This window comes from Brassica napus, chromosome A9, assembly GCF_020379485.1.
Source record: "Brassica napus cultivar Da-Ae chromosome A9, Da-Ae, whole genome shotgun sequence".
Lineage (NCBI taxonomy): Eukaryota > Viridiplantae > Streptophyta > Magnoliopsida > Brassicales > Brassicaceae > Brassica > Brassica napus.
In genome coordinates, this window is record NC_063442.1 from 29,541,897 (window position 1) to 29,612,751 (window position 70,855).

Below are 70,855 nucleotides of genomic sequence, written 5' to 3' on the forward strand. Positions count from 1 at the left end.
GTCAAATAGTTATATTTATGTTTTTTTTCTTTTTTTTATAAAATGGTAATGTTACATTATGAAGATAAACCGTTTTTTTAGTGAACAATGGTAATCTTACATATGTTTAATGTAAAGTTTCCATTTTTTTATGTTGTATGTTTACATATTATTGTTATTTTTAAATGTAAAATGGTAATCTTACATATGTTTAATGTAGTATTTCCATTTTTATGTTGTATGTTTTACATATATTTATTATTTTTGAAATTATATATAATTTTTTTTGTTTTTTTATAAAACAGTAATGTTACATTATGGAGATAAGCCGTCTTTTTTTTTAAGTGAAAAATAATAATCTTACATATGTTTAATGTAGTTTTTCTATTTTTTATGCTGTATGTTTACATATTTTTTACAATTTTCGAAAATAAGTAATATTAAAATGTAAAACTATATTTTATGCCACGTGTCATCTTTCGGGAGAAATTTTTTCCGCTGATGTGGACACCCTATGGAGCCTCATATGTTTAATGTAGTATTTCTATTTTTATGTTGTATGTTTTACATATATTTATTATTTTTGAAATTATATATAATGTTTTTTGTTTTTTTTTATAAAACGGTAATGTTACATTATGGAGATAAGCCGTTTTTTTTAAGTGAAAAATAGTAATGTTACATATGTTTAATGTAGTTTTTCCATTTTTTATGCTGTATGTTTACATATTTTTCCCTATGGAGCCTCATATGTTTAATGTAGTATTTCTATTTTTATGTTGCATGTTTTACATATATTTATTATTTTTGAAATTATATATAATGTTTTTTGTTTTTTTTTATAAAACAGTAATGTTACATTATGGAGATAAGCCGTCTTTTTTTTAAGTGAAAATAGTAATCTTACATATGTTTAATGTAGTTTTTCCATTTTTTTATGCTGTATGTTTACATATTTTTTACAATTTTCAAAAATAAGTAATATTAAAAGGGCAAATCTTCAAAATAGCACTTTTCTAAGTTTATATCACAAAAATAGCACTCAAAAACTAAAATGACCAAAATAGCATTTTATCTTTTGAAAAATTTAAATTTTTTTATTTTTCAAAATTTGAAATCTTATCCCCAAAACCTCACTTCTCAACTCTAAACCCTAAAACCTAAACTTTAAACCCTAAACCCTAAATTCTAAATCCTAAACCCCACCCCTTGAGTGCTATTTTTGTGACTTTTGGCCTTGAGTGCTAGTTTGGGAACAAAAACTTGAGTTAGTGCTATTTTGGTATTTTTCTCATATTAAAATGTAAAACTATATTTAATGCCACGTGTCATCTTTCGGGAGAAATTTTTTCCGCTGATGTGGACACCCTATGGAGCCTCAAAAGCTTCCTTTTATTAGTAGAGATTCTGTTGGATAATTCCAAGCTTGTGGAAACTTAACATTTTATTAGATGTTTAATATGTTAAGATAAACACAATAAGGAAACCTAGAAATAGGAAAAGGAAGTTTCTATTTAGGTTAGGTTTGTGTTTTCCATATCCCACATGTTAAAGGGAATTGTCTTTCATATAAATATAGGTCTAATGGAGAGGTGTTCCATATGATCTAAGAGAAACATATTGAGAGCTTTAGTTTTGAGTAGTTTCTAAAGTTAATAAGAAAAGTTGTTCTTATAATTCTTTGTGTTTCTAAGAGATTTGACATTCACAATATTTTCTCTTCAAAAACTTCCCAAGTCAGTCGATCCCTCGTATTCGGTGGAGAAAGGAAGAACAAACAGTATAAAATCCATTGTAAAGCCAACATACACATGATACAATTGAGTCATCGAGCCGGTCACAGTGAGAGCGGCAAAGCCGATGCTCATGGACCTTCTTCGTGAAACATGTTTTATGAGACACCATTTCTTAGTTATAGTCACGTCTATAGCAGAATTAATTTTGTACACCTTAAAATGCACTGCGAATTTCTACGTTGCTCATTTATTAGTTCACGAGGGTAAAAAGCAAGAATCGGGAAAAGCAAAAAGAAACACCAAACTGATTTAACTAAACCGAACCAAAACCATATCAGACTTCCAAATTAGAAACAAAGAAAAATCAAAATTTGTGGTTCAACTTTTCTGAATAAACTATGACAGTGGTTAAACCAAACCGGAAAACAAATATAGTGTAACAACTTCTTTTTTCTAAATACTACCAATATCAAACCGAACCATAAGCAATCCAAAAAGAGTTTTTAGGCTATGTGATATCTGGTGTTCAAAAAAAAAAAAGGCTATGTGATATCTATAAGTTTACTTCATTTCATTGTATTCTTTTATTTCCTGCAATCTGATCATTACAAAACCTCTTTTTTTTTTTTTGTTATGCCTCTACTTTACTTTGGTACTAGGTGATTCTTCCGTATTCATGCACGGGAATAAAATTTTAAAAATAAATAAATTATAGTTGTGAAAAATATTTGGTTTTGTATGTTTATAGGTTTTAAGTAATTTTGTAATTTGTTTGTAAGATAAAAATTGTATTAAGTATCTTTATGTTCTCATCTTAATCAGATATGTGATTTGACATATAATGTTTTGTATTAATTTAACGATTCATTATGGTATGTTGATTTGCATCTATTATTTTAAATTGATGATGATTTTTTTTGTTTCCATCAGGTTAAAATTGGTTTATTAGTAGGTAGTTCAGTTTATCTTCTTATATTTGTAAATATATTTTATATAATTTTGTATAGTTTGATATATGTTGTTTTGAAAATTTAAAAATAATAAATATTAAATCAGATATGCATTAATAGACATAATTTGTAATATTTTGAAAATTATTAAACATATATAAATTTATATATAATAGATAATTCATAATAATTGGTTGATTTAATTGTTCATATTTTGATTGGTTTTGCAATTTATATTTTGGTATTGGGTTATATCATATTTTTTTTGTTATAATTAGACTAAAATAAGAATAATATTGTTAATTATACTTTGTTTAGTTTTTACTTTGGTTGATAAATATATATATATATATATATATACATATGTATATATATAGAGAGATATATGTGATTTTATAAATATATTTCAATAAACTATATGTCTATATTTACAAATTTATAGATATTTCTTTTTGTTTATCATTTTTAGAAAAATAATATAATTTACATTTTGTAAATATTTAATTGTATTTTTTATGTGCTATTGTAAAAGGGAAATTTAAGCTAAAAATTAAGCTAAAAATTTAGTTAGTGAAAAAACTAAAATTTAGTTAAAAAGTTTATTCAAATTTTATCAAGAAAAAAGGAAATAAAAATAGTTGTTATTAACATAAATTATATATAATACTTTTAGCTGTTATAAATGTTTTAAATGTAAAAGTTTGATATATTTTTATATTAAAGTTATTATTTTTATTAAATCACATACTTTAAATATAAAAATTGATATATATTTATATTTAATTAAGATATTTCCTTTTATATTAAATTCCTTTTTGATTTGTATAAATTTAAATTCGTTTTTATTAAGTTTATAAAAGCTATATGTTTATATGAAATATATTGTCTTTTCAGAATAAGGTGATTTGGAAACAAATATTAACAAAGAAAAGGTTAAATAAAAATGTTAATAATGTCATTATAATAATTAATTTAATTCATTAAAGTTATCATTGTAATTAATCATTTTAAGAATCAATGTGAAAGCTACACATAGAAAACTAACTTTTTCAAATAATATTATAGAGATATTTATAGCGTAATTTTATATTTAAGTATTATTGTGCACTTATGTGCATTTACAGTCTTTATTAGTGGTTAAAATCTGATCACATCTTTTTCACACTCTGACCGTCAAGAACAATAAAGATGATAAGATACAAAGTAAAACCGTTTTCCTAAGTTTTCTAGTTTTCAAAACACGTTTTTTTTTTTTGCAAACTTGAAAAGTTACTCCATTGTAACGCCGATCGGCCAATCTATCGGACGATCGATCGATCGTTGTCAAACATGGTCGATCAAATCCCAAATAAGGATCGACCGATCCTCGTTACTCTCTAGCACATCTCTACTTAATGATCCATTTTGTCCCAAATTATTGTCCAAATGCATTATTTCCTAACAAGTTAACATGTAATATAACTGAAAAGTGAAAACAATAGAACTTTTCAAGAAGACTAAAATACCTTTAAATCAATCATTATTTATTCAAAACTGAGTTTAAAAGTGTTAAAAGCACAACACGTCATTTTCCAAAAGCAATTCTTAACAAGTCTCTTTCAACTTTTCTAATCAGATCAATTGGCTTAGCTTCAAAACATTGGAACCCCACAAAAAAACATCAAACTCATGAAGAGTCTTGGTCTTCGGTTTAAAGGAAGAAAATGGAAATTGGAAATACCTACCAGTAATCATCACTAAACCACAAGTGTCATGTCTTTGCACAATAAAATTCACCCAACACCAACCTAACTTCCCTACAACTATCAATCTATCATCACATATTATATAACACATGTTGCACAAAAAAAAAATTTACACACAAAGAGAGAGATATGTGTAAGAGACTAATTTGGCGTTGCCCACCAACCTAACTTCCCTACTACTTCATCAACAACTCATGTCCACTTTTGTTCAAGATTATTATTACAAACACGCCTCCCGCGTGAAAGTAAAACCGCAAACATCATAAGAAACATACAAACAGAAGCACTTCTGCCTTCACTACCGATTTGTGATGGAGAACAAGAAGAAGGCCAATCATGGAGATGGCTGGCATGATTGTGTCCTTCCTGTACATAGCCAAGTAGTGAAGATCAAGAAAGAGTTTGAGAAGGTTCATCAGCCGCAGATGCTGAGGGTGCTTCGCTATATCACAGGTCCACAGCGTTCCCATTCTCCTCTCGGGTTAGGGCAGAGAGACCGCAGACCTATCACCGTTGGAAAATTGATAACAAAGAAAGAGCAATGGATATAGGTTACTATCTGTGTATTTTAGGCTCTCTTTTGTCTTTCAATGTAAATATCTTTAGTTAATGTCATGAGTCTCCTATGTCAACAAATCTTTTGCTTCTCTGGGATAAACCACAACTAATTCATGGAGAAGGGCTCAGATAAGCTTAAACAGAGGTTTTGAAACAAGCAAAAAGACTAGATAACTTATCATTATCACGAAGCATTAGGTGTCTCCTGAGCTGATAGTAACTTAACCCTTCTTCTGAGGTCTTCGATGACACCAGAGAACACTGATTTTTTCTGGATTCGGTACTTGATAATCAGTTCTGCTGTGTCTGAAACACCCTGTTTCAGTATAGCCTCGTGATCTTCCAGTCGACTCAATACAACGTTAGCAAGCACACAAAAAACCATTACAGTTTGGAAAGTGGCAATCTCGTTGGCAATTCCAAGAGGGGCAACGGAGGATAAAGATTTGAGCGCTTCTAAGTCATGCTTCTCTACTTCCACCAGTTCACCGGAAAGCAGTATTCTTATGGCTGCCAATAGTCGTCCATCTACTGTCTCTTGACCTCCTAAGGTTACCTAAAGATGAAAAGAATTAGAGAAATGGTTCAGTTTCTCTCCTTTGATTCTTATTCTATGGGAATAAAGACTGTTTCAGCTATCAAGTTAGAGAGATGAAGGTACCTTGAGGTTTGGCATTTTGCCAGCTAGATTCAATTGGGAAAGCAACTGATGTTGCCATGGAGCTGGTGAAGAGAATTTTCCGGAAGCAAAACCAACCGCCAAGCTTGCAGCGTCCAAGAGCCCTTCATCGTAGTTAAGCTCAATGGTGTCGTATGGGTTTGATTCAACCACAAATCCATAGTCCAACAGGAAAGAGTCATTGCTAAGGCAACCATAATTGAGTAGCAACTGATCGTTTTCTTTAACTTGAGTCTCTGCAACAACCTGATTCACAAAGAAAGAGTGAGATAAATAAAATAAGAACACTTAAAAGAAACAGAGAACCTAAGACACAGAACCTTAACAAGAGTGTTTGAGTCAGAACCATCGTCCTGGTCCTGAATGATCTTGACATTGGGCGAGAAGCTGTGGTTGCACATATCTATTAAAGGAAGCATCATGGGAACATGATCAGAAGACCCACCTTGAACCACCTTTCTATTACCATGTAAACGAAACGCTCTAGTCGAAACAGCCGACAAGGCCCAACGAAGGTCCGATGCATTCACATCTTGACCTCTAAAAGGGTGATCACTAGCCTGAACACCTTCGAGAGTCTCTCTAACCTCTTCCTCGAAATGAAGAAGAAAACGGCATCTTTCATCAAACTGCTCCCAAAGAACAACAACCATCAACAAACTGAAAGGGCAGAGAATGAGACTGACTCAGTCATCCCGATAAGGTCTTATCTAACCTAACCTGGTATTGAAAAGGTTTAAGCGGCAAGTTCTCGATGTCTTCTGGGTGAAAGAATATGGGAACGGTGTAAGTCACAGGAAGATTGCTAATGTAAGGCCACCAGAAAGAATCAGCATTGGCTCTTTCTTGCAATAGTCTCAGTCCCAGTTTCATTGCCCACAACTCCTCTGCCAAATCAACATGATTCTATGAGCTAAGGACAGTATCACAGTTAAACTTCACATAATTGGGCCTGAGAAGCGTTAGAAGAAATCAAGCCCAAGTCCTTAAACTAGTTTAACTCGATCTTATCACTAAGCTTCATATTCAAGATGACTGAATAATCAAATTTGATTACTCTCTAAACTCACCTACTAATCAAAACTATCTCTATTATTAAAAGAGAAGTACCAATATAAATTACCCCTTAGTTTTCAAAGTTATTTACATTTGAATGCCATTGAAATAATAAATTTACCTACCTTTTAGTATTCTTGTCTTTTATAGTTTAATTAATGCATTTTCCTAAAATAAAGTATAACAAATTATGTTTATTTATTTAAAAAATGTTTCCTATAATCTAGGTAAACAATAAATTATACTTAATCAATGTCAAAAATATAACAAGATTTTATTATTACGGGGGTGATTATTTTTATTTTGGTATATTAACGACGTCTAAAAAACATAAAAGTGTTATAAAAATACATAATATAAACCACAAAATTTTAAATAAGATATTAAATTATTTAATCGTATAAATCAAATATAAAAATAGATAACCATTTTATTTTACATTAAAATTTTGATCCATAAAAAATACATTTGCACGAACACACGAGTTATATTTTAAAAATATGGTTGTAACAGTTGACGGATCAAAAAAATAAAATAAAATTATTCATTATAAATTCTAAAATGATTGTGTTTAGAAATATATTAAATAATTATTTAGAATATATATATATAAAAAATTTAAAAACATATATTACCATTTATATAAGATAAATATTTTTTTTTGCAAACCAAAAATGAATACCCGCGCGGGTGCGCGGATCAAGCTCTAGTTTAAGCTAAAGAACATTGAACAAGAGCGAGAGATATTTAACTCTTACCGGGAACTCGACGGGATAAAGCGGCAAGGAGAGGAGACGGTGGAGCATCATCTGATTCGAAGCGTAAGGGAACGTGAGGAGGGAGAGTGATTAGGTCTGTGCCTTGAGGGATTTGTTCGGTGGAGATGAGACCGAAGCCAAATGGAGTATCCTGAGACAGCTTCACGGCGTGGTGAACGAAGCCGCCTTCTCTCTCGATCCAACGGACGAGATCCGGCGGATGATGAGACAAACGGGGTGGACGCTGAGACGCGCATATTAAGCCACGAATGTTAGCTTTTAGAAACGTTATAGCTGCTTTTAATGTGGCCATGGCTAGTTCCAGTGTTATGAAGAAAGTGTTAACACTTTAATCAATGTACGTGGAGAAACAGCGAAGATTATGATAAAAGAACAACTTGGCTTACCAAAGAAGCCAAAATCTTTGGCTTCATTGAGAATCTAAAACATCTGATATTTAGTCTAGTGCTTTTAATTGCGCCTACCTACTGGATACTGTTAATGTTGGCACGATTTGCTTGCTGTTTTAATTTTGTCAGACCTTGTTAGATGAAAAACTTCTTTATCCATATATTATTTTTTTTTTTTTTTGACATCAAAAGGTCATTCTATTACTCAAACTTGAGGTGGTCTGGGTAACCAAACCGGAATAGAACAACCAATAAAAAGTAACTCCCTATGGAAGGATCTTGCAGTCTTAGCTAAAAAATCTGAAATCTGATTGCGCGCCCGTGGAACATGAATGATGCTGAAGTCCGGGAAGCATATCTGTAATGTCTCTATTCTCTCCAATTCTGTCGCAAAGCTTGGCCAATCTTGAGGGTCCTTTAACATTGCAATCAGCTCCTTGCAGTCTGTCCCAAAGTTCTGGCATGTTGAATATTGAAGCATATTTTCCATCGCCCACCGCAGTGCTTCTACTTCCGAATGCAAAGCTGATTCATGTCGAGTGAAATTCTTTGTTCCCATAAGTTGAATATTCCCAGCACTGTCCATCCATACCCAGCCGCATCCGCTAAAGTGAGCAGAAGATGTCCAGGATCCATCTAGCAAGCATATATTACCCAAACGTATGAATTGGGCTATCTCAGGGATATTAGCTTGAACCACTGGTTGTAACACTGGTTGCACCGCTTCATTAGCATCAAACCATGCTTGACATTCACTCTCTGCGTGTCGAACTAGCTCCAATGGATCTCTATCTATTCCTCTGAAGAGTTTGTCATTTCTAGCCTTCCAAATGTACCATAATAACCATGGATAAGGATCCCTGTCTCGTTCTGGCTCGATGATGCTATTCTTCCTACAAAACAGATAATCCATATTTGTGTAGACACTTGATACCGGGAATATATCAGGGCTTGTTGGAGTCGATGATAATGACCAGACTTGAATAGCTGGCGGACATTCAAAAAATGCATGGGTCACAGTTTCCTCTAATTCTCCGCATCTTGGACAGTAGTTGTCACACCTCATATTGCGTCTTGTCAAGTTCCTCGTTACTGCCACATGACCAGTCAACAATTGCCATATAAGATGACATATCTTCTTTGGCGCCTCTACCTTCCAAGCAAAGGCTTGGAGCTTTGTGATGCTCGGCTCTATAACTTCTTTCTCTACTGCTGGTTTTAATACATTTTGTGCCACCCAATAACCAGATTTAACCGTGTATTGGCCATTCTTTGTGTAGTTCCAGCAGAAAGTATCTCGACGATGAGTCGAGCTTATGGCTAAACTCTTTATGAGAGGTATGTCCTCAGGGATGACATAATTCTCCAATAGACCAATATTCCACTCCTTCGATGCTTGATCAATAAGATCGCTGACTCTCATATTAGGGTGCATGACTGGCGCTATGGAGTTAGCTGGTCTCGCGGGGGTCGTTGGAATCCACGGATCTTCCCACACCTTAACTTCATATCCGGAATGAATTTTCTGTCTGATCCCTAATAGTAACAATTTCCTGGCTGCAATAATGCTCGTCCACACATAGGATGGGTTGTTAGCAGTATCCACTCTTAGTGGAGAGCTCAATCTATAGTATCTTCCCTTCAAAACCCGTGCAACTAGGGAATCAGGGAACTGAAGTAGCCTCCATAATTGTTTAGCCAACAGGGCCAAATTGAACTCATGGATCATACGGAAACCAATTCCACCCTCCTCTCTTGGTAAACAAACTTTCTCCCACTTCGCCCAGTGTATCCCTCTCTTTGGTGGATTTGAACTCCACCAGAACTGTGCAATGGCACTGGCAAGGTTTTCACAAATCTCTAGTGGGAGCAGAAAAGTAGACATAACGTACGTCGGTAGAGCAAGCAAAATGGATTTAATCAACACTTCCTTTCCACCTTTTGAGAGCCATCTGCCTGTCCATCCATTCACTCTATGCATCAACTTATCTTTCAGAAATGCAAAAAGTTTACACTTAGATCCACTTATGTCTTCTGGGATACCAAGGTAAGTTCCCATTCCTCCTTCATTCTGTATTCCAAGCACATCTTTAAGCTGTTGTCTAGTAGCCACATTAATCCGCTTACCAAAGAGTAAGGACGATTTATCAAAATTAATACATTGTCCAGACGTTTTGCCATATATCCTGACTACTTTCATTACTTCTTCACATTCACGGGGCTCCGCCTTGCAGAAGAAAAGGCTATCATCAGCAAAGAGAAGGTGGGATACCGACGGACACGCGCGTGTAACGCGCATCCCTGTTATCTTCCCTTGGTTCTCTGCATGATTGAGAAGGCTAATGAGCGCTTCCGTGCATAGAATAAAAATGAAAGGAGAGAAAGGATCTCCTTGACGTAATCCTCTCCCTGGAACAATATTTCCTCTTGGCTCACCATTCAGAAGGACCTTATATTTCACCGACGTAATACAACGCATTATCCAGGCAATCCATATCTCTGAGAACCCCATTTTGCGCATGACAGCTTCAATAAAGGACCATTCCATCCTATCATATGCCTTACTCATATCTGTCTTGATAGCCATCCTTTTACTACGTCCACTAGGTTTAGTTCTAAGAGCGTGGAACATCTCCTGAGCAATCATAATGTTATCTGAGATCTGTCTCCCAGCAACAAAGGCTGACTGAGTCTCCGATATCAGTCCTGGTAGCACTTTCTTTAATCTCTGGCATAAGACCTTAGAGATTATCTTGTAACTGACGTTACATAAGCTGATGGGTCTAAACTGGGCCATTTCATTGGGCCTCGTTGTTTTCGGGATAAGACATATATTTGTATCATTCAGTCCATTCGCCATCGTCCCCTCGAAAAGGAATTTATTAACCATAAGAGTTAAATCCTCCTTTACAATATCCCAGAATTTCTGATAGAAAAGTGCAGTCATCCCATCTGGACCTGGGGCCTTTTCCAGATGCATAGCAAAGAGCGCTAGTTTGATCTCCCATTCAGAGACCGGAGCTGTAAGATTGTCGTTCATATCTCCAGTGATCGTCGATGGAACCTGAGAAAGTGCGTCTTCAATATCTTCTGGATCCGATGATTCAAAGATCTGTCTAAAGTAACTAGTAGCAATGGCTACTAATCCTTCTTCGTCCTCAACTACGGCTCCATTCGCATCTAGAAGCTGTGTAATCTTATTTCTCGCTCTCCTTTGCTTTGTTAAGGCATGAAAAGTTTCCTCACTCGACTGTGAAGTATATGAGGCTATGGGGATCAGACCATCGTCCGATCCTTGCAGACATACTCATAAAGCCAATAAGGAGATCGAAAAAGTTTAAGTTTGATAAAAGATGGCTGGATGATGACGAGCTAAGGCAAGTTATTCTTGATGGATGGAAATCTCCTGATCTTCCTCCTAATGCGACTATTATGGAACATATTTCCAGTTGCAGAAAAGCCTTGAGTGAATGGAGGAGACAACATAATGTGAACTCGGCCAAATTAGTAGAGGAGCTTAAGGTAAAAGTGGAGGGTCTGTATGCTGATGATAATGCAACAACTGAGGAAATTGCAGCAGCGCTGAAGGATCTCTCTGATGCTCTTAAAGCAGAAGAATTATTCTGGAAACAGAAGAGTCGGGTGTTTTGGCTGAGGGAAGGGGACAGAAATACAAAATCCATATATTATTTAATAAAACAGATTTGATAATTGTTAAGCATTTCTATTTTATGTAGTTTTAGAAATTAAAATTACACCTTACCGAAATTTCCCCTAATGTTTTAAAAAGTTTGATGTCCAGAAATTCAAAACTAATCATTTTCATGAAGGGTTTTCAAAAGCTTACCAACCGGTCCGACCAGTTTAGCTATGAATCATCTATGTAACCGAGTATGGTTTAAGTTAAAACCTAGATATGACTTAAACCGCTAAAACCGATCGCCACAAATATCACATTCATAGTACTACTTTTCATATTTACACTAATCACTTTTATCCGCATTTTTACTCTTCAAGAGTAAAAGACACTTATACTCCTAGAATTAACTAATCTAGACTTAGGGTTTAAAGTTGAGGGTGAGATATGGTTTTTGGAATGTGAAATTTAAGATCTAATAAATATATAAAAAAATACTTAAAAAATAGGGCAATTGTCAATAATAGCACATTTTTGAGTTTTTGTCTCAAAAGTAGCACTAGAAGGAGAAAGTCACAAAAATGACATTCATTAAAGGGTAAAATATCTTTAATACCCTTGGTTTAAAATTAAATAAACAAACAAAAATAAATAAAAATAAAAATAAAAAAATGAATTTTTTTTATAGTTTCAGTTTATATGTTTTCAGATTCGAAATTTTTTATAAATTTCTTTTTGAAATTCTTTTTTTGAAATTTTTTTTATTTTTTTTTCAAATTTTCTTTTTATAATTCAAAAATACTTTTTGAAACTGTTTTTAAAATTTTTATTTTAAAATTTTTAGTATTTATTTTTTATTTTATAAAATTTTAAACCCTAATTCCAAAACCTCACCCTCCTTAACTCTAAACCTTAAAGTTTAGATTAATTAACCCAAGAGGTATAAGTATATATTTACTTCTTTAATGAAACCTATTTTTGTGACTTTGAGCCTTGAGTGCTAGTTTGAGAACAAAAGCTTGGTTTGATGTTATCCTAGTCTTTTTCTCTAAAAAATATTAAAAAATTTTAAAAAATAGTTTCAAACATAATTTTTGATTTTCAAAAAGAAATATTGAAAAAACAAATTATAAAAAAGTTTGAATTTGAAAAAATATAATTCGAAAATATTATTTTAAAATTTTAAAAAATAGTTTCAAACATAATTTTTGATTTTTTTTTATTTTTTCTATTTCTTATTTATTTAAATAATGATTTATTGTATATATAGAGAACAATGGTATAAGAGTCTTGGGTATTTTTGAAAATGTTTTTTTAGTAGTGGTAAAGATGAAAAGTGGTACCATAAAAGTGGTAAGCATAAAATTTCCCAAAAGAAAAGATTGAAACAATGATGGAATAAACTTTAGGAAGAAAAAAATAACTAGGAAATACTACAAAGCAAAAACAAGGCACATTACAAAAAAAAAATTAGGAAGAAAAAAAACAATGATGGAATAATAAACAATGGATGAAGAAAACGAGGAAGACGAACATAGTTAGGGTTGGGTATTTTATCCGTTTTTTTTTTTTTTTTTTGACGTCAAAAGGCCATTCTATTACTCAAACTTGAGGTGGTCTGGGTAACCAAACCGGAATAAAACAACCAACAAAATGTAACTCCCTATGAAAAGATCTAGCAGTCTTAGCCAAAAAATCAGCAGTCCGATTGTGCGTCCGTGGAACGTGGGAGATTTTGAATGCTGGGAAGCATATCTGTAGCGTCTCTATCCTTTCCAATTCTGTCGAAAAGCTTGGCCACGCCTGAGGGTCCTTTACCATTGCAATTAGTTCCTTACAGTCTGTCCCAAAGCTTTGGCAGGTCGAATATTGTAGCATATTCTCCATCGCCCACCGCAGTGCTTCTACTTCCGAGTGTAAGGCTGATTCGCGTGGGGGAAGGTTCCTTGTTCCCATAAGTTGCGTGTTCCCAGAACTATCCATCCATGCCCATCCGCTTCCACTAAAGTTAGCAGAAGATGTCCAAGATCCATCTAACAAGCAAATATTTCTCAAGCGTACGACTTGGGGTTCCTCATTTATATTATCGTGTGCCACAGGTTGTACCACTTCATTAGCATCAAACCAAGCTTGACATTCACTCTCTGCATGTCTAACTAGATCCAATGGATCTCTATCTATTCCCCTGAAGAGCTTTTCATTCCTAGCTTTCCAAATGTACCATATTATCCAGGGATATGGGTCCCTATCTTGCTCTGGCCTAATGATACTATTCTTTCTCCAGAATAGATAATCCATATTTGCGTAGACGCTCGAAACCGGAAAAATATTTGGACCTGTCGGAGTAGATGATAGAGACCACACTTGAAGAGCTGGCGGGCATTCAAAAATTGCATGTGTAACGGTCTCCTCCACTTCTCTACATCTTGGGCAATAATTATCGCACCTCATATTACGTCTAACTAAGTTCCTCGTTACTGCCACATGACCAGTTAACAACTGCCATATAAGATGACATATCTTCGTAGGAGCCTTCAATTTCCACGCAAAGGCTTGGAGCTTTGTAATACTTGGCTCTAAAACATCCTTTTCCTCCGCTACCTTTAATAGATTCTGAGCCACCCAATATCCAGATTTGACCGTGTATTAGCCATTTCTTGTAAAGTCCCAGCAGAAAGTATCACGACGATGAGTTGAACTTATTGCCAAACTCCTTATGAGTGGTATATCCTCAGGATGAACATAATTCTCCAATAGTCCCACATCCCATTCCTTTGATTCCTGATCAATAAGATCGCTTACTCTCATATTAGGATGCATCACAGGCGCTATGGGGACAGCTGGCCTCGCGGGGGTCGATGGGATCCATGGATCCTCCCATACCTTAACTTCATAGCCTGAATGAATCTTCTGTCTAATGCCCAATAATAGCAATTTTCTTGCAGCAGAAATGCTAGTCCACACATAGGATGGGCTGGTCACAGCGTTTGCTCTCAAGGGAGAGCTCAATCTATAATATCTTCCCCGTAAAACTCGAGCGACAAGAGAATCAGGAAACTGTACTAGTCTCCATAGTTGTTTAGCCAGAAGTGCCAGATTGAACTCATGGATCATTCGGAAGCCAATTCCACCCTCTTCTCTTGGTAGACACACTTTTTCCCATTTTGCCCAGTGTATACCTCTCTTTGGTGGATTCGAGCTCCACCAGAATTGGGCGATGGCACTGGCTAAATTTTCGCATATCTCCAATGGGAGCAGGAAAGTCGACATGACGTATGTCGGGAGAGCAAGCAGGATGGATTTAATCAACACTTCCTTCCCACCTTTTGAGAGCCATCTACATGTCCATCCATTCACTCTATGCACCAGCTTATCTTTCAGGAATGCAAAAAGTTTGCATTTAGATCCGCTTATGTCTTCGGGGATGCCCAAGTATGTACCCATTCCACCTTCATTCTGTATCCCAAGTGCATCTTTGATCTCTTGTCTAGTGGTTGCATTAATCCGCTTACCGAAGAGTAAGGACGATTTATCAAAGTTGATACATTGACCAGATGCTTTGCCATATCTTCTGACTACTTTCATTACTTCTTCACATTCACGGGGCTCCGCCTTACAGAAGAAAAGGCTATCATCAGCAAAGAGAAGGTGGGATACCGACGGACACGTGCGTGTAACACGCATCCCTGTTATCTTCCCTTGTATCTCTGCATGATTAAGAAGGCTAGCGAGCGCTTCCGTGCATAGAATAAAAATGAAAGGAGACAAAGGATCTCCTTGGCGTAATCCTCTACCTGGAGTAATATTCCCTCTTGGCTCTCCATTCATGAGAACTTTATATTTCACCGATGTAATGCATCGCATGACCCAGCTGATCCAAGTCTCTGAGAATCCCATCTTTCGTAGGACAGCTTCAATAAAGGACCACTCCATCCTATCATATGCTTTGCTCATGTCTGTCTTGATGGCCATCCTTTTATTCCGTCCACTTGGTTTTGTTCGCAATGCATGGAACATTTCCTGAGCGATCATAACATTATCTGAAATCTGTCTCCCAGCAACAAAGGCTGACTGGGTTTCCGATATCAAGCCTGGTAGTACTTTTTTTAACCTCTGGCATAAGACCTTAGAGATTATCTTATAGCTGACATTGCACAGACTAATGGGCCTAAACTGAGCCATTGCATTCGGCTTGGTTACCTTCGGGATGAGACATATATTTGTATCATTCAGTCCACTCGCCATTACCCCCTCAAACAGGAATTTATTAACCATAAGAGTTAAATCCTCTTTTACTATATCCCAGAATTTCTGGTAAAAAATCGCAGTCATCCCATCTGGTCTTGGGGCCTTCTCTGGATGCATGGCAAAAAGCGCTAATTTGACTTCCCATTCAGAGACCGGGGCTGTAAGGTTGGCATTCATATCACCAGTGATCGTTGTTGGAACTTGAGCTAACGCCTCCTCAATTTCCTCTGGATTCGATGATTCAAAAATTTGCCTAAAATAACTAGTAGCAATGGCTACTAGTCCTTCTTCATCCTCAACAATATTTCCATTCTCATCTAGGAGCTGTATGATCTTATTCCTTGCTCTTCTTTGCTTCGTCAAGGCATGGAAAATTTTTGTATTTCTATCTCCTTCTCTCAACCAAAACACCCGACTCTTCTGCTTCCAGAATATCTCTTCTGCTTCCAGAACATCTCTTCTGCTTTAAGGGCATCTGAGAGTTCTTTTAGGGCTGCTGCAATTTCCTCAGTTATGGCATTATCATCTGCATACAATCCTTTCACCTTTTCTTTAAGCTCCTCCACTAATTTTGCCGAATTGACATTATTTTGCCTTCGCCATTCACTCAAGGCTCTCCTACAGCTGGAAATATGTTCCATGATAGACGCATTGGGAGGAAGATCAGGAGATTTCCATCCCTCAAGGATAACTTGCCTTAGCTCTTCATTATCCAACCATCTTTAAACTTTTTGGATCTTCTCGTTGGCTTTATGAGTATATCTGCAAGAATCGGACGATGATCCGATCCCCATAGCCTCATGTACTTTACAGCCGAGTGGGGAAACTTCTCATGCCAGTCTGCATATCCTACAGCTCTGTCTAAACGACATCGGACTGTTGATCCTCCTGCCCTCTACCCCACCCAAGAAAGCATATCACCTGTGAAAGGAAATTCTAGCATACCACAATCATTAAGCATCTGCTTAAAAGGAAGAAAAGAACTATCAGGACATTGTCTTCCTCCTGCTTTCTCATCATGACATGTTATTTCATTAAAATCTCCTATCATGAACCAAGGTCCATTTCTTGTTGTTGAGAAACGCGTAAAACGTTCCCAAACTTGATCTCTTCTTTCTAATACATGGTCTCCATAAACAAACGTCATATAGACTTTTATTCCATCAATGACTGCCTCAATGTCAATCATACGATTATTTGAAAATAAAACATTAACTTGAAATTCATCCATAAAAAATAAAGCTAAACCTCCGCTGAGTCCAAGTGGCTCAACAGTAAACAAATGATCAAATCCTAAGTCGGTCTGAATGTTTTGCAACAGCAGCCTTTTATTCTTCGTCTCAGAAAGGAACACAAGTCCTGGGCGATGCTTCTGACACATCTCCGTAAGGCGTCGAACTGTGAGGTCGTTCCCAATCCCTCGACAGTTCCAACTGAGTGTTTTCATGGATGATGTCTGGAGGTGTTTTTGGACCCCTCCAAACCAGAATCGTTGCGTGAACTGTCCCTATGGATCTTCTTATGTCCCGAACGATGAGTTTCTGAGCGTAGTACGTCGCGAGAAGATGATCTACGCAGCTTCGGAGATCCCCGACAGAGGAACTCTGCTTTCTTTTTCGGAAGGCCGAGAGGGATGCCTGCCCTGCTTCCAATTTTGCGTGAGGACGAAGCTCTAGGCTTCCCTTCCGTAGTCTCCACTCCCTCCGCACCAACTGCTGGCGCGTCCTTTGTGGCTTCAGTATCCATATCCATAAGTTCATCCCCCAGCAAGTCATCATCATTATCCACAACCATCAAAGAATTCTCGCGATCCACATCCTCCATATTACTTGTGCCAATGATCTCCATGTCAATTTTCTTGCAGCAGAAATGCTAGTCCACACATAGGATGGGCTGGTCACAGCGTTTGCTCTCAAGGGAGAGCTCAATCTATAATATCTTCCCCGTAAAACTCGAGCGACAAGAGAATCAGGAAACTGTACTAGTCTCCATAGTTGTTTAGCCAGAAGTGCCAGATTGAACTCATGGATCATTCGGAAGCCAATTCCACCCTCTTCTCTTGGTAGACACACTTTTTCCCATTTTGCCCAGTGTATACCTCTCTTTGGTGGATTCGAGCTCCACCAGAATTGGGCGATGGCACTGGCTAAATTTTCGCATATCTCCAATGGGAGCAGGAAAGTCGACATGACGTATGTCGGGAGAGCAAGCAGGATGGATTTAATCAACACTTCCTTCCCACCTTTTGAGAGCCATCTACCTGTCCATCCATTCACTCTATGCACCAGCTTATCTTTCAGGAATGCAAAAAGTTTGCATTTAGATCCGCTTATGTCTTCGGGGATGCCCAAGTATGTACCCATTCCACCTTCATTCTGTATCCCAAGTGCATCTTTGATCTCTTGTCTAGTGGTTGCATTAATCCGCTTACCGAAGAGTAAGGACGATTTATCAAAGTTGATACATTGACCAGATGCTTTGCCATATCTTCTGACTACTTTCATTACTTCTTCACATTCACGGGGCTCCGCCTTACAGAAGAAAAGGCTATCATCAGCAAAGAGAAGGTGGGATACCGACGGACACGTGCGTGTAACACGCATCCCTGTTATCTTCCCTTGTATCTCTGCATGATTAAGAAGGCTAGCGAGCGCTTCCGTGCATAGAATAAAAATGAAAGGAGACAAAGGATCTCCTTGGCGTAATCCTCTACCTGGAGTAATATTCCCTCTTGGCTCTCCATTCATGAGAACTTTATATTTCACCGATGTAATGCATCGCATGACCCAGCTGATCCAAGTCTCTGAGAATCCCATCTTTCGTAGGACAGCTTCAATAAAGGACCACTCCATCCTATCATATGCTTTGCTCATGTCTGTCTTGATGGCCATCCTTTTATTCCGTCCACTTGGTTTTGTTCGCAATGCATGGAACATTTCCTGAGCGATCATAACATTATCTGAAATCTGTCTCCCAGCAACAAAGGCTGACTGGGTTTCCGATATCAAGCCTGGTAGTACTTTTTTTAACCTCTGGCATAAGACCTTAGAGATTATCTTATAGCTGACATTGCACAGACTAATGGGCCTAAACTGAGCCATTGCATTCGGCTTGGTTACCTTCGGGATGAGACATATATTTGTATCATTCAGTCCACTCGCCATTACCCCCTCAAACAGGAATTTATTAACCATAAGAGTTAAATCCTCTTTTACTATATCCCAGAATTTCTGGTAAAAAATCGCAGTCATCCCATCTGGTCTTGGGGCCTTCTCTGGATGCATGGCAAAAAGCGCTAATTTGACTTCCCATTCAGAGACCGGGGCTGTAAGGTTGGCATTCATATCACCAGTGATCGTTGTTGGAACTTGAGCTAACGCCTCCTCAATTTCCTCTGGATTCGATGATTCAAAAATTTGCCTAAAATAACTAGTAGCAATGGCTACTAGTCCTTCTTCATCCTCAACAATATTTCCATTCTCATCTAGGAGCTGTATGATCTTATTCCTTGCTCTTCTTTGCTTCGTCAAGGCATGGAAAATTTTTGTATTTCTATCTCCTTCTCTCAACCAAAACACCCGACTCTTCTGCTTCCAGAATATCTCTTCTGCTTCCAGAACATCTCTTCTGCTTTAAGGGCATCTGAGAGTTCTTTTAGGGCTGCTGCAATTTCCTCAGTTATGGCATTATCATCTGCATACAATCCTTTCACCTTTTCTTTAAGCTCCTCCACTAATTTTGCCGAATTGACATTATTTTGCCTTCGCCATTCACTCAAGGCTCTCCTACAGCTGGAAATATGTTCCATGATAGACGCATTGGGAGGAAGATCAGGAGATTTCCATCCCTCAAGGATAACTTGCCTTAGCTCTTCATTATCCAACCATCTTTAAACTTTTTGGATCTTCTCGTTGGCTTTATGAGTATATCTGCAAGAATCGGACGATGATCCGATCCCCATAGCCTCATGTACTTTACAGCCGAGTGGGGAAACTTCTCATGCCAGTCTGCATTTCCTACAGCTCTGTCTAAACGACATCGGACTGTTGATCCTCCTGCCCTCTACCCCACCCAAGAAAGCATATCACCTGTGAAAGGAAATTCTAGCATACCACAATCATTAAGCATCTGCTTAAAAGGAAGAAAAGAACTATCAGGACATTGTCTTCCTCCTGCTTTCTCATCATGACATGTTATTTCATTAAAATCTCCTATCATGAACCAAGGTCCATTTCTTGTTGTTGAGAAACGCGTAAAACGTTCCCAAACTTGATCTCTTCTTTCTAATACATGGTCTCCATAAACAAACGTCATATAGACTTTTATTCCATCAATGACTGCCTCAATGTCAATCATACGATTATTTGAAAATAAAACATTAACTTGAAATTCATCCATAAAAAATAAAGCTAAACCTCCGCTGAGTCCAAGTGGCTCAACAGTAAACAAATGATCAAATCCTAAGTCGGTCTGAATGTTTTGCAACAGCAGCCTTTTATTCTTCGTCTCAGAAAGGAACACAAGTCCTGGGCGATGCTTCTGACACATCTCCGTAAGGCGTCGAACTGTGAGGTCGTTCCCAATCCCTCGACAGTTCCAACTGAGTGTCTTCATGGATGATGTCTGGTGGTGTTTTTGGACCCCTCCAAACCAGAATCGTTGCGTGAACTGTCCCTATGGATCTTCTTATGTCCCGAACGATGAGTTTCTGAGCGTAGTACGTCGCGAGAAGATGATCTACGCAGCTTCGGAGATCCCCGACAGAGGAACTCTGCTTTCTTTTTCGGAAGGCCGAGAGGGATGCCTGCCCTGCTTCCAATTTTGCGTGAGGACGAAGCTCTAGGCTTCCCTTCCGTAGTCTCCACTCCCTCCGCACCAACTGCTGGCGCGTCCTTTGTGGCTTCAGTATCCATATCCATAAGTTCATCCCCCAGCAAGTCATCATCATTATCCACAACCATCAAAGAATTCTCGCGATCCACATCCTCCATATTACTTGTGCCAATGATCTCCATGTCATTTAAAGCCCCTATTATCTGAGCGTCATCAAGCTGTTCTTTCTCCTTAGGAGAGAAAGACAATAATCGAACTGTTTCTCTGTCTCTTCTAGTAACATTTTCATCACGGCCCTGTCGAAACGGAGTTACTATTGCACTTGCGATCTTTTTTCTGCTACTGCGATCCTCCATGCTTATATCAGCTGACCTTTGAGGAGTCGGGCTGTCAGTTTGCCTTAAGTTCATTCCATGAGCATAAGGCTCACAGTTTATCATTTCCATGCCCAGACGTTTCTCCATTTTCTCCTTAGCCTTCCATGTCTGAGCTTGTTGTTTCTGATAAGGTGCGTACCTATTGTTGCGACGTGAGAAACTCGAGCTGTATCTGTTCTCTTTTCCTCCTTGCTTTCTCGAAAAGCTTTCATTGTAAACCTCAGACCGATGATAACCAGCCCTAGCATCACTCATGAAGCCACTGTCATGCCTATGTTTCCTCTGAGGCGAGATACTTCGACGGCTCCCCTTACCGTAACGATCAGATCGCGAATAGGTCTCATATCTGTCATATGGTTTCTGGTCTCGCAGCAACGGCTCTCGAGATGTTGTGACAGTAGGGAGCTGAACCCTTTCAAAGACACCAGGTCGCTCAACACGATCTTTTCCAACTGGAAACTTCATCGGACAATAAGCCACTTCATGAGTCAACATCCCACAAGATGAGCAATGCTTAAAAAGCTTATCGTAATGAATTTGAATCGAGACCTCCTCTCCTCCAGGTGATGCTATCTTCCGTGTGAATGTAAGCGGTTTCCTAGTGTCAACGTCAATTAGCATGCGGCTTGCCGAGAGTTCGACAGTGTCAATATGGCCAAGCCGACCACCAATGTTCCGTAGATTTTTGATTGTCCATAAATGTAATGGAATGCCTGTAATCTCGATCCATAAGGGGATGATCCAAGGGTAATCGTCGTGAACAACCGGTTCCCAACGAACAAGCACGAACATACAGAAATTATAGTGAAACGGCCCTTGACGAAGGACCGACTGAAGATCATCTTCATTCGTAAAGTTTAAAAGAAACTTCCCACTTCCAAGGTCATTAGCTGTGATCTTATCTTGCATCTTCCACTGCGCTGGCATGGTTTGGATCAGCTTAACCACGGATTGTTTCTTAGGATTTAAGATCTTCCCGATCAATGACATACGATAATCCTTGATGGTAGGAGAATCATCTTCATAGGTTCGTCGTCATTATCGTAACAGATATGTTTCCCTTTAATATCAGCCATATGAGCTGAAAGTTGTCGATTCATCATTTGATTTGGTGCGAGACTCGTTGCCGTAAGGCACACGCGAGATCAAAAGATGATACCGAGATCGAAATATATCGGGATCGAAAGATGAGAGCGAGGGGTTGATCAGAACGAAGGTTATGATCAAACTACGGTGAGACTCTCTTCAGGAAAGGATGATATCGAGATCCAAATATATCAATACCGAAAGATGAGAACGAACGGTTGATCAGAGCGAAGGCTATGATCAAACTACGGTGAGACTCTCTTCAGTGAAAGGATGTCCGAGAGGTAATCCGTTGTCAAAGAACAACAGATCTGGTGATGGATCAAATCCCTAAGAGGATCTGATCAAGCCGCCATTGGAGTCGCCCTTGGAGTCGCCAGAGAGAAAACCCTAGTTACCTTTGCTCCTTACAACATAATATTAACATACTTTTCCATTTTATCCGTTTAATTTGATTCGATTTGTTATTTGTATTGATTTGATCCAAAAATTTCGGATATCCGTAAACTTCCGAAGCAAAGCAAATATTACAAACCGGTATCCGTTAAAATCGAAGCAAATCACAAATATCAAAGTTTTGGGAAGTGAATATCTGCTCCTATCTGGTAATATATAAATACATGTATATCTTGATTATATTTAAAGTTTTAAATGTATAAGCTTATATAATTATTACTCTAACATATGATTTGACCAATTCTATTTGCTTTATTATAAAAATATTACATAAAAAAAGAAAAAAATTTATGACAGTTATAACTTTTTTAAGTTTTGTGTTATTGTAATTGTTAAATAAGTTTAAAATTTACAAAATATGTAATTTAACTATTTATTTTAATTTTTATTATATACATCATGCAAAAATAAATATTTAAAAAACAATTTTGTATCGAAAATTTAAGAATAATTGTATTAATCAAAACATATGAAATATCCGTAAGTATTCGTAAATATTTTTCGAAACAAAGCAAATCGAAAAATTAAATATTCGTAACATAAAAAACAAATCATAAATACCTTAAAAAATTCGGGTATCTGATCTGTGCCCAGGACTAAACATAGTTACATAACATCACTCGGCCGTGAAACTCTACCTCCAACCATGACATTCTCGCGCCTAGATCCCATCGTCAAATAATAAAAAAAGAGATGGAAATAGGTTATTCTCTGCGTAATTAGGCTTTATCTTTTGTCCTTCAATGTAGATATCTTTAGTTAATATCATGAGTCGCTTGTTTAAGTTAATACCATGTATCAACACATCCTTTGCATTCCCTTCTAATCTTTGAACCAACTAGTTCATAGAAAACGCTCGATTGCTATATGTTTTCAAAAGTGAACAATCTTAAACAAATTATTTTTTTGGAAACTGAGGTTTCGGAACAAGCAAAGCCTATAGAACTTACAAGATGATGCTTATCATCATTACGAAGCACTTGGTGTCTCCTGAGCTGATAGTAACTTAACCCTTCTTGTGAGGTCTTTCATGACATCTATGATCATTGGTTTCTTCTGGATTCGGTACTTGATACTCAGTTCTGCTGTGTCTGAAACACCTTGTTTCAGTATAGCCTCGTCTTCCATTATCTTTGTCGGAAAGTGGCTCAATGCAATCACACAAAGAGCGATTACAGTTCGGAAAGTGGCAATCTCGTTGGCAACTCCAAGAGGGGCTGTGGAGGATAAAGATTTGAGCGTCTCTAAGTCATGCTTCTCTACTTCCACCAGTTCACCGGAAAGTAGTATTCTTATAGCTGCCAATAGTCTTCCCTCTACTGTCTCTTGACCTCCTATGGTTACCTATCAGAATAAGAGAGATGGTTAAGTTTTCTCCTTTGATTTTTCATCTAGGGACTGTTTTAGCTATTGAGTCGAAAGAAAACGATTTGAATACCTTGAGGTCTTGCAATTTCCCGGCTAGATTCAATTGGGAAAGCAACTGATGTTGCCATGGAGCTGGAGAAGAGAATTTTGGGGAAGCAACACCAGCCGCCATGCTTGCAGCGTCCAAGAGCCCTTCATCGTATTTAAGCTCAATGGTGTCGAACGGGTTTGATTCAACCACAAAACCATAGTCCAAAAGGAAAAAATCGTTGCTAAGGCAACCATAATTGAGTAGCAACTGATCGTTTTCTTTAACTTGAGTCTCTGCAACAACCTGATTCACAAAGAAAGAGTGAGATAAATAAAATATAAAACACTTAAAAAAAAACAGAGATCTAAGACATAGAACCTTAACAAGGGTGTTTGAGTCAGAACCGTCCTGTTCTTGAATTATCTTGACATTGGCCGAGAAGCTGTGGTTGCACATATCTATCAAAGGAAGCATCATGGGAACATGATCAGAAGACCCACCTTGAACCTTTCTATTACCATGCAAACGAAACGCTCTAGTCGAAACAGCCGACATGGTCCACCCGAGTGCGGATGCATTCACATCTTGGCCGCTAAAAGGATGATCACTAGCCTTAACATCTTCAAGAGTCTGTCTAATCTCTCGCTCAAAATCAAGGAGAAAACGGCATTTTTATTAACCTGCCCCCAAAGAACACAACAAATCTTCCATCACCTAACCGAAACAGCAAAAAATGAGACTCACTCATCTCGATTAAGGTCACTCAATAAAATCCGCAAGAAGCAGTAAGCGCGACATGGTCCGCAATGGCATACTACGAGTTGTGCACATATCAAGTCAATAATTCACATCTTGAACACCTCTTCCTATCATCGGCTACATGAAGAACACATGATCAAACATCCAACACCGTTTCTTTTCCGCTAGCACACAGTCACAAAGGTCGGAACACACCCATGCCGGTAAACAATTCTCTACAATATATTTACGCGTATCAATATATTTGCATCCGATAAAATAGATTATCGCATTACTATCGCATCCTTTTAAGTCATCAAAGTCATACTGATTTATTATTTCGCATCAAAACTCTATAAATAAACTTATACAACCGCAAATATTTGTACACTCTTCTTGCACTATCAGTAGATCAAACCACTATAGAGATTTAATTTTCAGCCTCAAGAGGTTCGAAATCTCATCTTCAACTTTAAACTCTTACCGATTTTTACCATGCGGTCTCAAGCGACCCAAGCTCTCATCGACCTGAACCATCTTCCGTATCAAAAACGACATTGATAAACCAGCGTCCTTAAGCCACCACTGGCCCGCGAGTTAGATTCCTGATCAGTTTCCATCTCGCAAAACATCTCGAGGACGAGAGATATAATTCGCTCCCTATGTGTAGCCAATCATTTTGCATTGACTTAATGATTCGTTGGGACTATTTATATTTCCAACACCTTTACACAAACACCAAAATATCTACATAAATCAGAATCAACGTAAAATAAACTACAAAATTCACGTCGAAAGCTAATAAACAAAAAACAAACTCCATTAAAATATTCATCCATTATACCACGAGAGATCTAGGGAATTCTTCATACATCTCAAAATCAGCAACTCTATTGACAAACTCGACCCATATTTAATTTGTGAAACCCCGAGCTCGATCCAAACCTCGTCTTTGGCGCGACATTTACAACAAGCGACCTAAAACTCTTGTTTCAACCCGCAAACATAAACGATACTGATCACTAAATGATCAAACGAACTTCAAACAATTTGATACAATGCATCCGGTGGCTTGGATAGAGTGTATATTTCGGTCACGACAAACAAGACAAGATTGATGCAGTTTCTTTTGTATTATCCCGCTACCAAAAGGCAAATGACTTTGTGAACTGTCTAGAGGAAAAACGACTTGGAATCATGTTGGCATTAGCTTCTCCGTCCCCCAACCTTGTCACCTCACTTGAAGGACTGGGGGACAAATGTTGATACTGGATTTCGTACTAAATCCATCCCGCTAAAAGAATTAGAAGACCGGTTAGCATTAACTCGAGTTGGGTTTAAACCTGCCCAGAGAGACGTAATTTCGGCCCATAGAGCCCGCACAAGTCAAAATGAGATCTTTGGCTTGGATCAAAGACTAAGTCTAAAAGATCCCCCATATCTCGGAAGGTAGCTCGTAACTTGAATAATGGAGAAAGGAGTCAAAGCTAAATGTGAGGATCACGTGTAACAAACTCACCAAACTTAAGAAGAGTCAACACCCACCTATAAAAGAAGAACGATATGGCTTCTGCAAAGAGGGCTGGAGCACTTTACTTTCCACAAAAGAAATAAACAGAATCATGAACATTGACACTAAAAATACAAGGAAGAAGACACGTGCTTTCTTGATTATCATCCCACTTCTCCAACATAAATCGAACCAACAACGGGACAAGGAGACGGGATCAACAATGTATTGTTGCTTGCTTTATGGATCAATTACAGCCATGTATTTGATCAGACTAAAATCCTTCTTCTCTCACGAGACCTTAACGAGAAGACGAGAGCTCTTCATACGATGTCTGATGTAACGAGATCATATGTAACCGATCCGAGTTCCTATAGATAGATCTGATAGAGTTTTACCTATCGATTCTCTTGTAACAACTCAATCACAACACTCCAAACACTTTATTGAATCAATGAGATAACGAACTACACTTTGGATCTCGAACGGTTGAGATGCGTCGGCTTAACCCGAGCACAATCTCCTCAAGAACACTGGCTTAACCCAGCTGCTCTCACTCAAGTCTCGCGACTCAATTCTAAATCCAAAGCTCCCCCGTAAACGACGACCTTGTGCTTTTATACTTGATTCTTGTTCAACAGCAAAGTCTCTGAACCAAGGAGAGTATCTTCTCAAATGCCAGCTCAGCATATAAAGACTTCACCAGACTTCGAATCCTCCTATCTTCTCACGTACCCAAAGCTAATACAAGCTTATCAAGATCATCATCCGTTCGTAAACGATACAAGACCGATAAAACCTACATCTCACTCGAGATGACAATAACCGAACTACGTTCAGACTTGATCCCTTGAAGGGTACGTAGGCCGCTCGATCCCAAGTTCAGTCACGATCCTTTTTCTCTTCCGAGATCTCGATGTTGTTTGACACATAGAACAAAGTCCATTTTCGACAAATAGAACCTAATTCTATCGTTATGTTCTGAGGATATTGTCGCCCACGAAGTTCTTTCTTCCCTAGTTTTATATCTCAAACACTATCAAATACTTAAGTGTAGAATTTAAGATCTACAATAAGAAGTTGAAATCATAGGTAGATCCACTGGTTTACTGATATACCATGGATTTTATCCACTTTTAGCTATGGTATAGTATTTTAATATATATTTACTACTATATAGAGTTTATTTAGAGTATTTACAGTTTCAGGGACGATTTGGAGGAAAGTGGTGATTTTGGTGTCTTTTGGAGTCTTTTGAGGTGCAGAACTGCATAAACGTGTCAGATGTCTAGCTACGGATGAAGATCTTCCGACCGTTAGATTGAGCTAATATTTTGACACAAGATATATCTGTGAGTTAGCTTTCCAATGCCACAGGTTTGAGGTCAATCAGCATTCTGTAGCAGAAATTATTCCTGTTTTACTGAGGAGTGGTCAGTCTGCCTCGCGAGAGGAAGCTGTCGAGAAGAGGAACGTATCGTCGATGCGGAACTCTTGACATCGATCGATATAGATGCCAGAACGTGGGCCAAGAATATTTGAAGACCTTTTGAAGCCCAGAAGCCACACAAAGTTACCAAAATACTCATGGACGACCAGAAACCCTATTTTACTGTTTTCTAAGTCATTGTTGACGGCTATGCTTTATACTATTCCAGAGAAAGAGAGCTTAGGATTGGAGAGAGAGATCTGTACACCTTGAGGGAAGGAAGATCTTGAACTCCCTTTGTTTCTTTACTCTATCTTGTTTTTATTATTCTATTTAAGTATTATTCAGACCATCATAACTATGTGTTTCATGAATATCTCTGAGTAGTCCTTGCTGTTAGATTTAGGTTTCTCATATAGGTTGATATATGTATTGTTAGCTTAAATTGTTGTTAGGGTGATTTAATTAGTTCTTCATCTAGTTGTTCTTATTACTAAGCTTAGGGTTGATAGATCTTAGGATTATTTGAGATCAAGCCATTGCTTGACTCAATACTTGAAAATTAACTAGTATGATCTAACTGACTAGATACAGACAAGAGTTGATCTAGTGAGTTAGAGAATATAAATCAAACCTGTCCGTAAAGCTTTCTGGAAGAAGTATCGATCGACGCAGCGATAACCCTGTCGATCGATATTTTGAAAGGTATATCGATCGATATTCATAAAGAATTATCGATCGACACTTTCTCGTGATTAACATACGAAAGTTGAAATCCGAGATCCAGATTAGACAATCAAATAGATTATATCTTAGTTTGAATTCAAGAACAATTAATATCAATAAACCCCTAAAGACCCAACTTAAGTATTACTGATCATACCTGCGAACATACCTGAATCTAGCTATTCTCCCAACTGTTAACAACCTCAAATCAAATCAATCGAGCAATTATTTTGCTCACTAATTCATTTAGTGCTTTAAATCATTTAATCTAGCCTTAATTCGAATACTATAAATCTATTGTGTAATCCTAGAGTCTCTGTGGATTCGATCCCTAAGTACTACATCTGAACCTCTTATTTGAGAGAGTAATTCACTCCTTAGGGTAATTTGAGTGATATCATTTATACATAGTAATCGCTTCATACATCTCAGGTGAAAAAAACATTCATGAATATTCCTTCTTTATGTGTATCTGATAAGCTTGAAAACTAGTAGATAGGTCCTCGAACTTGTGTATATATTCAGCCACAGTACCAGTCTGTTGAACGTTGAAGAATGGTTGACTTGGATCTCGCAGCTTCACCTTGCTGAATCTCGCCAGAAGTCGATGCTTAAAGTCCATCCAATTCAGAAACAGCTTCCTTAAGATCTCACTGTTGAACCAACTCAACACATCTCCACTCAAACTGATTGAAACCAGCTCTGACCTTCATCGCTTCACTATAACCACCAATCCTGAAATGCCTCTCCGCCAAGGCAATCCAACGGAAGTTTGATTCGGCAAATCACACCATCGCGATTCTCAATCAATGGAGGTCTATCTCTCATCGCATCAGACCTAAGACTACGGCCAGGTTCCAATTCAGAATCGAGTACCTGATTTTGGCCGTTCGTCGGACTACGATTAAGATCGTCCACCACCGGTTGCGATGTGTCTTCGTCAACAGAATGTAAAGATCTGTAAACTTCTCCTCAATACTCGTCATCGATGCTCGCAATTGCATCGTTGATTCTTGTTGCTCCGCGTAATTCATCACCACCGTTTGCGATAGCGCTTCTAACGTCATCGCTCTCGTCATCGTCACGATCGTTCGATCCAGAATACTCTCACGCACCAATTTGATATGAATTGTATCGTATATTGAAGAAGTACCTCCCAACCACCCTCTCTTAGTCTCTACAATCCAGAGAACTAATCCAATCTTGAATCTCACACTTGAGAAACAAGCCACTCGATTCCTAACAGAATGAATTCAGTGAACAAACTAACGAGCTTTTTATATACAAGACTCGTGTACAATATTCCTATTCTTTATTTATAAAGCTAGCAACTTGCCAGCTCATCACCATCTTTTCCTCCTTTCTTCTCGTTCTGGTTCTTCATTCTTGATATTTAAACTCTCATTGGCATATCAAAGGCTTGTGTGCGCCTTCATCTTAATTTTTGGATGGCTGACGGCCCTAACTTTCTGGAGGATATGTTATCCGAGCATGATGTTTACGAGGGAGTTGTTCAGTCCAACGCCAAGGTAATCGTTTTGTAATTTACCATTTCATGTAACTGGTCTTTTACGCTTTTGGTGCTAACTATTGATTTTGACATCATATGAGCTGGGTGAATCGTAACCGTTCTTACAAGATTCGTGTTGCTAGGGGGAAAACAGCCGCAGCCAAGAAGAGCGCCCTCCATTATCGAGATGTGTTGAAGGCAGAGCGGGCTAGATTTTTTTGTCATTATAAGATACTCTGAAACATGATCATTCCAATTTCAGACTCTGACAACTGACTTTAACTTTTCCGAATCAAGATAACTGGGTCTCTAGGATGATTAACCGGTTCAATAAAGTCCAACAGCACTACATTATTTTACATATTTTGTTAGAAAATTATGTTAAATCTCATAATTTATTTGATCAAAATATTACAAACAGATGATATTTATAGAATTGTGTGTTTGACAAACCAATTCACCACGTTATATTACAGACCAGAAAAAAATAGAGTCCTAATTTTTATTAAAAACCCTTGGGACGTTTGATCCTTGATTTGGTCTTCTATGACTTGCAGGGATGTTTAATCCAGATAAACAAATCGATTCAGTTCAATGAACCAAAATCCAACTATATTCTTACAAGACAAGGATGTTTAACTGAAAGCCTAATTCAAAGCTGTATCAAACCATCCATGATAAACTGTATAATTTATATTACTCATAAACCAAAAACCGAAAACCCAAACGGAGATCAAATAGACCACCCTTATTATGCATGAGGTGGTGGACGTCTACAAGGAGTCTCTGTCACTCTGGCATCCACACTTGCAATAGGAGATCCAACAGGAGATCCACACGGCGGAGAAGGGGGAGTAACTATTGTTGGATCACGGAGAATGCGAACTTGGATACATTAAAAAAAATGTACACAAAAAAAATTATCAGTTACAAAAATAAACTTTAAGATAAGTTTTGTAGACAAAATAATAAAACTTATATACACCATAATTGACTTATCTCTATTATTAAAAGATAAGTACCAATATAAATTGCCCCTTAGTTTTCAAAATTATTTACATTTGAATGCCACTGAAGTAATAAATTTACCTACATTTTAGTATTCTTGTCTTTTATAGTTTAATTAATGCATTTTCCTAAAATAAAATATAACAAATTGTGTTTATTTATTTAAAAAATGTTTCCTATAATCTGGGTAAACAATAAATTATACTTAATCAATGTCAAAAATATAACAAGATTTTATTATTACGGGGTGGTTATTTTTTATTTTGGCATATTAACTACGTCTAAAAAACATAAAAGTGTTATAAAATGCATAATATAAACCACAAAATTTTAAATAATATATTGAATTATTAAATCGTATAAATCAAATATAAAAATAGATAACCATTTTATTTTACATTAAAATTTTGATCCATAAAAAATACATTTGCACGAACACACGAGTTATATTTTAAAAATAGGGTTGTAACAGTTGACGGATCAAAAAAATAAAATAAAATTATTCATTATAAATTCTAAAATGATTGTGTTTAGAAATATATTAAATAATTATTTAATATATATATATATATATATAAATTTTAAAAACATATATTACCATTTATATAAGATAAATATTTTTTTTTTGTAAACCAAAAATGAATACTTGCGCGGGTGCGCGAGTCAAGCTCTAGTTTAATTTATTCCCTCTAAAATCAGTCAATTAGTCCAGCCTATACAGACTTGAATAAATGGAAAAAATTACACAAAAAAATTATCAGTTACTAAAAAGAAACTTAAAATATCATTAAGATAAGTTTTGCGGACGAAATAATACTGTCTCCATATACAAATGTATGGTGTTCTACCATTTTATCTTATATACAAAAGATTAATATTTTAGGATACAATTAATGCAGGGTTCTAAAACGCGCTAGGCGTTCATTACGCGTTAGATGACTGTACAGCGCATATCCGTAGGCGGATGCTTAAACGCGGTATATACGAATATATACTTTTACACAAAATATAAGTATAAGATTAATATATATACATTATTTTGAAAAAAACTGAACATAAATATATTTTAAATCCAATTTTATGTATAAGTATATAGTTTAACATATATAAATAGTTTTAAATTATAAAAATTAAAGCCATTTTAAATATATAAAGATGATAAATTTAAAATGATTTTGCAACAATTATACTAATATCTACAATCATATAAATACATAAAATAAGTAAAAGTAATATAAATAATAACATTAATAAAATATAATAATAATATTAATAGTTTATTTTTTAAAATATTAATCTTTAAAATCTGTCTAGGCATCCGTGTAGACCGCATAATGTTCGTCTAAACGCTATTATTCACCCGAATTATATAAATCCATATAAAATATTGTATAACATATAAAAACAGTACGGTTGGCTACCGTATAGTGCCTAAACACCGCCTAGGCGGGCGCATAAACCATATTTTACAACACTGAATTAATGCATTTGTCTTTAAAACTAAAACCAAATTAAAAACTAAATATGAGTGGTGAAAACTTTTTGATAAAACCAAAATTTAATACTGAAAAGTATATTATTGTTTCTCGACATATGTGAAAAAACCTTAAATATCATAGATTTCTCGACATATGTGAAAAATATCATAGATTTGTATGACTTATAAAGTTTTATATATACTATAATTGACTTATTTAATTTATTGCCTCTAAAATCAGTCAATTAGTACAGCCCATACAAACAAACAAATGAATCGACATGTAGGCATTTTTTGAAGATTGAAAGAACATAAAAATACGATTATACATAATCTCATAGAATTAGGAGTTTGCTCAGATATTCACAACAGAATATCACCCTATACCATTAAAAGAGAAGTCACTTTAGTGATTTTTGCTGAGGTGGCACTCATATAGAGCTTCTCAGGAAAAACGTTATAATTCTATTGGCTGGTTTTTTTGAATTTTTCTTTTTTATTTATTTTAATCAATCGCTTATGTAGACAAGCCCAAAACTATTGTCGATTTCGTTAAGCCCATATATAGCTAGGGAATAATAATTATCGATTTAGTTTAGCCTTGGGTATCCGTTCGGGTTCAGGTCGGGTATTTCAGATTTTTGGGTATTTCGGTATAGAGGTGTAGAACCCGTTCGGGTATTTCTGTACTTCGGGTCGGGTTCGGGTATTTTTAGTTCGGATTCAGTTATTTCGAATCTGGTTCGGATATTTAGATTTTAAAAAAAAATATTAAAATTTTCATTTCTCAAGTTTTTTATATTTAAAAATATAACTTTCAGTTAACTAATTTTTTATTTTTAATAGATTGAATAGTTAATAGATTTGGACATAACATTTTAAAACTAAAAAAATATTAATTTAGTTATTTTTTTTTAAATTTCGGATGTAACTTTTTGTTAATTTTTTAAATAAAAAAACTTGACATGCATTTTAAGTGAGTAGCAAATCATTTTTTTCATAATTGTATGTATATCATATGAACTTAAAGTATGTGTAGTATCAATATAAATATTTTATATAAAATGAGAGATGTAAACTAAAAATATAAGGTTAATTATACATATATTCGGTTATCTTCGGATATCCATTCGGGTTCGGATATTATCCGTTCGGTTCAGGTATCCAATCTCTCCTTATTCAATATCCGTTCGGGTATTTTGCTACTTCGGTTCGGATTTCAGTTCGGGTTTTTCGGATCGGGTTCGGATGCCACTTCGGATATCGGGTAAAGTGTCCACCCCTACTAATTAGGTTGTTTGTTTTTAATAACTTACCTTTCTAATATGGATTACTTGCGCAAGTTGAAATCATTAAATATGCAAATAACTTATTGACAAAATTTGTTTTTAATAACTTACCTTTCTAATATAGATTACTTGCGCAAGTTGAAATCATTAAATATGCAAATCACTTATTCACAATATGGATTACTTGCACAAGTTGAATACATTAAATTTTATCGATTTAGTTTACCCTTGGGCAAGATTTAGAATTAAGACAAATATTAAAAACTTTCCTTATTATTCAAACGGTAAACTTGCGCATGTTGATATCATATTTATTATATTGCTTACAAAATATTTTAATGTTTCTAATTAGGTTGTTTGTTTTTAATAACTTACCTTTCTAATATGGATTACTTGCGCAAATTAAAATCATATCATATGCAAATCATTTTTTGACAATACACATTTAATATCTTTCTTTAAACGATTTTATTATTTATTGTGCAAAATATTAAAATCATTAATATGAGAATAAATCGACTGTATATATATAGGAGACACCCAAGGTCTTAAAATACAGACATTCTCTTTTCATTCTTTAAAGTATTATTCACAAATCTCTACTCTCATACTATTAAGGTATTACGACAATGCTGCTTGTGTGCTAAGAAAAATGTGTTTAGACGCAAAGGCTCCTCATCTTTAGAACCCTGAACTCAACTCTTTGTGTGTTGTCTCCAAAAAGCATATTTGGTCTATCTTTTCCATGTGTTGAATACTGGTAACGACAATATAGTCTTCCTTTTTTATATGTAGACCAGGTCGTGAGAGTGATAGTGATCCAGAAAACCTTGATTGAACATGCTGAGAAGCTTCGCCAAGTTAAAGCAGTTCTTAAAGAGGTTCTTTAGTACTTTCTCTCTCTTTGTTGAATATTGTCCGGGAAAGTATTACATAGTATCATTTAGTAATACTATCTTATATCATTTTTTTTGTTGAATATACTATCTTATAAGTAAGCTAGCATTATGCATTTTTTATTTAATTCATGAGGTCATTTTCTCACAGCATAGAACCTTTTGGAATGGCACAAGGAGGAAATTTCTCAGGGATATACAGGAAGGTTCAACTGAAGCCGCTGAAGTGGGATGGTGAAGGCGAAGAATAAAGACCTGTAGAGGCCCTTATGATTCTTAAATACGGCGGTATTCTAACTTATGCTGGAAGAAAACAGATGTTTACATACTCTACCATTTAATTTGTCATTGTTATATATATATATATATATATATATATATATGTTTTCCAAATATGGAAGAATTGTTTAATTTATTGACGTTTAACATCACTTGCCATATAGTCTAACGAATATTACAAATACCAATTTATGGAAACTATTCTCAAAATTATTGAAAGACTAATAATGTTTTATTTATTACTTTTAATATTTATAACCTATAAAATAAAATGAACGAAATTTTATATAAGATAATTATAATAGTTTTATCCTCTACTTGATGAACTGTGTTCGAATATAATTATATAATAACTATTTTAAATATTACAAAATCCAAAAATATTTATTAATATTATTTTTAAATTATTTATCGTTGTTTAAAAAATAAATTTATCATAATTTTAAAATAATTTATAAAATGCTTACAAAATGTAAGGCAAAGTTGCACTTTCAAGAGTTAAGTCGAAATCTGAATTAAAAATCCTAATAACTGGTAAAGAAGGGAAGCCGAAGACAAAAACATTGAATGTTGTAAACAAACAAATTTTTCAGAATATTCCGTAGTCACGGTACGTAATTTTAATCTATTTTTTTTCAAATACAAAATTTAAAATATATAAACTGTTACAATTTTTTTTTTTTGTATTTGCCATATGGGTTGTGATGAGTTAGGAGACCGATGACGGTATGTCAATTTAATATTATTTCATGTTCAATAAAATTTATAAATTTATAAATCTATCAAATAATGTTAACCCGTCAAATTGCTTACAAAATTTATTTAATTTTTTGCACGTTTCTAATTGAATTTGCTTTCTTTATCGAGAAATGTATTTCATAATTTATATTATTTATGGATAATATTTTGATTTTTATTATATTTTCTTTTAATATGTCTACATAAATGTTTGTTTATTATTTATGGAAAAATAATATTATTCACCTAAAATAAAGAATTACGAAACATATACAATACAATTCTAATTAATGATAAAAAAAATTAAAATTTTCATTTCTCAAATTTCTTATATTTAAAAATATACCTTTCAGTTAACTAATTTTTTATTTTTAATAGATTGAATGGTTAATAGATTTAGACATAAAAATTTAAAACTAAAAAGGCATTAATTTAGTTATTTTTTTAAAAAAATTTGGATGTAATTTTTTGTTAATTTTTTTAATGAAAAACTTGACATGCATTTTCGGATCGGGTTCGGGTGCCACTTCGGATATCGGGTAAAGTGCCCACCCCTACTAATTAGGTTGTTTGTTTTTAATAACTTACCTTTCTAATATGGATTACTTGTGTAAGTTGAAATCATTAAATATGCAAATAACGTATTGACAAAATTTGTTTTTAATAACTTACATTTCTTATATGGATTACTTGCGCAAGTTGAAATCATTAAATATGCAAATCACTTATTCACAATATGGATTACTTGCGCAAGTTGAAATCATTAAATATTATCGATTTAGTTTACCCTTGGGCAAGATTTAGAATTAAGACAAATATTAAAAACTTTCCTTATTATTCAAACGGTAAACTTGCGCATGTTGATATCATATTTATTACATTGCTTACAAAATATTTTAATGTTTCTAATTAGGTTGTTCGTTTTTAATAACTTACCTTTCTAATATGGATTACTTGCGCAAGTTATAATCATATCATATGCAAATCATTTTTTGACAATACACATTTAATATCTTTCTTTAAACGATTTCATTATTTATTGTGCAAAATATTGTGCGTCATTAATATGAGAAATAAATCGACTGTATATATATATGAGACACCCAAGGTCTTAAAATACAAACATTCTCTTTTCATTCTTTAAAGTATTATTCACAAATCTCTACTCTCATACTATTAAGGTATTACGAAGATGTTGCTTGTGTGCTAAGAAAAATGTGTTTAGACGCAAAGGCTCCTCATCTTTCATCGACTCTGCTACCCACTTTGCCTTGGAAGTATTATATGCTACTTGATGAATCGATTCTGCCACCCACTTTCATCGACTCTGCCACCCACTTTACCTTGGAAGTATTATAGAAAGATTAATAATGTTTTATTTATTACTTTTAATATTTATAAACTATAAAATACAATGAACGAAATTTTATATAAGATAATTATAATACTTTTATACTCTACTTGATGAATTATGTTCGAATATAATTATATAATAACTATTTTAAATATTACAAAATCCAAAAATGTTTATTAATATTATTTTTAAATTATTTGTCGTTGTTTAAAGAATAAATTTATCATAATTTTAAAATAATTTATAAAATGCTAACAAAATGCAAGGCAAAGTTTTGACTTTCAATAGTTAAGTCGAGATCTGGATTAAAAATCCTAATAACTGGTAAAAAAGGGAAGCCGCAGACAAAAATATTGAATGTTGTCTACAAACAAGTTTTTCAGAATATTTCGTAGTCACGGTACGTAATTTTAATCTTATTTTTTTCAAATACAAATTTTAAAATGAATAAACTGTTGCAATTATTTATTTTTTGTATTTTCTAGATGGGTTGTGATGAGTTAGGAGACCGATGACGGTATGTCAATTTAATATTATTTCATGTTCAATAAAATTTAAAAATTTATAAATCTATCAAATAATGTTAACCCGTCCTTACAAAATTTATTTAATTTTTTCCAAGTTTCTAATTGAATTTGCTTTCTTTATCGAGAAATGTACTTCATAATTTATATTATTTATGGATAATATTTTGATTTTTGTTATATTTTCTTTTAATATGTCTACATAAATGTTTGTTTATTATTTATGGAAAAATAATATTATTCACCTAAAATTAAGAATTACGAAACATATACAATACAATTCTAATTAATGATAATATAAAATCTGTTATTTCTAAAACTATACACTATTTATTCTATTTTTTTACTGAAAGTATCTTCGTAAACACACAAAATATTTTGTGACGTTGCAATTATACATACACACAATATCTGCCTCTTCATACTGACGTTACTGTGTTCCCTCTCGTGAGATACGGGCGGAGAGAACACAGAGTGCGGACCGATCATATTCTTATGCCCGCACAGGGTGCGGGCCGGTCACCTAGTAATCCTTAAACTATGTGAATATAACGTGGGTCTGGGATAACCTTGAAATATACCGGTTCTTGGTACAGTATATGGAAATGATTAAGAAAATTGATTTGACTACATATGTTACCAAAAACGCACTAATTTTTTTAATCACACATCCATTTAGAATTACAAGATTAAGCGTATTTGAGATGGAGTAGTAGAAGAAAGGTGATCCATCAGAGATTGATTCGCGATACCGTGTAAATGAGGCCAAAGCACGGAAAAAAGTCATGTAGTGATTGCATAGTCAGTAAGCAATGATTTTGAGCCTTCAAAATATTATTGCACCGTCCGTCGAATAGAATGGTCCCGCGGACTGAATGAACAAGAATGGTAACCTATTAGCCGTAGGTGGGCGGAGAGTTATAAACCTGTTAATAGCAATTGAAGACTTAGTTATAAGTTTGAACAATTCACCATTGAATACATTTTGTTTCTGGTAATCAGAAAAAAGAATGTACACCTAAACTGTGTGAATACATTTTCCAAGAAGAGATGATCTCACACAATTTCAAATTAATCAAGTAGCTTACATCAAGGTAGACTCTACAAATAAATAAATCAAAAAGAAATTTGACTCTACATTTTTTTAGTTATCTGCCTATAAAATCAGTCAATTGGCCTAGCTCATACGTTAAATATTATATTATTGAATAAAATAAAGTGTATCTATGTTATTAAAATACAGTATTTACAGATTGGTATAACCTGCCAATGATGGATTTGGCAGAGAACACACAAGAAATAGTTAAAAAATCCTACACATCAACAAAAAACACAGAATGTTTACTCTTTTCATATCAAACAGATTTCAGATCTCTTATATATTAAAGAAAAAACATTGTAATAAATACGTTCACACTTAATTGGACACATGTCACATGTAGAAGCATTATAATAAATGCGTTCACACTAAAATGGACACATGTCACATGTAGAGAGTTTCTCAGCTAAAATCTACATAAATATGTTCACACTATGTACTTTACGTTTTTTTAATATAAAACTAGGTAGACCGCCTGCACGCATGTGCGGGCATTAACATTAATATTAAATTGATATTATATTTACAACTATATAATACTTATGTTACATGTATATAGTTAATATGAAAGATTCGATGTTACATATTGATATTTATACTATGTTCATATGAATAAAGAATACATTAGAACGTTTAGAAAACGATCATATTTAACACTAATCTTAAAACATCAAAAAAATATAATTGAGAAAAAAATAAATATTTCACGCATAACCCTAATAAAAAATCAGCCATGAAATATAAAAGGGAGATTTGAATTACCTGAGATTTATTATCATTGGTTTTATTGTAACAGCAGAGATGATTTACGGTTTCCTTCTCTAAACTTTGAGTCAGAAAAGAGGTAATTCTAACAAAAATATTTAAAGATATCAAATGATATAATTGATAGGACAACATCAATGAGTTTCAAAGTTTTTAAAAAGCTTTGAAATTACCTTTGGCTCTCAGACGTACCGAAGAGGATCACGCACAATAAATAAATTGCACTTGATTAGCATACATATCTTATATTATATTCTTGATAAGTGATTTAACTTTATAAAAAAAAGAATTAACTTTTTCGAAATGGATGATCAGTTCCTGGATAAACAGAGTCATCTCTTTTTGTTAGTTGAATCACTACTGATGCAAAAATATAGATAGAGATACAACATGGAGAGGAAGAGACCAAAAATAAACGGAGAAGAAGAATCCCCCATAAAATTACCAGTAATGGTGTTCCCGTCTATGAGTTACTTATTGATTATAATACACCTGCGAAAGATCACAAAACTAGAATTTAAATTATAACGATCAAAAACATATGAAAACTTAAAAGATAGATGCGTAAAACTAATGTGGGTGGTGCGATATTTATATAGAAAATTAGTTTAAGTTTCTAAATGACCTAGTTTTCAAGAGAAGCAATGAGATATAATATCCTCTAATAAATTTTAATTCAGCTATGAGATAAAATATCTTCTAATAAATTTTTAAAAATATTCTGATTATAATATATACATAATTTTGATAACTCAAATCTTGTTATATATATATATATATATATTTAAATATTAAATGCATGATATTAGGAAATAATATATCCCATCAGTTGATTGAAACTGGTTTTTGATAAAACAAGTCCCACTATAAGGATTTAAATAATAGATAATAAGAAAATAATAAGAAATTTTAACGTCAAAACCCTCCAACTAAGTTTGTTTTGGGAAAAAACCCACAAACTAAGTATTTAACGAAAAAACCCCCTAAACTAACTTTATTTAATGAATTAAACTCTTATAGGTCATAATTACTATTAATACCAGTAAATATTTAGTTTAGGGGTTTCTACACTAAGTAAACATAGTTGAGGAATTTTACCATTAAAATGAAAAAAAATCAAAATATTGTAATAGCATGGTAAATTTTCAAAATACATTTTATAAATTAATAAATAAGCTTCTATAAATGACTTAGAACCTCTTATAATAATTTAAAACGTCTGATTTTTATAAATGTATTTATAATTTTATAAATGTATTTGTAATTTTATAAATGATTTATAAAGAATGCATTGAATTATTAGACATTAATAGTTATTATGATACTTTATAAACAAATATAATTCTTTCTATACGAATATAAAATCATTATATCAATTCAAATAAACACTTTTGTGTATTATTTTATGTAATTTATAAATATGAAAAAATTGATCACATTATTACTCTTTCATAGTTTCAACAATTAGTTACCATAAATAATTATTTCTAATATTATGTAGATTATTTGCAAAGCGGTAATTGAATTATCCTTTCCTTTTAGATATAATTATAATAAATAAAATTAAAAATCATCGGTCAATCAAATTATAACAGTTTGAAGAGTTCATTTATGATCAATACGTAATAAAAAAATCACTTATATGACTTCTCAATCAATATATAGTAGGATTTATATTTTTATAAATAATTTATAACATTATATAAATAATTTTAAAATTCTGATAAATTTATTCTGTAAACAACGATAAATAATTTAAAAATCATATTAATAAACATGTTTGGATTTTGTAATATTTAAAATAGTTATTATATAATTATATTCGAATACAATTCATCAAGTAGAATATAAAAATATTATAATTATCTTATATAAAAATTTGTTCATTATATTTTATAGTTTATAAATATTAAAAGTAATGATATATAACATTATTAATCTTTCTATAATTTCGAGATTTAGTTGCCATAAATTATTATTTGTAATATTCTTTAGATTATATGGCAAGTGATGTTAAATGTTTTTAAACTTACCTTAAATTTTTAGATCTAATTTAAATAAATAAAAATTAAAAACAATCGACCAATCAAATTATAACAATTTTTTTGAAGCTTCACCTATGAGCGACATGTCATCAGAAATCAATAAAGTGACTTCTCTTTTAATGTATAGGGGGATTAACATGCATGGTTCTTCTTTACGTTATTTGTACTGTTTACGAATAGAGCTGGACAAATTATTCATAAATTTTCATTCAATTTGTTATCAATTTTGATTCGAACCGAAAAATCCGGATATCCATTACTCTATGAAGCAAATCAAATACTAAAATGCAATATCCGTAAAAAAAAAAAACAAATCACAAATATCAATATTTTTGGGAAAGAATATCCAATTTGATCCGTTATACGCATATACAGTAGAACATCTATAAATTAATATTCGATAAATTAATAATCTATACAATTAATAAATTTTGTCGGTCCCAATTTGGGCCGGTGTAAAATATGAAAGAAATCGATAAAATAATAAGATAATAATATTTTAAAACTTCTATGTAAATATATAGTCCCATTAAAATCATAAATTAATAATATATCTATATGTATTTTTATACAAGTACAAACTAAACATTATATTATTGGTTTTATATCGATGAAAATACATCTATTTTTCTTAACATTTTACTATATTTTGATAATATTTAATAAAATATATCAAAAACCACATAAAACATAAAAAATATATACCAAATAAGATAATTAAACAATATGAAAGTCAAATATTTCATTTTTTATAAACAAAAATAGTCAAAAAATAGATACAATCTAAAAAAAGGAAACTTTGGTAAATTAATATCTCTGTAAATTAATAAAATTGTAAAGTCCCAACATTTTTTATTTATAGAGGTTTTACTGTATTTTTTTTTCTTAATGCTTCTTTCACTATCGACCAAATTGTAGTAAAATTATTTGTCTTAATAATTTTTTTTTTTAACTATTATCCGTTTAAAAAACTATAATATGAAACCATTGGTTCGACATTACGACTATCTAAGATTCATAACATGAAAACAAACAAATAATAGTAATTTTTGATTATCACAGAAAAAACAAAAACATCAAATATTTTAACAAAACAAACCAAATAAATACTGACTTAAAATGATAGTTATATTTTAGGAGACTAAAAACCAAAAAACAACCCAAAACTGAACCGATATCCAGATTAAACAGATTAATGTCTCCTTATTAAAAAAAATAATGAAATTAATAATCACATTCCGTCCAAGGCCGGGTTATTACCTAGTTGGTGTATTATTTATTTTGTTATATCTTGTTACTTTTTATTTTTTTCAAACTAATTTTTGTTTAACTTGTTTTTTTTATTATATATTAGTTTTTGATTAAAAACTTATATTGTAAGTTGAAACAATAATCAAATACTCCCTCTGTATTTTTATTGTAAGTAGTTTTAGATGAATGCACAAATATTAAGAAAGTTATTAATTTTTTCAAAAATAGCATTTGATATATAAATTAGGTGTAGTTAAACCAATCATAAATAAGTATATATTATTTGATTGATAACACTATATCCAATCCTACTATATAAAAGGGACTAAATCCCTACTTTCTAAGCCTTGCCACATGGGCAAAATATTGTGAACCAATCAAGATGCCATGTCATCCGGACTTGAGTTTGAGTTAAAAAAAATAAGCTATTTTCGGAGCCCATTCGACCCATTTCGAAGCCTATTCCCGAGCCACTCTCTCATAAGCATAATCCCGTGTTCTAAACATCCTGTGTTAATTTTTTTAAAACACTCATATCTTAGAAATAGTTTAGAAAATATCTTTATATAAATGTTTTTTTCTTGAATAATATTTAACTATAATTTTTTGTATCTTCTTAACTTTTATAATAAAAATATTGTTTTCAGATAGCAACAAAATATATATAAAAAATATCTTATTTTTCAATTTTTGATAATTTTATTATATTATTTTAGAATCAATTATTTAATATTAATATAACATATAAATTTTATATGATTAAAATAAAATTCTTTTTTAATTATATATAAAATTCATTAAGGGTATTGTTTTAATTAACACATTAGCGAATCACTTAGAAATTAATAATAAATCAATAACCTATCTAAAAGTCTAAAACCTAATAAAATATGAAAAATAAGAAAAACTAACTAAATTTTAATATAAAATAGAAATTTAATATTACTAAAATAAAATTTATTTTTTAATATATATATAATATTAATTAAGGGTATTTTTTTAATTAATAAATTAGTGACTTAGCTAAAAATAAATAATAAATCAATGACTTAGCTAAAACCTAATAAAAACATGACAAATAAGCAAATTTACTAAAATTATGGATAATATGAAATATGATTGATTCTTTAATACAAAATTAAAATAAGAGTTTTGTTAAATCAAACATAAGTTTGTCGTATCGGTGTTACAAAAAAAAACAATAATTAATAGTGTCGTATGAATTATGTATTTTCCATTAGCGAATAAAATTGAAGCAGATTGTTGGAGGATATCTCAACGTATAGACGAGATTATGGAGATTGATATGGGAGTTGAAGTAACGGACACAACTGTTCCTCCGCAAAGAAACGCTCTTGCTAGACATCCTGGATAAAATGAAAGAGATATATATGAACTTGGCTTTGTGTTAATGGATGGTGAGTTTCCAATGCTGTTTGGAGCAAGGGCCAATATACACGCACCAAATCACCACTGCAAGCGGAAGCTGAAGGTTTGCTATGCGCAATGCAAGTGATACTGAAGTTTGGACACAAAGAGATGGTCTTTCAATCAACTGTGAACAACTGGTTATACTCATTCAAAAGGAGGAAGACTGGCCTGCTTTGGACTCGGAGCTAGACGAAATACATGCTGTATCTAAATAATTTTCTGAACTTTCTATTGCTTATATTCTTAGATCTTTAAAATTCTGTACGAATAGCCTAGCAAAACGTGTCCGATCACGCGCATCTCGATCAGCTTTTTTAAACCCTTTTGCACCAAGTTGGCTAGCCCCACAAGTTAGCATGAGGGTGCCAAAAAAGAGAATAAAGTTGAAAGTGAAACTAAATATTCCAATGAACAAATTTATAAGAAGTTCATATTTATGTGGATGTCTATATGGGACAAACAATTTTTTTAAGATAATTATAGAATGTAGTCACGAAAAATCAATCTTAAAATATATAATTAAAAAAAACCATTTAAACAAATCATCAAAATTTTCAATATTACAGCAAATAAGAATATAAAGACCAACTATATTCTCTTCATGTATAATGTGTTGTGGTAAGATTCAAAAAAATTAACTTACTTTACAGTAAGGAAAAATTAGATTTTTAATTCCAAATTTACAGTAAAAACATAACATTTTATAAAACTAAACAATTGACATAATAGTATAAAAATATAAAAAAAAAATTAAAATACTATCCGCGCGTAGCGCGGACAAGGACCTAGTAAAAATAAAAGTTACTTAAAATTATGAAAGCTACTTATATTTTGAAACAAATAAATTTTGCTTAAACTACTTACAATTAAAAAACAGAGGGAGTAATAAAAGAATGGATGAACAAAACGAGGAAGACGAACAACACAGAGCTCGGCCGTCAAACTCTTATCATGAGTCTCCTGTTTAATACCATGTATCAACACATCTTTTGCATTCCCTTCTAATCTTTGAACCAACTAGTTCATAGAAAACGCTCGATTGCTATATGTTTTCAAAAGTGAACAATCTTAAACAAATTATTATTTTGGAAACTGAGGTTTCGGAACAAGCAAAGCCTATAGAACTTACAAGATGATGCTTATCATCATTACGAAGCACTTGGTGTCTCCTGAGCTGATAGTAACTTAACCCTTCTTGTGAGGTCTTTCATGACATCTATGATCATTGATTTCTTCTGGATTCGGTACTTGATACTCAGTTCTGCTGTGTCTGAAACACCTTGTTTCAGTATAGCCTCGTCTTCCATTATCTTTGTCGGAAAGTGGCTCAATGCAATCACACAAAGAGCGATTACAGTTCGGAAAGTAGCAATCTCGTTGGCAACTCCAAGAGGGGCTGTGAAGGATAAAGATTTGAGCTCTTCTAAGTCATGCTTCTCTACTTCCACCAAGTCACTGGAAAGTAGTATTCTTATAGCTGCCAATAGTCTTCCCTCTACTGTCTCTTGACCTCCTATGGTTACCTATCAGAATAAGAGAGATGGTTAAGTTTTCTCATTTGATTTTTCATCTAGGGACTGTTTTAGCTATCGAGTCGAAAGAAAACGATTTGAATACCTTGAGGTCTGGCATTTTCCCGGCGAGATTCAATTGGGAAAGCAACTGATGTTGCCATGGAGCTGGAGAAGAGAATTTTGGGGAAGCAACACCAGCCGCCATGCTTGCAGCGTCCAAGAGCCCTTCATCGTATTTAAGCTCAATGGTGTCGTACGGGTTTGATTCAACCACAAAGCCATAGTCCAAAAGGAAAAAATCGTTGCTAAGGCAACCATAATTGAGTAGCAACGGATCATTTTCTTTAACTTGAGTCTCTGCAACGACCTGATTCACAAAGAAAGAGTGGGATAAATAAATATAAAAGAAAAACACTTGAGAAACAGAGATCTAAGACACAGAACCTTAACAAGGGTGTTTGAGTCAGAACCGTCCTGTTCTTGAATAATCTTGACATTAGGTGAGAAGCTGTGGTTGCACATATCTATCAAAGGAAGCATCATGGGAACATGATCAGAAGACCCACCTCGAAGCTTTTTATCACCATGCAAACGAAACGCTCTAGTCGAAACAGCCGACATGGTCCACCCGAGTGCAGATGCATTCACATCTTGACCGCTAAAAGGATGATCAGTAGCCTTAACATCTTCAAGAGTATGTCTAATCTCTCGCTCAAAATCAAGGAGAAAACGGCATCTTTTATTAACCTGCTTCCAAAGAAGACAGCAAATCTTCCATCACCTAATTGAAATTGTAGAGAATGAGACTCAGGATGTGTTATATAACCTGGTGGAGAAGAGGAGCATACTGCAAGTTCTTGATGTCTTCTCCGGGAAAGAATATGGGAACGGTGTAAGTCTCAGGGAGATTGCTAATGTAAGGCCACCAGAAAGAATCAGCACTGGCTCTCTCTTGCAATAGTCTCAATCCCAGTTTCATTGCCCACAACTCTTCTGCCAAATCACAGTTAAGCTTCAAGATTCAAGATAACTGAATAATTAATTGATTGTTCTCTAATATCAGCAGTAATCAACATTGAACAAAAGCGAGATATTAACGCTTACCGGGAACTCGACGGGCTAAGGCGGCGAGGAGAGGAGACGGTGCCGTTTCATCTGATTCGAAGCGTAAGGGAACGTGAGGAGGGAGAGAGATAAGGTCGGTGCCTTGAGGGATTTGCTCGGTGGAGATGAGACCGATGCCGAATGGAGTATCCTGAGATAGCTTGACGGCGTGGTGAACGAAGCCGCCTTCTCTTTTGATCCAACGGACGAGGTCCGGCGGATGAGGAGCTAAACGGGAGGGTTGAGACGCGGCGGAGCATGTGAAGGGACGAATGTGAGCTGCCAGAGAAGTTATTGCTAGTTTCGACGTGGCCATGACTCACTTGCAACTAGGCTCTGACTCTGTCCAGAGTTGCCTCGAGAGAGGTGAAGATAGATCCGGAACAGAGCGAAACGACCGGGTTTAGTTTCTATTCGGGTCGGGTGATACACTACGGGTGGCTCAAAGATCTTTAATGGGCTTCACTAAAAGTTGATAACTGATTTTTTCTTGGGCTCAAAACTATTTTTACATCACAAACTTATGAAAAACTACAATATAAACTCTATAAATTAATACAAATTAATAAATACTATAATTACTAAATTTCTTTGATTTCGAGTTGGACAAATCGATAAAATAATAAAATAATAATTTTTTAAAAAAATCTTATATAAATATATGCTCCCATAAAAATCATAAATTAATAATCTAACAATATATACATTTTATATAAGTACAAACTAAACATTATATTTTTCGTTTTATATTCACAATGAAATTATCTCTATTATTTTCTGGATAATTCAATATATTTTGATAATATTTAGTTAAATTTTATCTAAAACACATTTAAATTTTATGAAACATAAAAAAAATATATACACCAAATAATATAATAAAATAATAGAAGTCAAAAATTTAAAATTTACTTAGTGTAAATACAGTAAAATTAACTATTTTCTTATTTTATAAATAAAAATCTAAAATATCTAAAAAACTTTAAAAATTAATAACTCTATAAATTAATAAAATATCATAGTCCCAACATTATTAATTTATAGAGCTTTTACTATATATTGAAATAATTTGCTACAATGAAATTTAGTGGTTTTGGTCAACGAATCGTGAGAGAGGAGATAGCAGTCCAATATAGGAGAGATAGAGAAGAATGAGAAGCATCCTTTTAATCGTGCAAACTCTTGAATTCGGTTGAGAAATTATACCATGCTTTATTCTTTCGAGTGGTATATAACATCTTGATTCTTGATCATATCTCGACAATCTGTCTCGATGCTTGAGAGTTGGAAAACCAGAGATGGCAATCGACGTGACTGATTACGGGCATTTAGCATACAATGTGAGTCATCCAACCCCCAATCCCCATACACAGCCATTTGATACCATTGAAGAGAATGTCTTGATGTCAAGAACAATCAACAATCAATGAAATATACATGTCCCTCAAACATACGGTTTGAGGATAGGAAGAGTTCTGAAACGACCTCAAGTTTTCAGTACTTAAGTTTGCCTCATACTATGCTCAATACTCACTTGTTGCATGTGGTGCAGTGTGGATTAATTCGTAGTCAATACCTTTAAAAAGCTTGTCACTGTGAGCTTTCCAAAATAAACCAAACAATCCACGAATAAAAGTTTTTGGACTCAAAACTTCTGATTAACATTCTATTTTATATAGCTTTATAAATTAAAATTATACACTTAATTTGTGTTACACAATTCTTTCTAAATAGTTAAAGATGAAAATATTTGTATTCACACAACTTTTCACTGTTCAATTATTCAATTCTGGGCAGAACTGAAACAAAAAGAGTTGAATAAATTTTTAAAAAATCACGTTAGCTTGAAGGGCAATGCAGTCCTTCCAAAGTACAAGAAAAAAAAAGATTGAAACAATGATGGAATAATAACAATGGACGAACAAAACGAATACAAAGACGAACAAAAACATCACTCGGCCATTAAACTCTCTACCTCTGACCACCACCACCACCACCCATGACATTATCACGTCTCGATCCCATCGTCATCATAATCTTAAACTCCTCGAAATCAATCGTCCCATCACCATCCTTATCCACACCACCAATCATCTTCCTACACTCCCCGATCGAACACTCATCCCCCAAACTCCTCAAAACCTCATGCAACTCCTCCGCCGATATCGATCCGTTCCCGTCGATGTCGTAAACAGAGAACGCGTCCTTCAGATTCTCAAGCACGTCGTTCTGATCCATCCCTTTCGTGTTCAGCTCAACGAACTCCTCGAAGTTTATGTAACCGTCTCCTTTCCGATCTATCTCCGTGATCGCCTTCTCCAGGACCTCCTCTGGAACCTCGTTACCTAGGCTCGCCATGATCGCGCCGAGCTCTTTGGATGAGATCTTGCCGTCTCCGTTCACGTCGAATTTTTTGAAAACAGCTTCGAGTTCTCGGATCTCGGTTTTACCTGAGCGTGCTTTTTGGAGGTACGGAGAGTCTGCTCCGGTTCGGGATACCGAGCCGCCATCGCCCGAGCCAGTGGATTGATTTTTCTTGTTGAACATGGTTGCGAATCTCGTTGGTGTGAGAAAGAGAGATGTATTTGTATTTGTGGTGATTCTTGTGGAAGCGAATGAATCTCTGGATAGCTTAAGCTAATTTGGGATTCTCTCAACTAAATCAGGAATAAATCTCAGATTGTGTGTAAATTGATTTTAGTTGTTATTATTAGAATGGTTATATATAAAGCGAATGTATTTGAATAAAACTGATATTCAGGGAATGGTAGGCATGTTGATATAAGTACTGCTCTTCCAATTCTCTAAACCAGCTTCTAGATAACTAACAAGTGGACGATGATGGTTAATAGATTCGTTAAACTATTCATCATCATTTCAATGTCAAAATGGTCATTAATATACGCTCAATTTGCCAAATGACCAAATTAAAAAAATAAATTAAGTGCAGATCATTGATTTTGACATAATTAAGTCTATGACAATTATGCCAAGTTTTATTCGATACTATTTTTTTTTTGTTCAAGTTACCGGTAATAGAGAGAGAAAATTGATGACATCGATAATTTGACACTCCACAATTAAGTATCACACGTAATACAACCAATACCACACTTTTGTTTAATACATAAATATGCATCTGATTTTTCTATACTATATCACTGAAATATAATATGATTCAAAATTCACTAACATCTAGTAAATACTAAATTTTACTCCAAACCTCAACTCCTAAATACTAAATCCTAAACTTTAAACATCAATCTTCCATCTAAATACTAAATCCTAAACCCTAATTACTGAATCCTAATCCTAAATATAAACCTTAAACCCAATTATCAAAATCTGAAAAATAGTATATAATATTATGTAATATTAAACTAAATCTAAATCTAATTTTTGAATAGTATAGGACTCCAATCCAACACACAACTGCTCAATGCTAAACTTAGACCTAACTTTTGAATACTAAAACAAAAATGCTATCACTAAACCCACACCTAAAGTCCCACCTTTCAAATACTAAACCCTAAATCCTAATCATTAAACCATAAACCTAAGTATAGACTCTAAACCCAAATAGAATGGAACAAAATATAAAATATAGTACAAATTGGTAAGCAAAATTTCTTAATCGTCAAATGGAACATACATAATATGGTCACTAAACCCAAACCTCAACCCCCACCTTCCAAATACTAAACCCTAAATCTAAATCTCTAAACCCTAAACTCAAGTATAAACTCTAAACTCAAATAGTATAGAACAAAATACATAGTATAGTACATATAGTTGTAAGCTAGAAATTAATTAATAATGAATTTATCAAACAATCGATGGTACAATAATACAACAACTGTAGCATACTATTTAGTTTGGTACTTGCGAATGGTACAAAAAATATAAGAATCATACTAGACTATAATTTTCTTTCATTACATATAGTATAGTCGGCAAGTTCATCTTCTTCACATCTTCCTCTTTTTGCAGACATGGTGATACACACATTCACCGGTCCAGAGTAATTATTCTTCACCATACCATATCAATACAGTATACTATAACAATTTAAATAACATCGAAAAAATCAAAATCAACAACATTAAAGAAACTAAAAAAAAAAGAAATCGTGACGTCACCTCGTCGTTCTCTACGGTGCCATCTTCTCCTCCAAACTCAATTCCACAAGCTCAAATCCATGCTCTTTCTTCGTCTTGAGATGAAGTGGTTTGTGTTCGTATGTATGAAAAAGAAACAGAGAATGTAGGAGAAGATGAAGAAGAAAAAAAGAGATGTGTACCAATGATAACCACAATTTATTAAATTATTTATTTATTATTTTATAATAAATAATTCTTACACAGGTTGAATTGAAGGATAATATAACATTATTACATAAAATACATATATTGTAGATGAAAGTTATCTAATGAATTATAATTTGTTATCTAATGAATTATAATTTGTTTAAAGGTTATACAGTCCAATTCCCCTTTAATATATTAAAGGAAATTATTGTTAACTAGGGTAAACACTACCACATATTAGGACAAGATTAATGTTATTAAAAATATATGAAATATATGAATCAAATAACAACGTATACAACTTAATATGTGGTGTGTTGTAAACATCACCAACAAAATTTTATTGATTAAAAAAGTGTGTCAGATTAGAAATACAAAACTTTCATTGATGTCTTCTAAAGAATGTTTTTTTTATGTACAGTGTTTTGCGATTGCGGTTCATGCATGGTTGTGATTGCTATAGCAATACTACATATGTGTGATTCATGTATAAAGAACTTATAATCAATGTCTTATATCAAACAACAATTTTTATTAATCTGATCTTTATATAGATCTAACTTTTTGCCTCTTTTGAAGGAAAATCAAACATAATATCATCAATTCAGAGAAGATTTGGGGGGGGGGGGGGGGAGGGGGCTGAAATTTTACATGTTTTAAAATATGTCTGCTTTCTCTATCCTTTTTCTATCTAACTTCTTATGTTTTTTTTTATCTTATTGGGAACATGCTTCTGCTCCCCCCCACCCCCCCACCCCAACAGGCCCGAAGCGATATTCAGTTGCAAAGGTATAAACCTTTTTGGAGAAATAAGACGGCGTGATATAAGTTACCACCCAGAGCCAAACAAAAGGAACTAAAACCGATTCTACAAACTTATAAAACCAAAAGAAGCTAATATGCTAATAGAAAACTGGAGAACAAACATAAAATTCATGAAAGATGAAGCTGATCGAAGCTGGAAGTATGCTTGAGTGGAAAATCGAAACACACCTAACTTATTAGAGTTGGACCGAAATTTTCACAACCGTTCCCAAAGGAACCACGAGGAACCAACACACTTACCACTTCTTAAACAAAAGAAGCCATCAGAGAACAAGCCTTCAACTCGAGCAGCCAAAGATGAGACACATACACGTATGACGATCAACTACTCCAAGACCGTCGCAATTGAACATAAGCTCCACAGCCCCTTACAAAGAATTTCGGAAAACCGTCGGCTGCAAACTAAGTCACCGCACAACTTCCCCGCTTCGACGCTTCATCAAATGAATTCCTAAATTCAACATGAGGTTAAACGATGAGAACAACCAGTACTAACCGTAGCAGAGACCGGATGCCACAAGGAAGAACAAGAAAGCCAAAGACCACAATAGACTCCAGCCGAAGGCCCATTCAAGATCTCCTTCCAATCAAGTCGCAAACCAAACAAACTCCAGTCTCCTAGAAACCTCAAATCTTCCTTCACATTATGAAATAGAGATTGAGATGCAAGCTCGATAAACCACCAATGGACGCTTGAAGGCTGCTTGACCAGGATCGATGGAAGAATTAGAAACCCACATCAGAGTCGGCTATAACCTGCAACCGCCCACCTGAAAAAAAAATCGACACTAGAAAAGCAATCCAAGCTATCCATAGAGCGATAACAATACTCGACGCTCTGAGGAGAATACATCAGTTATTGTGGAAGATTCTAGACGAAGAAGAGATGATGATTTTCGTGACCGAAAGCAAGATGACCAAGAAACAATGATTGTGAAGGTAACATGGCTCCTCTTATCCATGTTGGTATCAAAAGATGTAGAATATTCACATGTTATGAGTTACTTATCATAAGGAAAATAGAAACTATATGGAGTGTTGTCCTGTTTACGCATAGAAATAAAAATACTGATGTCTACTCTGCTCTATGCAGGGAGAAGAAAGGGAAAGGGAAAGAGAAAGGGAAAGAGAGAGAGAGAAAGAAGTATCCCATTGAAAGATGATTTTGAAGCCTCCAAGAGAAGGAAGACGAAGAGGGATCAACGGGTCTCTCATCTGCAGAGCCAGGGGAATACTCTCCAATGCCACATCAGTCATCTTTATCAATGGGTATGGGACCATCATCGTACGAAGGCAGAGAGCGAAAGGGCACTAGTAGTATGATGCAACATTGAGGTTATCTTGAAGAGCCAAACATCAGATATCTTGGTAAAGAAGCTTCCAGCAAGATGTCTTGTCGTGATCTTGACCCGTATCCTTAAAAAAGAGAGAGAGAGAGAGAGAGAGAGAGAGAGAGAGAGAGAGAGAGAGAGAGAGAGAGAGAGAGAGAGAGAGAGAGAGAGAGAGAGAGAGAGAGAGAGAGAGAGAGAGAGAGAGAGAGAGAGAGAACCAATTTATTATCTCTCTCCCACTGCTTGAGTTTGCATCATGAAACAATCCCTTTATGACGCATCATCGATATTATTTTTTCAGATTTTACTAGCAATTTCCTTGACCTTTGGTATATAATGTATGATCATGAGTGGGATGACGACAAGAGGCAGAGACTTGAACGGAAGCGGAAAGATCGGAAATAGACTCTTGATGATTCAGAGTATACACTGACATGATAGTCCCTAGATTCTTGGATGTGTTTTATGAATTTTTCTTTTTATTCTGTTTTAAGAATTGTCTTGAAAAATCAGAATATTGATTGAGAGAGTTATAAACACATCTGATATGCTCAAATTTAGAAAAGACCAAAGATTTATTTGATTAAAATTCCTGTCTGCTATAACTCATTTTTGTCAATTGTAGTTTTTTTTATTGTTTTAGACGATAGTGTGAACTAGACCGTCCAATTTTTTTTACTCAAAATCAACTTTCATTACCCAATTTGTAAACTTGGAATTACAACCACATAAGTTTTTGATCTGACGTACAAATGATGCAATTTTCTAACACTTGAATCACTAAGTTAGATTATACGCTAACTAATTAAGGGTATGACTGGTTTTCCCGCTACCACCCGCAAACGCAGCTTTTGCGGTTGGTAGCGGTTGTTGGCGTTTTGCAACAATCGCTCAAATCGATACAAACCGCTTCAAACCGCTCCAAATCGCTCTGAACCTCATAAATTCAAAAGCTGGTTCCAGCTAACGTTTGCAGTTGCGGGCGGTCGCGGGAGGATAAAAAAAATTCTTTTTTTTCTAAAACAATATAAATACAAAAATAAAAATATTCAATAAAAAAATTAAATTGGAATTATAAAAATGCTAAAATATATCTATTATATTTTAATTAATATTATAAAACTTTAAAATAAAAATATTTTCTATATTTAAAAAAAAAAATAAACTATAACTTTCTAAATATAACTTTTATATTTATTATAATATTATTATTTTTGATATTTTTATAATTGTATAAAATGTAAATATTGTTAATTTATTATTTAACCGCTGCTGCATTTGGTAGTTAACCAGTCATAAGTATCCCGCAAACGCACCAATTTCTAACCGCAGAACCAGTCGTACAAATCTCTTAAAACCGCTAGAAACCGCAACCACCCACATCCGCAAACTCCCGCAACCGCAACCGCTGCGGTTGAACCAGTCAGGCCCTAAATCATCTCTGTAACTTTCACAACAACCAAACCGAGTTCATTTACCACTCGAGATAAACAGGCTCTTTAACTCTAATAGACCTCAAGACGAACATAATAAGTTGTAAGAAAGGCATGACACAAAACCGGCAAAACAATCTAATCTAACTATTGAACCCATAATTAATGATTTGCTTCAATACATGTCCCAACAGATTCGATACCACCGGTGCATCCCATCTTACCTTCTGGCTATCACTATCCTTCTTCCAAGCTTGAAACCGAACAAGGACATCCGGATTGAAAGCGGACCTTGATGACAACAAAACGGGAATGCATCAATTTTTGGTCCCAAGTGTAAACCCTGGTCCGTGGACAGCATCAATTCTTTTGTCCTAAGTATAACATGTCTCGATTTTTTTTTATTACTATACTAGATAACTTAAACACTCAGTCCGTGATAGAAAGGATTCAATGTCAACAATGCCATACCAACAGCTTCGGTGAAAACAAAGATTGATATCTTGAGTTAAGAACAACAGTCACAATTTTGACTCGCTCAGTATCGGCCTGCCCCGGGTCTGGTTCAAAATGTTCAACAACTTTGGAAACTATGATTTTGCCTGGTTTTGACCCAGTATGAGTACAATATACAGTGAATTAAAAATGTTTGATCCACAGTTTTCAGTTATTTTAGTTTACAAAGTACTAATAAATCCTTTTCATATCGTGTATCCACACACGTTTTCTAGGCACTACAAGACATTTAATCGATTGCCCAAAGCCTACAAGATCTTTCATTACAAAATATACAAAGATCAATACAGTCTAAAGGATAAAACTTGTTTGATGCTGCAATTTTTTTAATTTTAAAACTAGTAACAATCACGATAACAAAAATTAAAACTTGGATCTGTTAGAAACTCTTCAGTTCAGGTCTCCATTATTTTTCAGCACATTGAAATCTCAGGAGAACGAAAGTTAATAGTTTTAACATCATAAGAGTATTTCATTCAAATAATTTTTAAAATCTTAGTTTTGAGAAAGCAATTTAGAAAAATATAAGAACAGTTTTGAAAAAGAGATGCCTCCACTCAGTTCAGGTCTCCATAAATTCTCCGCATGATAAAATCTCGGAAGAACGAAAGTTATGTTTTGATCATCATCGGAGGCAAACTACTTCTACACATTTATCAAAACGAATATATAAATCTTTATAGAAAGACATAGGATCTAAAAATTCTATCAAGAAAACTCGAAGAGAAGCAACGAAGGTGATGCACGGTGTTAGGGTACGATCTCATCACTACTGTATTTATATGCCACTAGAATGAGGGGGCAGGACTTGTGAGTAAACCCTAGCTCAATCTTTGGGTCATCTTGGTCTATAATGAATGGGCTTTTTGTTATTAGGCCCATGATTTTCTTGGTTGTGCTATTATTTTTTTTTCTCAAAACCTGTGGACTGTTGGTACGTTAAAGAGAGCAAAAAGTATATGAATAAACGCTTTGAACAAAAAAAAAAGGTATATGAATAAAAGCATTTTATAAGAAAAACATATATATCAGCAAACCCAAACATACAAACGAATAATCACACAAGTACTGAAAGTAGAGTACAAACAAATAAGGAATCAGAGTTGCACAAACTCAAAGCCAATACAAAGGCTCTCTAAACCTATACACACCCAAACACAAACTACTAACTTCCCGAAAAGGAGACGAACATGTTATCCAAAATGTCAACATTTCTCTCCTCCCTCAGGCTTTTCTTCTCACTTCTCTAACCAACTTCAAACCCCATCTAACTCTTCTCTTTTATAGGTGTGACGATAGGATCATAAGCATGCTAAGTTATATTGGCAATACAATCAAGTAAAAACAAGTTAAATAACAAGAGCCCTATAAAGATTCTTTTACTTGCTATCTCACTGGCTACTCTTGGTTAAGCCGCTTCGTCCAGCAGCTCTGCACATACCCCAAACACCATATTCAGTTTGAATAATCAAAGTGTATCAAACAATAAACCATGAAAGTTAAAACTAGACCTTGACGCAAGAATCTGGGCAGTGTTGGAAGAGCTCTTGCTATTTGAGAACCTTTTGGCTCTATTGTCCTGATCTTTCTCCACACGCATAGCAGCAACTTCTTTCTCCATTGCAGATACTTCTCTTCTCATCTTCTTCGCTTCAACCTCCATCGCCTTTGTTAATGTTTCCACCTTCTTCGCCAGCATCTACAAACAAACCTCAAAATTATCATATACTCACAACTCCCTTTACAACACTTAACAGTAGAAACAAACACATGTAAAGAACTATACCTCGATGGCATCATCCTTGTCTTTGAGGCTTTGGTCTTTTTCATGAGATGCTTTCCTCAAAGACACTACTTCTTTCTGCAGCAAATCATACAGAACACCTGGGACGCTATCCTCAGTTGCTGCAGGGTTTTCACTTTGTGGCTTCTCCTCAGAAGTTTCTTTCCACCCATTAGCTGCTAACTCTGTCTCCTTAGCGGCATCATCAGAAGCAGGCTTGTTGAAAGAATAGTTCCCAGGTCCGTTTAAGAGTGCCTTCCCCCTGTCCAAAGATCTTGTTCCTCCGTCAAATGACTTGGATGTTCCTTTAGCATTCTTCAGCACAGAAGTTGAGTTTATAGACAAGGAGTGTCTCATCTGAGAAACTGGAGCTTTCTTCGAAAAGGAACCGTTCGATGGAAACTTCTGTAAGTTGTCAGATCCACCAAGTGACTGTCTGCGAGAGGTGGGTCCGTTACTCATGCTTCTTGCCTCCGGTGTGTTCCTGCTTGAGGTTCCTCTAAGTGTCTCCTCAAGTACTTTAAGCCGTAGTTGAAACTTTTCCTGGTAATTGCACAAACTTTTACTTGCTGTTTTATGTAACAGAAGATTAAATGAGAGAAGCGGACTAATGCATAAAGATACATTACTTTTAACTGTGCTTCGGATTTAGCAGCTCGGTCTGTTATGGCAAGCTTATCGCGAAGCTGTTGCATTTCTCCCTGCAAGGAGTTAGAGAATCAAGAGGTCAGAATGTTGACATGATAAGTTTCATCCCAAGTATCTAGGAGAGGGTATTAAACCTGTAGGAACCTTCTTTCTTCAAGCCATTGCTTCACAGGCATCACTTTATCATTACCATCTTTCCACTCGTTTGCTACCACCGTGGCAACTCTGTTTGCCGTAACCTTCGCACGTGCGAGCTCTCGGTCTAGAGTTTTCCTCTCTTCCTGAAAGACACATCAAGAATGCAATTTCTTTATCAATAGACAATTCTTGTAGCAAGAAACTATAGAGACTTTATTGGCTTTATATTTGTGTGTGTATAGTTTACATTCATCTCTTGGAATTTCCGCTGGTAATCCCTCACGGCATTTGCAGCAGCGCCACCTGCAAGAACAGCCTCTTCCAGCTCTCGTACTGTCTGAGTGAGCTTCTCAACTTCAGCGACTTTCTGCCTGTGCATCTTGTCTAGAATTTTGTTTTCTTCCTAAAACATACAATAAAAAAAACTAATCAGATTGTTGGCAAACGACATGTGATAAGAGTAACTACAAAGAATAAGATGATAACTGTCAGAACCTGACAGATCTCTATTTGTTTCATCAACTCCTGATTCTTATTTTGAAGATCATCAACCATGGCTGCTTTTGCCAGTGCACCTTCAATGGTCCTCTCAGCATCAAGCAAGGCAGCTTCTTTTGATTTAGTCAGACGATCCAAAGCCCTGTTGTCTTCTTGAAGCTTCCCAATCTATTCAGAAACACAAAGCAGTTGAATCGTGATTTCAATATAAAGGTAGAGAGAGAGAGAGAGAGAGGGGAAGCAGTTAAACTTTTAAAAAGGAAATGTAAAAACACCTCTGAGCGTGCAAGCTTAAGCTCAGCTTCTAATGGAGCAAGGATGGCTTCTATTGGAGGCATGTCATCATCTTTTTGTGCAGCATGGACCCTTCTTAAGGTGGCTTCAGCAGCAAACTGAGCAGCCATCGAGGCTTTCTTCTCCTCATTGATTTTCTTGATTTCTAGATTCTGCAACACGGTTATTATATGTATTAATAAATTGAAAGGTGTAACATAATCAAAGCTAAGGAAGGATTATAAAGCCAATACTTTAGTTTGGAGAATGGATTCGGTCAGCTTGAGCTTCTCATCCAGCTTAGCAAGCTCCTCCGTAAGCTAACACATAAGAGGAAAAGTCAATATAAATAACAGGTCCAGTCTTCAAAACTCTTCACAGTTTATAGAAGTCAAGAACAAACACGTGATGTAATAATTGTTCGAAGAACTATGTGGCAGTAAAGATCCTGAATGCACTTGGGATAAATGCAGCTGAACCATTTCATGTTAAAAACTTAAAGACTTTGTGGTGAATGAAAGATCTAAACTCTGATGTGGAATGTAGCAACCATTATTAATTAACTGAATCCAAAAAAAAAAAAAGAATCTACCAAAAACAAATCAAGAAAATGATTGAACTTTCTTTAAAGAATTTCTAAATCTCAAAAAAAAAAACAGACAAGAAAAACAACAAAACAAATCAGACAAGAACTTCCTTAAAAGAATTGCTAAATCTCAAACGAACACAACACAAAAAAAAAAACCAGAATCAGACAAGAAGAAGAAGAAGAATAAACCTCTTCAACAGCTTTCTCTCTCTGTCTCTCAGACAACCTAAGCGCTTTGATCTCAGCGTGAGCTTCCCCTAACTCTCGATCTTTGTCTGCACATCCCAACACACAAGAAAACTAAATCAACAAAAAAAAATAAAAATAAAAAGAATCAGAATCTATAGATCGAAGCAAAGCATTGTATATTTCAAACCTCTAACTTCGTTCTCAAGTCGATTAAGCTCCACTTTAACTGGATCCGAGCCATGAAGCTGAGTTATGAACTCATTGTCGGCCGCTGCGTCGAAGCTCGGCCTAATTGGCCTCCTCTTCGACGAGCTTTTTCCTCCGCCTCCGCTCTCCTTGAAAGACGCCGACACAGTCAGTGACGGATACGACGCTGTGGCTGGTTCAGTTGCATTCGCCGATACATCTCCGTCGCCGGAAACATCCGACATCTCCGATCTGATCCAAAATGCTTAGACACCTATACAGTCCAAAAACAAAAAAGTATCAGCAGCACTGTCGTCAGTGAGTTGAATAATAATGCAGATTTCGAGAGAGATGGAGAGAGTTCTGCTCCCACACGAGGAGAGAATGATGCTAACCTAGAGGCTAGAGAGAGAGAGAGAGAGAGAGAGAGAGTTGAGAGAACTGTTTCGTCTTCTTTCTTTCTTTTTTTCTTTTTTTCTAGTGAGAGAGATGAGAATGTGAGATTAGAGATTTAAATGCTGTTACAGTTGTTTCTCTCTCTCTTCTCTCCAATAGATTTGACAAGACAGCAAGAGGATGAGGGAAAGATTAGCATTAATTAATCTCATCATCTTTTTCATAAATGATGTTAGGAGTTTTCAAGGCTCCTAAGACAAATGTTGTAGTATAAATGATTGTCGAACCAGTTCTGAGGGATATCAAAGCACTGAGAATGCAAGTACTCACTTAATCTAAGTGCAAACAATGATTTAGATGGGTTTTAAACTATGACTAAAACTAGAAAGCAATAACAGAATGATACTTTCTTGACTAAAGGAAAAGAGAACTCATGGGCATAGGGATTAGACCTTGGGTGATCAAGTATCGAACTAAGGATGGCAAATGATCAATCAAACTATCAACCTTAAGCCTAGACACAATTCTAAGCAAGCTCTATGTCTAGATGAATGCTCATTTGCTAACATATCTCAAACATCAAATGTCTTTGGTTGAATAATATGAAAGCAATCATTACTAACAAGTCTATTAGCTATCTTAGCATCTTTAACAACAAATGTCTTTGGCAAAGTATACTAAAAGCCTAGGAGAGTTGTCTCGGGCATTTCATCGAACACCTTTCGGGTGAGAAATGCCTAAGGATCAACAACTGAGTGGCCAACTCAGAAGATGCATTATGATTACTCTACTAGCAAGGAAATATGAATGATCTACACTAAAACATCCTAGCTCTAACCTAATCACCCTTAATCTCCCTAACCCATGAATTCAAAAGGTGATTACTCACTAATCTCCATGATTCCTCTTAAACCCATATTGGATTTCAGATTAATCATGTAGAGAAATAGATAAGAAATCAACAAGAACACAAGAACATAACAATCAAAATCCAAGAGATCCTTGTGTATTTCTCAATAGATCAAAAGTTAAAAGATAATCTGCCTCTGGTGGCTACAAAAGATGTTTAAAACATAGGTTTTAGAAATGTAAAACGTGCATAATGAAATGACCAAAATGCCCTTGAGAAATCACAAGTTCGAGCAGAAACAAAACACGGAGCGACCTCAGCCCGTCGCTCCGACAAGTCGCTCCAGGCTTCGGGAGCGACCTCGCTGTGTCGCTGCGAGAGGTCGCTCCGGGCTCGTTCTCGCGTCTCCGGGTGATGAAAACGCGAGCGACTTCTCCCTGTCGCTCTGGTATGGTCGCTCTGAGCTTCGGGAGCGACTTCAGCACGTCGCTCTGGAAGGTCGCTCCGAGGTGTAAATGTGTGTCTCCAGACGTGAAAACGCGAGCGACCTTGTGCAGTCGCTCTGGATGAGTCGCTCCGGGATGTGGTGCACAGCGACCTCATGCCGTCGCTCCGAGAGGTCGCTCCGGCTGTGCTCGTCCAAAGATCACTCTTTTCACCTCTTTTGAGCTCCAAATAACCTCATGTGGTACTCCAGTACCTAATAGAGACTCATGTATGCAAAATGCAACCTAAACATGTCTGAATCCTAATCTATATGATGAAAATGCTCATGGATGAATGGATAAAACAATGCAAATATGCAAGATATCAACTCCCCCAAACTTGTTCTTTTACTTGTCCACAAGTGAACTTTCTAGAACTCATAGGAAGAGAGGTTGAAGGTGGGAGCACATAGCCAAAAGAAACACAACTAGCACACTCTCTTATTACACTCTAGCTTCTCTAGGCCTATCTTAACTCTTTTTGTTCTTACACTCATCATCAAGCATCCACACATTCAAATCAACCAACTCTCACATTCATTAAGCACAAAACATCAGGTGAATTCTTGCAAATGGTCAGTTGGTCCAAGTCATTTGGTTGGGTAAGGGAAGGCTTTTATTCAAGTGATTCAAGAGGTTCAAAACATATGATCTTTAAGGTGGTTTACTCTCAAAACAAGTAGCCTTGACATTGCACATAATATATCTAAGAAAGGGACCAACTCATGCATACAATGCTCAATCTCCATTGTTCTACCCTTTTCCCAAACATATCATTACACAATCATTCCCAAATGTCAAACCCAACTCACATCTCTCACCAAAAGATCTTAAGAACTTTAACTCTTTCTTTTTGAAATCTACAAGGGATTTTTCTACAACCTCAAAACATTTCTTAGCTCCTAACAACTTTGCTAGCCCCCTTTTCTTTCTTTTTTTTTTTTTTTTTTCGATTTCTTTTTTTTTTTATATATATTTTTTTTTTAGGTTGGGGGCCAAGACTTTTCAAAACTAGAGCTAGAGGTTCTCTACTTATCCCAGAAAATCAATTCACTTAAGCACAAAGAGTCTATCCTTTTTATTTTTCATTTCTCCCAAATCATGATCACAACACTCACCCTCCCACCTATAGCTAGACAAAAGAGTGTCCAATCTAGCAAAAATGAAGATCAAGCATTGTCGTTCCCGATACTCTCAACATTATGCGCATGTAAGACTTTCCGAAGAAGGCCTCACTCATCAAACAATGAAAGCTTAAAAGGAAGGAAAGGTTTTGGGAGTGGTCTACCACTAGAGTTTGTCAAAAAGATTGGCATAAAAGATGTGACAACTCCAGTGTGTATAGCCATGACTCAGTACACAAGGGACCCTAAGCAAGAAGCATTAAGTTCATTCATTTCTAATAAGGTTGTAGTTGGCTTCAAAGACTGAGTTTCAGCAATCAACAAGTTTCAGGAAGAGTTTTCAAGGCTCGAAACATACAAGTCTTTTTGAGAGGTGCAAAAGCTAGTCAAGTGCAACGTAGTGTTCTTTACAAGGCATTCAAATCATTGCTCCCAATGCAAGTGAATGCAACCTATATGCTCTAGACTCTCCTAAAAATGCAAATGATGCAAACTAAATGATTGATTTTTTTTTTTTTTTTTATCTATGCAAATAGGTATGCCATGCATGACTCAATGAAACAACATCAAAGCAAACATGATCAAATACTTGGTACCTCCCCCAAACTTGAGTGACACAGTCTCTGTGTCGTCAAGTAGAGAGAGAGATACCGAAAAGAAGACTAATATGCAAAAATGAAATGGTATATACAAGGGAGTGTGGTGGGTTACCTTCTATAGGGAATGAGTAGAGGGAGATGCTCCCTCCTCGTCGTCCTCAGGTGGTAACTCTTCAAGGTGCTCATCAGCAGGGGTGTCCATCTCTTCAATGTAGAAGGCTTGCCCGAACACAGTTGGTTTCCTCATTTTCCTCTTGATGTCAAAGTGGAGGATGTTCTCTTTACCCAAATGGAGATCAATCGTGCCTTCCTTCACATTAACAATAGCTCCTGCTGTAGCTAAGAATGGCCTTCCTAGAATCAATGGGTCTTGAGCCTCCTCACCCATCTCAAGCACCACAAAATCTGTAGGTATCTCATACCTTCCAATCTTCACAGGGAGGTCCTCTAAGATGCCCACAGGATACTTCACTGAACGATCAGCTAACACCAGAGAGAGTCTACACTTCTTGTACTGAGTGAATCCAAGCTTCTTTGCAACAGACAAAGGCATCAAGCTGACACTAGCTCCCAAATCGCAGAGACTTTTCTCAAATACCATAGGTCCAAGAGCACAAGGTAGTGTGAAGCTTCCTGGATCCTCTAATTTCTCTGAACATCAAGCCTCTGGATGATGGCATTGCACTCATGGGTAAGAATCATCATGCCTTCCATCTCCTTCTTCTTTGCAGCTACAACATCTTTCAAGAACTTGCTGTATTGAGGAATCAACATGAAAGCATCGATGATGGGCATTGCAACCTGAGCTTCACTCATTTGCTTCTCAAACAGAGCCTTGTATTTCTCTAGCAGCTGCCTCTTGAATCTACCAGGGAATGGAAGTTTGGGTTCATAGGGAGGAGGAACAAAAGAACTTTCACTTGCTGGAGTAACAACTTCACCATCTTTTACTGTCTTCTTCTCTTCCCCAACCTTTCCTTTACCTTTGGCTTCCACTATCTTTTCCAAGATCTCGTCATTGATCTTCTCATCAACAATCACCACTTCATCATCTATGTTGATGGCAACCCCCTCACCTAGTTTCTCAGCATCCTTGGTGAGGGTTTTAGGAGGTAACTGCTTACCACTCCTAAGGGTGATAGCTTTGGCCTCCTTGGGGTTTTGGTCAGACTTTCCAGGTAGAGATCCTTGCTGGCGATTCTGGTGAGTGTTCATGGAAGCAAACTGATTCTCTAAATTCCTGACTGTAGAAGCAAGGTGAGAGAATTTGTTGTTGAGCTCATTGTAGCTCCCATCAATCTTGGTATGAAGGTTCTTCAACTCATAACCAACATGCTTCTCACTTCTAGTCTGAGACTCCAAGATTTGTTTCAGTAAGGTATCAGTGCTGCTCTCTTGAGGAGCAGAGGAACCAGACGAGGGGTTTTGCTGAGGCTGATAGCTGCCTTGCTGGTTGTTTCTAGGCGGATAACCACTCTGTTGGTTGTTGGGATAGGATTTCTGTTGGTAGTTGTTGTACTGAAAGTTGGGCTCCTTTTTGTACCAGCTACCATTGTTGTTGATGAAACACAACTCTTCCTGACCTTCCAAACCCTCAACCTCATTGACAGCAAGTGGATCTTCCTGCCTGGAGTTACCAACAAACTTCAGCTGCTCTTGGGTGGCTTTTTCAGCAATGAGAAGGTCGATCTTGTCTTCCAAAGCTTTGATCTCTTTCCTCGTCTGCTTATCATCTGTTCTACTGCTTCTGTCGTGGTCTCCACTGTAGACTGCATCACTCTTTACCATGTTGTCAACCAGCTCTTCTGCATCCTCCTCAGTTCTCCCCAAGAAAAACCCATTGCTAGCTGTATCCAGTCTAGCTCTGTACTTAGGAAGAGCACCACGGTAGAATGTGCTCAGCAAGCTCTCCTTAGAAAAGCCATGGTGTGGGCATTGAGCTTGGTAGCCCTTGAATCTCTCCCAGGCTTCACTGAAGCCTTCCAAGTTCTTCTGTTGAAAGCTGGAAATCTCGTTTCTCAGCTTAGCAGTTCTTGAAGTAGAGAAGAACTTCTCCAAGAATGCTTTCTTGCAGTCATCCCAAGTAGTGATGGAGTCACTGGGTAGAGACTTCTCCCACTGACGTGCCTTATCCCCCAAAGAGAAAGGGAATAGCTTGAGCTTTAAGGCATCTTCGGACACACCATTGGTTTTTGACAACCCACAGTAGCTGTCAAACCTGTCCAAGTGATCAAATGGATCCTCTAGAGCCAAGCCATGATACTTGTTATTCTCGATCACGTTGAGGAGTCCTGATTTGATCTCAAAGTTGTTGGCTGCCACAGCGGGTGCTCGGATTCCCAATCTATGACCATGAATGTTGGGGCGGTCGTAAGTGCCAATGGGGCGAGCTGCTCGCTGTTGGTTAGGTGGGCCATTGTTGTTAGCGCCATTGACGCCTGCATCTTCTTGATGGACGTCTCCCATGTCAGTGTTCAGTCTCTGCAATTGAGCCTGATGTTCTTCTTCTCTTCTCTTTCTAGTACACTCTCTCTCTAAAGCCCTGATGTCTGCTGCTCTTGGAACTAGGTTTGATGGACCCCTGCTCCTCAAGTTCATACACCTGTAGATTAAAGGGAGGTGAAGAAGAGTCAGTAACAAAAGAAAATAAAAATGACTTAGTCTCAAGCAAGTGACTAAATCTCAATGTTCAAATCTACTCAGAATTTGGCAACGGCGCCAATTTGATGTTAGGAGTTTTCAAGGCTCCTAAGACAAATGTTGTAGTATAAATGATTGTCGAACCAGTTCTGAGGGATATCAAAGCACTGAGAATGCAAGTACTCACTTAATCTAAGTGCAAACAATGATTTAGATGGGTTTTAAACTATGACTAAAACTAGAAAGCAATAACAGAATGATACTTTCTTGACTAAAGGAAAAGAGAACTCATGGGCATAGGGATTAGACCTTGGGTGATCAAGTATCGAACTAAGGATGGCAAATGATCAATCAAACTATCAACCTTAAGCCTAGACACAATTCTAAGCAAGCTCTATGTCTAGATGAATGCTCATTTGCTAACATATCTCAAACATCAAATGTCTTTGGTTGAATAATATGAAAGCAATCATTACTAACAAGTCTATTAGCTATCTTAGCATCTTTAACAACAAATGTCTTTGGCAAAGTATACTAAAAGCCTAGGAGAGTTGTCTCGGGCATTTCATCGAACACCTTTCGGGTGAGAAATGCCTAAGGATCAACAACTGAGTGGCCAACTCAGAAGATGCATTATGATTACTCTACTAGCAAGGAAATATGAATGATCTACACTAAAACATCCTAGCTCTAACCTAATCACCCTTAATCTCCCTAACCCATGAATTCAAAAGGTGATTACTCACTAATCTCCATGATTCCTCTTAAACCCATATTGGATTTCAGATTAACCATGTAGAGAAATAGATAAGAAATCAACAAGAACACAAGAACATAACAATCAAAATCCAAGAGATCCTTGTGTATTTCTCAATAGATCAAAAGTTAAAAGATAATCTGCCTCTGGTGGCTACAAAAGATGTTTAAAACATAGGTTTTAGAAATGTAAAACGTGCATAATGAAATGACCAAAATGCCCTTGAGAAATCACAAGTTCGAGCAGAAACAAAACACGGAGCGACCTCAGCCCGTCGCTCCGACAAGTCGCTCCAGGCTTCGGGAGCGACCTCGCTGTGTCGCTGCGAGAGGTCGCTCCGGGCTCGTTCTCGCGTCTCCGGGTGATGAAAACGCGAGCGACTTCTCCCTGTCGCTCTGGTATGGTCGCTCTGAGCTTCGGGAGCGACTTCAGCACGTCGCTCTGGAAGGTCGCTCCGAGGTGTAAATGTGTGTCTCCAGACGTGAAAACGCGAGCGACCTTGTGCAGTCGCTCTGGATGAGTCGCTCCGGGATGTGGTGCACAGCGACCTCATGCCGTCGCTCCGAGAGGTCGCTCCGGCTGTGCTCGTCCAAAGATCACTCTTTTCACCTCTTTTGAGCTCCAAATAACCTCATGTGGTACTCCAGTACCTAATAGAGACTCATGTATGCAAAATGCAACCTAAACATGTCTGAATCCTAATCTATATGATGAAAATGCTCATGGATGAATGGATAAAACAATGCAAATATGCAAGATATCAATAAACACTGAGTTCGAACATGCTTACTTTTCAGATTAATAAACTATGTTTATAAAATTCTATATTAGTATTTCGTACTATGTTTTCTACTGTTTTTTCTATAGTGGTTTACAGTGATTTGTGTTTCCGCATCTCTTAAAATATTATTTTTTTGTTTTAACTTTAAAAATAAAAAAAATGAAACAAAGTTTATACAAAAGTGATTGTATTTTACGGAATTTATATCAGGATATTGGAGGATAAAGTTTTAGTTGAATTTATTATGTTGACAACGGTCTCCAACTTTTTCTTTTAAATTTATTTTAATGTCATAAGATTTGTCTAGAAGGAGTTTAATGGCAGTTTTTCTTGTTCAACTTATAAATTTGCTTTTATGTTTCATTAAGACTATCCGATCCACAAGTTATATTTTTAGATTTTTTTTTATATTTTTATATTTTTTTGATGATTTGCATATATTTTTACATTTATATTTGAGTTTATATTCTTTTGATAAATGATAATTTGCAAAAAAGAGAACATAATTCAGATTTTTTTAGTGTATCTACTAAATTAAGAAACAATTTCAGGATACATGGTGAGACATGTCTAATTTCTACTATTCACTATATTTTTAAAATGTGTGATCTTTTAGATAAAATAAAATAACAAAAACATATTTTATATAAATATTAACATTATAATTAAATAAATTTTGTTACCCTTTTAAATATTTAAAAAAAAAAGAAAAATATTTTATTTTGTGAAACACGAAACATTGTTTAAAACATAATCCAATTTGAGGAACTAATAAAATATAAGGTAAATGTAATAAAGGTAATAAAATATAAGGTAGATAGTCAAAATCATGGTTAAAATATGTTGACATGGTCCCATATGGTTTTTTTAACGCTGGATAATTATGATATTATAACTATGAGATTCTAGAGCCAACAATTCTACATATCGTATGAGTATTTACGCCTGATTGCATCACCTGGGCTGTCTTATAGATCCACATTTGACAGTACTCCTTGTGCTATGTTGCAGATCTCTTATAAGCATTTTCCCTTTAATTCTTATAACTCCGCTTTTTCCGGAAATTGACACCCAGACCTTCTGGTGTATAAACATTAACTAGATCTTGATCCGAGCCCCCGCACAGGTGTTGGATTTAACTTGTGTTCAATGTAAATTTATAAACCATTGATTTTATAAAATGTCCATTTATATTTTTATGTTTTGTAAAATATATTTAGAGTAGAATATATTATATTATAATATAGATATTTGATAATAATTTTTTATTTGTAATTAATATTATATTTATAATTTTATAACTTGATGCAATTTGATGTAATTTTAATATTCATATATTAACCTATTGGTTTTTTTGTTTATTTATTTAAAAATGATTTTTTTTTACAGTAGGTTTTTATAAATTATTATTAATTTTATGATATTTGGTTTTCTTGAAATTTGTATTGTAGCAGATTAATATATACTATATATTATAGTTTGTGTTTTTATTTTCAGCAAAAAGAAATAACAATTCATTGTAATTAATTTAATTTTTTGATTTTAAGTAAAGTGGCAGATTTGTAAATAAGAAAGAAATGCAATGGCTAAATGTGTAAATAAAAAGAAATATTTAATCTGCTATCTGTGTTTCCAAATAATTTTCATTTAATCTGCTATCCAAATTTCCAAACGACAGAATCTGTAAATGAGAAAGAAATACAGTGACTAAATATGTAAATAAAAAAATATTTAATCTATTATTCTTGTTTTCAAACAAATTTAATTTAATTTACTATCTAAATTTTCAAACAGTATCAAAAGGTAATTCAGTTTTAATAATATAGATAAACTATTGGTCAACCTAGTGGATTAAGAAAGCTTCCACGGTCACTAATGTTTAATTGTATGTATGATTAGTAAGAAAAAGGTGTAATTAGTAATTAGTGAAGATTAGATGCTTTGCGCATGAAAAGAGGGAAAATGTTTGATGTCCCAAATATATGTTTGTTACCCATTTTTCCTGTTAGTACTATGTTTTCTACTGTTTTTTCTATAGTGGTTTACATGGATTTGGGTTTCCCGATCTCTTAAATATTTTTTGATTTAAATTTAAAAATAAAAAAGGAAACAAAGTTTATGCAAAAGTAATTGTATTTTACGGAATTTATACCAGGATTTTTTAGGATAGAGTTTTACTTGAATTTATTATGTTGACAAGGTATCCAATTTTTTTTTTTAAATTTAAGAAAAATGATTGCTGACTACATGAAGTATTGGCCATCACATGTTTAACCATCACATGGTTAACCATACAAAATAAATTTATGTATACATAGCTACACGAAGTACATGTTTTGTATAATAATATCCCTCAACTTATTTATGTTATATAGTTAACATAACGAATTTAATTTTATTTTTCAAAAAATGATGTGGATTTCAGAAACCATTTAAATCTTATCAATTAAAATATGACGTTACTAACGGTAATTTAAGTAAAATTAGATTTGACCCGCCTTTTAAAAGCATAAGATTATTTAAAATATATAATTTACAAAATCTATATGTTTTATAAAATTTTGTTTTTAGTTATTTTAATATGTTATGTTATTAAATTTTAATAAAATTTATGTAATTCATTTGATTAATTGTGAGATATATATTTATTTGATCAATTTTTATTATAAAACTTACTTGATGTCAATTTACTGATTCTAACATCTTATTTGTTTGATATAAAATTAATTAAATTGATGAATTATTTTACTCATATTTTCATAAACAGAAATTGCATTCATTTAAACTTAGTAAAAATTTATATTAGATTCTTTTTCTTAGATTATTTTTTATTCTTAAAAGTATATAATTAATATTTATATACGCGATATTATGTTTGGTTTAAGTTGACATCAAGTAAATTTAAATAAATAAAGTGTTTATAAATTGACGTCAAATAAGTATATCTCACAATTAATCAAACGAAATACAAATTTTTATTAAAAGTTCATAATGAAACAGATTAAAATAATTAAAAACAAAATTACATAATATCTTATATAACTTTTATATTTATTAAAAATAAAAATAATATTATTATATATTTTTCAAATAACTAAAATAAAAATGTTAAAACACTACTTATCAAAAAATGTTAGAACATATTGATTTTGTAAATTAGATTTTGTTAAATAAATTCTTATGATTTTAAAATGTGGGTTAAAATATAATTTTAGTTAAATTACGACCGGGTCGGTTATATTTTAATTGATGAAGTGAGATATTTAAACGGACTCTGACATCTAATTCATTTTTGGATGAATGAAATTAAACTCGTGATGTTAACTACATAACACATTAAGTTGAGGGATGATGTTATGCATAACATATTCTTCATATAGTTATATATATATAAGAGTTTAGTTTGTATGGTTAATCATGTGATGGTCAATACTTCATGTAGTCAGCAATTACTTTTCCTTAAATTTATTTTAAGGTCATAAGATTTGTCTAGAAGGAGTTTAACGGCAGTTTTTCTTGTTAGGCTTATTAATTTGCTTTTATGTTTCATTAAAGAGATGTTAGTGGGACTTAGATTTCTATAGAGTTTGTTGATTTTAAAAATTGAGAGATTTGTTAAATTTGAAAAGAGATGTAGAGAATTTTGTATATTGAATAACAAATGATTTTGTATAGAGTTATAGAATCATCAAACCAATAACAATAGATTTCAATGAGAATATGAGAATCTATAAACCAATAACACTAGACTTAGAAATTCTAAAACTCATTATAAATCTCATCCCCACTAACACCCCCTAAGACTATCCGATCCACAAGTTTTATTTTTAGATTTATATTTTGGTCTATATTCTTTTGACAAACGATAATTTGCAAAAAAGAGAACATCATTCAGATTTTTTTATTTTATGTA

At 34.7% G+C, this 70,855-nt stretch overlaps 6 protein-coding genes and 3 non-coding genes across 9 annotated transcripts; 2 read left to right on the forward strand and 7 right to left on the reverse strand.

The window, feature by feature from the left end:
- Positions 1–4,540: 4,540 nt before the first annotated feature.
- LOC106367356 (actin-histidine N-methyltransferase) lies at positions 4,541–8,447 on the reverse strand. Its single transcript, XM_013807118.3, has 5 exons — positions 7,462–8,447; positions 6,368–6,534; positions 5,968–6,276; positions 5,630–5,893; positions 4,541–5,524 (listed from the first exon to the last, which is right to left on the reverse strand). The coding sequence occupies exons 1-5, from the start codon at positions 7,772–7,774 to the stop codon at positions 5,153–5,155; spliced, it is 1,425 nt and encodes a 474-aa protein (XP_013662572.1). The 5' UTR covers positions 7,775–8,447; the 3' UTR covers positions 4,541–5,152.
- Positions 4,722–5,046, forward strand: BNAANNG22460D. The gene has a single exon (XM_013807119.3). The coding sequence runs from the start codon at positions 4,722–4,724 to the stop codon at positions 4,959–4,961; it is 240 nt and encodes a 79-aa protein (XP_013662573.1). The 3' UTR covers positions 4,962–5,046.
- Positions 8,448–23,350: 14,903 nt separating the features above from the next.
- On the reverse strand, positions 23,351–24,729 carry LOC106363234. The gene is made up of 3 exons (XM_013803010.3): positions 24,286–24,729; positions 23,947–24,210; positions 23,351–23,852 (listed from the first exon to the last, which is right to left on the reverse strand). The coding sequence occupies exons 1-3, from the start codon at positions 24,460–24,462 to the stop codon at positions 23,478–23,480; spliced, it is 816 nt and encodes a 271-aa protein (XP_013658464.1). The 5' UTR covers positions 24,463–24,729; the 3' UTR covers positions 23,351–23,477.
- Positions 24,730–44,997: 20,268 nt separating this feature from the next.
- On the reverse strand, positions 44,998–46,983 carry LOC106367358 (actin-histidine N-methyltransferase). Its single transcript, XM_013807120.3, has 5 exons — positions 46,595–46,983; positions 46,317–46,483; positions 45,935–46,237; positions 45,594–45,857; positions 44,998–45,499 (listed from the first exon to the last, which is right to left on the reverse strand). The coding sequence occupies exons 1-5, from the start codon at positions 46,908–46,910 to the stop codon at positions 45,125–45,127; spliced, it is 1,425 nt and encodes a 474-aa protein (XP_013662574.2). The 5' UTR covers positions 46,911–46,983; the 3' UTR covers positions 44,998–45,124.
- A 1,411-nt stretch (positions 46,984–48,394) lies between these two features.
- On the reverse strand, positions 48,395–49,444 carry LOC106364680 (probable calcium-binding protein CML25). Its single transcript, XM_013804205.3, has one exon. The coding sequence runs from the start codon at positions 49,139–49,141 to the stop codon at positions 48,566–48,568; it is 576 nt and encodes a 191-aa protein (XP_013659659.1). The 5' UTR covers positions 49,142–49,444; the 3' UTR covers positions 48,395–48,565.
- A 5,946-nt stretch (positions 49,445–55,390) lies between these two features.
- LOC125578799 lies at positions 55,391–55,476 on the reverse strand. The gene has a single exon (XR_007316882.1). It is a non-coding gene; the product is annotated as a small nucleolar RNA Z159/U59 (small nucleolar RNA).
- Positions 55,477–55,555: 79 nt separating this feature from the next.
- Positions 55,556–55,642, reverse strand: LOC125578800. The gene has a single exon (XR_007316883.1). It is a non-coding gene; the product is annotated as a small nucleolar RNA Z159/U59 (small nucleolar RNA).
- Positions 55,643–56,012: 370 nt separating this feature from the next.
- LOC106367359 (microtubule-associated protein 70-2) lies at positions 56,013–59,945 on the reverse strand. The gene is made up of 12 exons (XM_013807121.3): positions 59,706–59,945; positions 59,312–59,584; positions 59,125–59,210; positions 58,601–58,666; positions 58,349–58,519; positions 58,071–58,241; positions 57,823–57,978; positions 57,572–57,718; positions 57,419–57,490; positions 56,793–57,332; positions 56,518–56,705; positions 56,013–56,437 (listed from the first exon to the last, which is right to left on the reverse strand). The coding sequence occupies exons 2-12, from the start codon at positions 59,553–59,555 to the stop codon at positions 56,398–56,400; spliced, it is 1,881 nt and encodes a 626-aa protein (XP_013662575.1). The 5' UTR covers positions 59,556–59,584; positions 59,706–59,945; the 3' UTR covers positions 56,013–56,397.
- Positions 59,946–64,682: 4,737 nt separating this feature from the next.
- LOC125578686 lies at positions 64,683–64,789 on the forward strand. The gene has a single exon (XR_007316769.1). It is a non-coding gene; the product is annotated as a small nucleolar RNA R71 (small nucleolar RNA).
- Positions 64,790–70,855: the final 6,066 nt, after the last annotated feature.

What these genes read in the sequence shown, in the direction of transcription:
- BNAANNG22460D (XM_013807119.3), top strand. Translation starts at nt 4,722, where the DNA reads ATGGAGAACAAGAAGAAGGCCAATCATGGAGATGGCTGGCATGATTGT.
- LOC106367356 (XM_013807118.3), bottom strand. Translation starts at nt 7,774, where the DNA reads ATGGCCACATTAAAAGCAGCTATAACGTTTCTAAAAGCTAACATTCGT. An exon ending in TTTATCCCGTCGAGTTCCCG is followed by an intron (nt 6,535 to 7,461) that starts GTAAGAGTTAAA and finishes TTGATTTGGCAG; the next exon opens with AGGAGTTGTGGGCAATGAAA. An exon ending in GCAAAATGCCAAACCTCAAG is followed by an intron (nt 5,525 to 5,629) that starts GTACCTTCATCT and finishes TTTCATCTTTAG; the next exon opens with GTAACCTTAGGAGGTCAAGA.
- LOC106363234 (XM_013803010.3), bottom strand. Translation starts at nt 24,462, where the DNA reads ATGTCGGCTGTTTCGACTAGAGCGTTTCGTTTGCATGGTAATAGAAAG. An exon ending in ACTCAAACACCCTTGTTAAG is followed by an intron (nt 24,211 to 24,285) that starts GTTCTATGTCTT and finishes TTTGTGAATCAG; the next exon opens with GTTGTTGCAGAGACTCAAGT. An exon ending in GGAAATTGCAAGACCTCAAG is followed by an intron (nt 23,853 to 23,946) that starts GTATTCAAATCG and finishes TTATTCTGATAG; the next exon opens with GTAACCATAGGAGGTCAAGA.
- LOC106367358 (XM_013807120.3), bottom strand. Translation starts at nt 46,910, where the DNA reads ATGGCCACGTCGAAACTAGCAATAACTTCTCTGGCAGCTCACATTCGT. An exon ending in CTTAGCCCGTCGAGTTCCCG is followed by an intron (nt 46,484 to 46,594) that starts GTAAGCGTTAAT and finishes GTGATTTGGCAG; the next exon opens with AAGAGTTGTGGGCAATGAAA. An exon ending in ATGCTCCTCTTCTCCACCAG is followed by an intron (nt 46,238 to 46,316) that starts GTTATATAACAC and finishes CTTTGGAAGCAG; the next exon opens with GTTAATAAAAGATGCCGTTT.
- LOC106364680 (XM_013804205.3), bottom strand. Translation starts at nt 49,141, where the DNA reads ATGTTCAACAAGAAAAATCAATCCACTGGCTCGGGCGATGGCGGCTCG.
- LOC106367359 (XM_013807121.3), bottom strand. Translation starts at nt 59,555, where the DNA reads ATGTCGGATGTTTCCGGCGACGGAGATGTATCGGCGAATGCAACTGAA. An exon ending in TTAAGCTTGCACGCTCAGAG is followed by an intron (nt 58,242 to 58,348) that starts GTGTTTTTACAT and finishes GTTTCTGAATAG; the next exon opens with ATTGGGAAGCTTCAAGAAGA. An exon ending in ACAAGGATGATGCCATCGAG is followed by an intron (nt 56,706 to 56,792) that starts GTATAGTTCTTT and finishes GTTTGTTTGTAG; the next exon opens with ATGCTGGCGAAGAAGGTGGA.